This window comes from Grampus griseus (genome assembly GCF_964374135.1).
Source record: "Grampus griseus genome assembly, chromosome: 2".
NCBI classification, from domain to species: Eukaryota; Metazoa; Chordata; class Mammalia; order Artiodactyla; family Delphinidae; genus Grampus; species Grampus griseus.
Window position 1 is genome coordinate 4357822 of NC_139018.1, and position 70979 is coordinate 4428800.

The window sequence follows — 70979 nt, forward strand, 5'->3', positions numbered from 1 at the left end:
GGGTCTGTTTGACACCTGAGTGGACATGGGGTATGTGTGACACCTGAGTGGAGGACAGGGTCTCGGTGACACCTGAGAGGAAGTGGGGTTCTGTGTGACACCGGAGTGGAGGAGTGGGTTCTGTGTGACACCTGAGTGGAGGAGGGGTTCTCGGTGACACCTGAGAGGAGGAGGGGGTCTGTGTGACAACTGAGTGGAGGAAGCGTTCTGGGTGACACCTTAGTGGAGGAGGGGGTCTGTGTGACACCTGTGTGGAGGAGGGGTTCTGGGTGAAACCTGAGTGTAGGAGGGTGTCTGCATGACACCTGAGGTGAGGAGGGGGAATGTGTGACACCTGAGTGGAGGAAGGGGTCTGCATGACACCTGAGATGAACTGGGGGTCTCGTGACACCTGAGTGGAAGAGGGGCTCTGTGTGACACGTGAGTGGAGGAGGGGCTCTGTGTGACACATGAGTGCAGGACGGGTTTTGTGTGACACATGAGTACAGAAGTGGGTCAGTGTGACACATGACTGCATGAGGAGGTCTGTGTGACACATGAGTGCAGGAGGGCGTCTGTGTGACACTGAATGGAAGAGGGGCTCTGTGTGACACGTGAGTGGAGGAGGGGGTCTGTGTCACACATGGGCGCATGAGATGTTCTGTGTGACACATGAGTGCATGAGGTGTTCTCTTTGACACATGAGTGCAGGAGGGGGTCTATTTGACACTGAGTGGAGGAGGGGCTCTGTGTGACACGTTAGTGGAGGAGGGGGTCTGTGTGACACCTGAGTGGAGGAGGGTGTTCGGTGTGACACCTGAGTGGAAGAGGGGTTCTGTGTGACACATGAGTGAGGAGTGGTCTGTGTGACACCTGAGTGGAGGAGCGTGTCTGCGTGACACATGAGTGTAGGCGGGGTTCTGTATGACACCTGAGTGTAGGAGGGGGTCTGTGTGACACCTGAGTGTAGGAGGGGGTCTGTGTGACACCTGAGAGGAGGAGGGGGTCTGTGTGATACATGTGTGGAAGAGGGGGGTCTGTGTGACACCTGAGTGGAGGAGAAGGTCTGTGAGACACATGAGTGCAGGACGTGGTCTGTGTGACACATGAGTGCACAAGGGGTTCTGTGTGACACATGAGTGCCAGAGGGGGTCTGTGTGACAATGAGTGTAGGATGGGGTCTCTGTGACACCTTAGGGGAGGAGGGGGTTCTGTGTGACACCTCAGTTGTGGAGGCGGTCTGTGTGAAACATGAGTGCAGGAGGGGGTCTGTGTGACACTGAGTGGAGGACGGGGTCTGTATGACACCTGAGTCGATGAGGGGGTGTGTGTGACACTTTAGAGGGGGAGGGTGTCTGTGTGACACCTGAGAGGAGAAGGGGGTCTGCGTGACACCTGAGAGGAAGTGGGGGTCTGTGTGACACATGAGTGGAGGAGGGGGTCTGTATGACACCCCACTGGAGGAGGGGGTTCTTAGTGACACCTGAGTGGAGGAGGGCGTCTCTGTGACACCTGAGATGAAGTGGGGGTCTGTGTGACACATGTGTGGAGGAGGGGGTCTGCATGACACCTGAGTGGAGGAGGGGGTCTGTGTGACAGCTGAGAGGACATGGGGGTCTGTGTGACACATGTGTGGAGGAGGGGGTCTGCGTGACACCTGAGTGGAGGAGGGGGTCTGTGTGACAGCTGAGAGGACGTGGGGGTCTGTGTGACACCTGAGTGGACGTGGGGGGTCTGTGTGACACCTGAGTGGAGGAGGGGGTCTGTGTGACACCTAATTGGAGGAGGGTGTCTGCATGACAACTGAGTGTAGGAGGGGGTCTGCATGACACATGAGTATAAAATGGGGTCTGCGTGACACCTGAGTGGAGGAGGGGTTCTTTGTGATACCTACATGGAGGAGGGGGTTCTGTGTGACACCTGAGTGAAGGACAGGGTCTGCATGACACCTGAGTTGAGGAGGGGGAATGTGAAACCTGAGGGGAGAAGGGTGTTCTGTGTGACAAATGAGTGGAGGAGTGGGTCTGTGTGACACCTGATAAAAGGAGGGGGTCTACGTGACACATGAGAGGAGGAGGGGTTCTGCATGACAGCTGAGTGGAGGAGGGGTGTGTGACACTTGAGTGGAGGATGGGGTCTTTGCAACACATGAGTGGAGGAGGTGGTCTGTGTGACACATCAGGGGAGGACGGCGCCTGTTGGACACCTGAGTGGCGGAGGTGGTCTGTGTCACACCTGAGAAGAAGTTGGGGTCTGTGCGACACATGAATGGAGGAGTGGGTCTGTGTGACACCTGAGTGGAAGAGGGGGTCTGTGTGACACACGAGTGTAGGTGGTGGTGTGTGTGGCATATGAGTGGAGGACGGCGTCTGTTGGACACCTGAGTGGAGGATGGGGTCTGTGTCACACCTGAGAGGAAGTTAGGGTCTGCATGACACCTGAGAGTAGTAGGGGGTCTGTGTGACACCTGAGTGGAAGACGGGGTCTGCGTGACACCTGAGAGGAGGAGGGGGTTCTGTGTTACACATGAGTGGAGGAGGGGGTCTGTGTGACACCTGAGTGGATGAGGGGGTCTGTGTGACACCTGAGTGGAGTACAGGGTCTGCATGACACCTGAGAGGAGGATGGAGTCTGCGTGTTACATGAGTGGAGGAGGGGGTCTGTGTGACACCTGAGAGGAGGAGGGGGTCTGTGTGACACCTGAGAGGAAGTGGGGGTCAGTGTGACACCTGAGTGAAGGAGGGGGTCTGTGTGACTCATGAGTGCACAAGGGGATCTGTGTCACTGAGTGGAGGAGGGTGTCTGTGTGACACCTGAATGGAGGAGGGTGTCTGTGTGACATATCAGTGGAGGAGAGGGTCTGCGTGACACCTGATTGGAGGATGGGGTCTACGTGACACGTGAGTGGAGGAGGGGGTCTGTGTGACACGTGAGTGGAGGAGGGGGTCTGTGTTACACATAAGTGTAGGAGGGAATCTGTGTAACACCTGAGGGAAGGAGGGGGTCTGTGTGACACATGAGTGCAGGAGGGTGTCTCTGTGACAACTGAGTGAAGGAGTGGGTCTTTGTGACATCTGAGTGCAGGAGCAGATGTGTGTGAGAAATGAGTGCAGGAGGGTATCTGTGTGACTCCTGAGTGCAGGAGGGTATATGTGTGACAAATGAGTGCAGGAGGGTGTGTGTGTGACACATGAGAGCAGGAGCGGGTCTGTGTGAGACCTGAGTAAAGGAGGGAATCTGTGTGACAAATGAGTGCAGGAAGGTGTCTGTGTGATACATGAGTGCAGGAGGGGGTCTATGTGACACCTGAGTGGAGAAGGGTGTCTGTGTGACATCTCAGTGGAGGAGTGGGTCTCGTGACACCTGATTGGAGGATGGGGTCTGCGTGACACCTGAGTGGAGGAGAGGGTCTGTGTGACACCTGAGGGAAGGAGGGCGTCTGTGTAACACCTGAGGGAAGGAGGGGTCTGTTTGACACCTGAATGCAGCAGGGTGTCTGTGTGACACCTGAGTGCAGAAGGTGGTCTGTGTACACATGAGTGAAGGCGGTCTGTGTACACGTGAGTGAAGGAGCGGTTCTGTGTGACACCTGAGTTAAGGAAGGGTTCTGTTTGACACATGAGTGGAGGAGGTGATCTGTGTGACACCTGAGTGCAGGAGGGGGTCTGTGTGACACCTGACAGGAGGAGGGGGTTCTGTGACACATGTGTGGAGTAGGGGGACTGTGTGACACATGAGGTTAGGAAGCGGTCTGTGTGACACCAGAGAGTAGGAGTGGGTCTGTGTGACACCTGAGTGGAGGAAGGGGTCTGTGTGACTCATGAGTGGAGGAGAGGGTCTGTGTGACACATGAGTGAATGAGGGGTTCTGTGTGACACCTGAGTGGAGGACGGGGTCTGTTTGACACCTGAGTGCAGAAGGGAGTCTGTGTGACACCTGAGTGCAGGAGTGGGTCTGTGTCACACCTGAGTGGAGGAGGGGTTCTGTGTGACACATGAGTGGAGGACGGCGTCTGTTTGACCCCTGAGTGGAGGAGGGGTGTCTGTGTGACACATGAGTATAGGAAGGGGTCTGTGTCACACATGAGTGGAGAAGGGGTTCTGTGTGACACCTGAGTAGAGGAGGGGGTCTGTGTGACACCTGAGTGGACGAGGGGCTCTGAGGGACACATGAGTGAAGGAGAGGGTCTGTGTGACATGTGAGTGGAGAAAGGGGTCTGTGTGACACCTGAGGGAAGGAGGGGTCTGTGTGACACATGAGTGCAGGACGGGGTCTGTCTAACACCATAGTGGAGGAGGGGGTCTATGTGACACGTTAGTGGAGGAGGGCGTTCTGTGTGACACGTGAGTGGAGAAGGGGGTCTATGTGACACTTGAGTTCACAAGGGGGTCTGTGTGACACATGAGTGGAGCAGGGCGTCTGTGTGACACCTGAGTAGAGTGGGGGGTCTCTCTGACACCTGAGTGGAGGAGGGGGTCTTTGTGACACATGAGTGGAGTAGGAGGTTGTCTGTGTGACACCTGAGTTCAGGAATAGGTCTGTGTGACACATGGGTACAGGAGGGGGTCTGTGTGACACCTCAGTGGAAGAGGTGGTCTGTGTGACACCTGAGTGCAGGAGGGGTCTGTGTAACACCTGAGTGGAGGAGTGGGTCTGTGTGACACCAGAGTGTAGGAGGGCCTCTGTGTGACAACTGAGTGGAGGAGGGCATATGTGTGACACGAGTGGAGGAGGTGATCTGTGTGACACCTGAGTGAAGGAGGGGGTCAGTGTGACACCTGAGTGCAGGAGTGGGTTTGTGTGACACCTGAGTGAAGTAGGGGGTCTGTGTGACACCTGAGGGGAGGTGGTGGTCTATGTGACACATGAGTGGAGGAGGGGGTCTCTGTGACACGAGTGTAGAAAGGGGTCTGTGTCACACCTGCCTGGAGGACGGGGTCTGTTTGAAACCTGAGTGGAGGTGGGGGTCTGTGTTACACCTGAGTGGAGGAGGGGTGTCTCTGTTACACCTGAGATGAGAAGGGGTCTGTGTTACACCTGACTGGAGGACGGGGTCTGTGTGACACATGAGTGGAGGTGGGGATCTCTGTGACATCTGAGTGGAGGAGTGTGTCTGTGTAACACCTGAGTGAAGGAGGGGGTCTGTGTGACACCTGAGTGAAGGAGGGGGTCAGTGTGACACCTGAATGGAGGAGTGGGTTTGTGTGACACCTGAGTGAAGGAGGGGGTCTTTGTGACACCTGAGTACAGGTGGGTTTGTGTGACACCTGAGTGGAGGGGGTCTGTGTGACACCTGAGTCGAGGTGGTGGTGTGTGTGACACTTGAGTGGAGGAGGGGGTTGTGTGACTCATGAGTGGGGACAGGCATAACTGTTGCATGAACCCAGCAGTGCTTTTCAGCCTCCAACTGCCATGAAGTGCAGCCCCACCCTGCGAGATGATGGACGTTCTCAGGTCAAAGCGGAAACCTCATACCTACAGACTCCCAGGCAGCATGCACACGCCACACCAATTCTCATTCAGATTCAGAGTCTAACAGGCAATTTAAGGATCGTCAACGTTACAGAAGTTCCTCCTCCAAGGGGAGAACTCCAAATAACCAGACCTACAACATGGGGTGACTGACACCCAAGGTCCCCTAAAACCGAGTCCACTCCAGGACCTGCAGAGGACCTTGAAGACATCCACCATCACTCCCCACAAGCCGGTGCCCCTCCCCCAGCACATCCACAGGGTCCTGGTGGACACTAGAGGGTCCCAGTTTCTGACTCTCCAAGACCTGGAAAATGCCCAGATGGATATCTGACAACCACCACCTGGCCAAGCAAAGACATTCAAGTCCATAGACCAAACCATCCTTGACCACCACGATGTGAGAGAACAGAAGTGCATTGTAACAGACCAAACTACAAGGACACAGCTCAGAATTTTACAATGAAATAAATTTCGCTTTACAAGAAATTCACTGCCTTGTCCACCACTGTCTGGTTTTACCCTAACCCTAACCCTCCATCACAAACTTGGCTGCCCCTCCCTGACCCCCGGTGACCCCCCATCCTCCAATGTGGTCTAACTCTGCCTTGAAACCACTCCAAGACTGAGAAGTCCACATCTTCCCCACCACCCACCTCCTTTCTCTTACGTAATCAATTCATTCGTTCATTCATTCATTCTTTCATTCATTTCAACTTTGGTGGAAAGAGCACAAAATTTAGTCCTTAACCCTCCCTCCAAGTCCTGACATGTGACACTCAGGGACCCAGTCTGAGCATCAGTTTACCATCTAAAAAGTGGAAATATGTGACCAACATCGAAGGATCTGGGCAGGACTGGGTGATCCCCAACAAAGGGGACAGCAAGGAGGCTGAGTCAGAGAACAGGGTGCGCAGTGCAAGGAGCCCAGGCTGCCAGAGGGGCTGGACTTGTGCCAGGGGCCTGGGAGCAAGAACCCTGCAGGCAGGCTGGGAGGGCCTGGGCTCCCGGTACCAGCTCTGAGATGCCGGCCACCAGCAGGGAAGAAAGTGGACACAGGTAGGCTCTCCTTGCAGAACTCACTCAGCAGGACCTGGGCTGAACGTCCCCACCGCCATGCAGTCAGACCCGCCCTTCTCTGCACCACGTCCCCAAGCCGCCCTGGCCCAGGCTCTGTGCCATCCGCCGGCTCTCGTGCGTCTCCCCGAGGTGTGCACTCCCACGGGCCACGTCCATTTACTTGCTGCCTGGCACAGGGCCTGGCACACAGTAGACCTTCACCGAATGTGCAAACGAATGAATGAAAGCCTACCATGTACAAGGCCCTGGGGGCCAGAGTGAGCCCCGAAGCGAGGATGATGGAGGTGAGGCAGAGGATGGATGGGTGATGGCCAGGTCCACAGTGACAGAGGTGAGATGCTGTGCTCAGGATGACAGAGGCCAGGTGGAGGTGATGGGAGCCCGAGATGGCCAGCCCACAGGGAAGGATGGGCCAGGCCCCGGGACCCGGTAGCTGCAGGGTATAGTGAAGTGGTGATGATGGGTGAGGATGATGGAGCCCACAGTGACAGACATGCGTGAGATGGACCCCAAAGACTAGAGGCGGGTGGAGGAGGAACCCAGGACCCCACGAACTGGGTGTGGAAATCTCTGAGGCTCAAGACCTGGGCGCCCTGCTCCACACGCCCGCCCGCTCGCATTAACAGAACACCATGGTGTGCAAAGCTCAGAGAGCAACCACCAAGCTGACGGCCTTGCCAGTGAGGATGCCCTAGACTGGGGGGCAGCAAACATTTTTGCTTGCAGACCCCATGAAGGAATTTTGCAAAGCCATCCCGCCTTCCCCCAGCCCCTTTGTAAACTGGCACCACAGCTTTCATGCCAAGCTTACAGAGTGGCAATGACATAACCTCCTGGGTGCCGCATACTAGATGTGTAACATGTAGATATACATCTGTCAAAAGCACAGAGCTCATTGGACTCCTCCACTCTCAACCTCGCTGGCAAACCGATCGGACAGAACAGATTTTCACCAGCGAGTCTGTCACTTTTAGCATTTTTCACTCCAGGCCAACGCGTTCTATGCTTCGCGACGACAAACGTTGCCCCTCTGGGTTCTGAGTCTCAGGTGGACGCGTCCCCTGGGTGAGAAGCGGGTGGGGCACCGTGGGGCAGGCGGGAACTGACCTGGATGGTGCAGCATCTGGGCTGAGTGCCACGGGGGCGCAGGCATACTCCGAGGCTCTGTGGAGGGCACCGTGCAGCCGCCGAGGTCTGGGTCCAGAGGTCCCGGCCAGCGCCCGTGGGTGGCAGCCGCTCCCAGGCGGCGGCCAGGGAGGCTGGGCAGGCTGCGGAGACCGGCACAAGACCCAGCACACCTTGCTCAAGCCATCCTTGTCCCTCCATCCGGGAAGTGGCTGAACGTGTCCTGCGAGCTGCCGGGGAAGCTGGGGTCTGGGACCTGGCGTGGGGGAGCTGAGCAGAACCCCAGGTGGGTGGGGAGGAGGTGGGGGGCTGCGGCAGGGAAGGCTCCACTCCGGGACACTGGGCAGAGCTGGTGAGTGGGTGTGTCAGCAACTCACCGGCGCAAGGTCCCCCCCCACCTGTGGGCGCATCGCCAAGGAGAGGCAATGTGGGGGGGGGTCACAGAAGGGTAAGGGGTGAGGGCCAAGGCTGCCACTTTTCTACTTGCTGTGGCTGCAGTGGACACACAGACGGGCTGGTGGAAAGCTACGGGGGGCACGTGGCAGGGGTGGCTGCGGGGAGTGGGTCTAGAGGAGAGTGGACGTGGAATCCAGTCAGGGCGTCTGGCATTAGGGAGAGACCCACTGTCTCTCATCTCCAGTCACTCTCCACCCTGTGTCTCTTTTTCATACACATGCACGCGTGCGCGCGCACACACTCGCACATGCACACACACACCCAGGCGCACACACCCGTGCACACCCAGGCACACACAGGCAGGCTCAGGCTCACATCTGTCCCCACCCCGGGCCAGGACCCCCCTGCATCCTGAGCACCGTCCCCCAGGGCTGGGACAGCACTTGAGCCTAACCTGGGGCAGCCACGCGACACCAACCGGGCACCTATCTGGCGCTGGGGGCAGTGCAGGAGCTGCGGTGAAGGGGTGCAGACTAATCCCTGGATCAGGGGTCCCAGGTTGCAGAAACCTCCAGAAGCAGCACCCGTGCAAGGTGGCAGGAGCCCAGGCTGCATGGGAGGTTTGATAAGACCCTTTGCAGTCACAGTCAATTCTAAAGAGGCAGGTTCCAGCCTGGGTAATTAATCCCAGACGGCCAAGCAGGGGTGCCCCGGGCGCTTTCTTCCTAGCACAGTGGCCTCTGATTGCTGTGCACGGAGGCCCCGGCCAGGACCTCGCAGAAAAGGCCGCTCCTGGCCCCATCGCCCCTACGGACATGTGAGTATGCCGTCTCTGAGCCCGAGGTCTCCACCGTGACATGGGGGGGCCCGAGGAGCACCCAGCCCCTGACAGGCACACATCCATCCACTCCTTCCACCATCAGCCACCACCAAGCAAACAGATAAAGTGCTTTGTGAAGTGCAGGTATATAGGTAACATTCCACAACGCCCTGCCAGCCCCTCCGGACCCTCACCCAGCCCCCCCGAGGGCAACTCAGAGTCCAGGGGAGCTCTGGCCTCGGAGGCTCCTCAGCCGCAGAAGACAGCTCCGGGACTGTGGGCTGTCTGGGAAGCACACAGCTATCAAATTCGCCTAAAAAACGTCTCCCTGGAGTAGGGGCTCCCCCTCGTTGCTGTCGCATTTGGCTGAAATTTGGCCCGACTCTAGACCACGTGGCTGTTGTGTTACCCCTTACTGCCTGCCATCTGTCCTCCCAACCCACCTCCACCCACCCCCTGGGCGGGCCCAGCCTCTGCAGAGAGCTTTGGCCGTGGCTGGGACTGGCTTCCCCAGAGACCCGACGTGACGGCTGAGTGCAGGAGTAGGGGCAGAGCGCAAACTGTCTCCTGAGATGTACAGGGAGGGCCCCATGGGAGAATACCCCTGCACGTGAAGGGAGCTGGAGAGAAAGCTTTCCACGGGCCGCCTGCCCCTGCCTCGCTCCGGCTCCCAGCTCCAAAACGATGGCCACCAGTGTGGATAAGAGGGGAAGATTACAATCTGCTGGGAGAAAACTGCAGCCCAAGGCATCTTCGTTCCCTGCTTCCTCTAGGAGCTGAGCTGGGAGTGTCTGTGAAATCGGAGGCATGGCCCGACCCCTCCTGGGAAGGAAGAAGGCCATGATTTTCCTCTCCCTCAGTACTCGTCTGCCTCTTTGCCACGAAGCCGTTTCACCCAGTGGCCACTTCTCACAAAGCGGGAGTGGGAAATCCCACCAGAGAATGTCCCTCCAAAAAGTGGGAGGAGGACAGAGTGAGTGATGGGGAAACTAAAGCTCCGAGGGAGAGTCAGAGACCAACAGTGGCCGGGCCTGGCTCCCTAGACTCCCGGACGGGGGTCCTCCTGTGCCATCCCCCCCACCCCCCAACCCCGAGCATCCTCACTCCCTCTGGCCTGGTCTTCCAGGATGGCGCTGGGGCTGGGCTCTTGGAGAACGGGTACACAGTCACTCCGGCGCCAAGCCTTCCTACTTCTCTCGATGGGTGTCTGTGGGCAATCCACTCAGCCTTCTGGGCTCTTCCTGAATCTCAGTACAATCAGAGGCTGCCTGGGGTAGGGAACGTTGACCTCCAGAGAGGTCTGGTCTTAATGGACATCGAGTAACCCATCTTTCTCTCAGCCTCAGTGTTCTCATCTGTAAAGTGGGCGCGGACTGGGAGACCACGATGGCCGGCCATCCAGCCCTGCGCCAAGGGCGGCCCTCTACACTGAGACCACAGCAGCAGTAGCACCTGGAATCTGGTCTTTCGCACTTGGAGGGCAGGGGCTGAGTCAAATTCATCTCTTCCTCCAGAGGCGCCGCACAATACCTAGCACACTCCAGAAAATCTTAAGAGTTCGGCAACCTTCCTGCGAGGGGCTGTGTCATAATCTCTGACCTACGTTAAGTCAGGAGGTCCGGAAGTTTCATCTGTCCTTATTTCCACTACTGTGGTTCTGCTTTGAGCCTCGCCCCCTGAAGCTGATGATGTCATGGCGTGGTTTCACATTTTCTTCACAAACATGACAAGCCCGCTGGCTCACCCATTTTTCATTTGGCTTCAGAATTTGTTGTGGAAACTTCTAGGAAATCAGCAACGGGTGATTCTAATAATTGCTTGTTCTTGGAAATCTCCTAAAATAACTTGGCCAAATGAGAGTGGGGGGGGGAGGGGGGAGGGGGGCAGGGCAGTCCTCTAAGAGGACGTTTCTCCTCCATTCCATCCCAGGTCTCGAGTTCCAGTTACTCATAAAAGAAGTTTTTGTGTGCATAGTTTCAAATTCGAATGAATTTCCAGGAAATATCACCAAAATGATGTTGGCATCGTTAGGATGTGTTTTTCAAGAACGCTTGCTAGCTGCTCCCTTTTCCTGCAGACTCCAACTGCAGAAAATAAGTCCGTTTCTGGGATATATTATTGTAGCTATGTCTGAATGGCATAAATGATGATATCAGATTCTCAGAACCTCCCAGTCTAAAGATTTCAAAGTCAGCACATCCAGACTCACACTCAGCATTCTCTCCTCCCAATGTTGACACTTTCATCACTTCAACTGTGTCAACCCACGACGTTCTTACGGTTTCTAACAAGGCGATGTTTTCAGCCTTATTTCATTCGTTGCCATCTCGCTCCAGTGTAGTGGACAGTCTGGTGTCAACCCAATGTCTGAAGGGCCACAGTGACCTTCAAGGTGCTCGGGGCAGGGTCCCAGCCCAGAATGCAGCTGCATCTGGGAAGCTACCATCGTGTCCCTGTGTACTGGGGGGCCTCCTTTGCTGTCCATGCCATCTGCACCACCCATCGCGATGGCCTGGCCCCGTCTCAGTCCCAACCTCAGCAAACTTCCGTTGCTGGAAAGAGGCAACGAGATCTGACCAGCCCCGAGGTCGTGGCTTCGTGCCGGGCTGGCGAGTGGGTGTTTAGCGCCTTCCCCTGGGAGAGGAGCTAAGCCGCAGAAATGAGCTTGGGTTACATTCCAGGGTCCAGCCAACTTGGCAGCCCCGTGGGTCAAGTCTGGTGTGCAGCCAGCCATGAGTCCGGCACAACTAAAAGGCATAAAACGGCATTTTGCTGCCGAGATACACACTCACGGGCAGGCTCCGTCAGCAGGGCCCCGCCCGCAATCCATGACTTCTGCTGCCAGGCTCTTCCTAACACGCTTCCTCCGGCCAGCAGCCCCTGCTCCACGTCTCTCCTTATGCATCTGGAACCCAGCTCCCTGCGGGCTCCAGTACCTCCAGTGTCGCTCGTGAAGAGAGCTGCAGGCCATGCGTGGAGAGCAGAGTCTCCTCTGCCACCTCCCGTCAAGTCAAACCTTGGCCACACCCCGTCGTGTGCCCAGGCAAGCCCATGGCCTTGAGGCTTTCTCAGCAGTTCTGCACGTCTGAGCTTCGTCAGAGGCTGCAGCTAGGGTCTCAGTTCTGAAATATCAAGGGGGCCCTCCTTTGGGAGGCTCAAGGTTCACTGGAGGCCGAGCTGGAGTCTCAGTTCTCAAACATCAATGGGGCCCCTCATCATGGGCATCTGAGCTTCATCAGAGGCTGGAGCTGGGCTCTCCGCTCCAGAACATCACAGCGGCCCTCCCTCCGGCTGCCCGAGGTTCACTGGAGGCTGGAGCTGGGCTCTCCGCTCCAGAACATCAAGGGGACTTTCGTGTGGACGCACAAGCTTCACCAGAGGCTGGGGGCCCACCGCACGCAGGACTCTCTCTCCTGGACTCTCGGCTGCCCCCTGGCTGGCCGCGGTCTCATCCAGGCGAGCACAGCTGGAGGCTGTCTTCTTCTCACCTCGGCGCTGCCTGGACCCTCACTCAGCACCATCCGTGTCTCCGTCTTCCTCAGGGACTGGGCTCAGGTCTCCTCGGCTGAGATGTGCCCACGATCCCCCGAGGCGAGGAGCCACGCTCGGCCCCGCGCAGTCATGGCTGGACTTGCCTGTCGTTCCCTTGAGGCACCTCCCTGTGGGGAGGGGAGGGGAGGAGGGAGGAAGAGGGGAGGGAGAAGGAGGAAGGTGGAAAGAGAAAGAGGAGGAGGTGGCCGTAGTGGTGGTGGTTGTCACGGCTTTGGCGTTGACAATGGCATTGACGGTGGCAGTGGCAGCGGTCAGCCTCTCTCTCCCACTGGTTGCGTGTCCAGCTCATCTGCTCCGGCAAAGCCAGGTGCACTGACCCCAGGACTCCTCGTGGACTCGAGTCCGAAGCTCCCTTGCCCTTGCTCCCCTCTGTCCCCCTTCGGCCCCAGCCACACACGGCTGGCCGACGGCCTGAGCTTCCTTGAGCTGGGCGGCGCCCCGCCAGCGGGGCAGGGGCTGCATCTGGGCACTACCTGTGCGGTGCCTCAGGGCCTGCTCGGTAGCCAACGCGTGGAATGAGTGTTGGCCCCGGGTCGCAGCCAGGCTGGAGCGGAACAGCTCGGCCGTCCGCTCCCCTTTAGTTTAAGCAGGACGACTGCTCTACCTGGGAATATGTGAGGAGCGGGGCGGGGGCGGGAAGAGTCGCGGCTCTGGGGGCGGCCCCTCTGGGGCTCCAGGGACCAGCGCAGACTTCCTCCACCTCCTGTCTCTATTCCTTTCTGGAAAGAAGCCTGGCTTCCTAAAACCATTAGAAGAAGGGGGACCTGCCCGGGTTAGTTCATCCAAACGTGCAAGCACCTCAGGATCCCCCCAGGCCAGCTCTGCTTCTGGGCATCCCATCACCCTTGAGTATCCAGTGGGCGGGGGACAGGTGGCTTCCTGGGACCGGAGCTGGCTCCCCTGCCCCTCCCATCAGACGGGCCCGAGCCGGAGAGCATCCCGACGTTCACCCCTCCTCAGATTAGTAGCACATCCATCAGTTTTTGTTAAGGCAAGAAACACATTTATTGAGACACGACAGGGTGTGCCAAGCCCTCGGGAGGGCACTTTGCGACCGCGTCACATGCCCCTCACAACAGCCCTGTGAGGTAGGCGTCCGATCCCATTTCACAGATGCAGGCAGCGAGGCTCGGCGCTCCCCCAAGTCTCAGGGTTCAGGAGGGGTGGGGAGGGGTCCAGCCCGCGTGTCTGACACTCAGATCAGTGAAGTCCATCAGTCAGAGGGCGGGGAGGCGGGGTGGACGCGCCCCTCCATGCAGGGGAGTGGCCCGGGTCCAGAGTCTTTGGGTCCGGCCTGTCCCACGGGAACGCGTGCAGGTATCCCCGTGGCTGTGGAGGCTGAGAGAGACACAGGTGCTGATGAAGGCCACCCGCTCCTGGGCTCACTGGCGGACACGAGTTCTCATGCACACAGGCACGTTGGAGGCAAGGAGCAGAGAGAGGGTTAGGAGACGGGTCGCTCGGGGGCCTGGACCACACGGGGACAGGGCCCTGGCCCCCAGCAGCCATGGGGGCGAGGTGAGCACCCAGCCACTAGCCCCTGCCCTCTACCTGCTGCCCCTCAACTCTGGCACCCCACACCTGGTCTCCTCCTCCCGGAGAGAGTTCCAGAAGCACCACACCCCCCTGCACCAGGAACCTCTGATGGTCCTCCACTCACTAACCCAAATCTAGAACGCTCGGCCTTGCTAAAACCCACCCCAGCTCTCCTGTCCAACCCATCGCCAATTAAGCTTGGGCGTTTTCTAAACTATCAGCTTCCTCCTCTTTCTAAAACTTCTCCCTGATCCTGCCCACTTGGACCTCAATCCCGTCCCCTCTGAAGCCGCTACATCTCTGTACTGAAAAGCAAACCCTTCCTTCCCTCGCTGCCCTCCAAAGCTGGCCGGGTGCTCCCCTGACGCCCTCCACCCCACCCTGCAGCCCCCCTTTGGCAGTTCCAGAAAGCCCAGGGCTTCCGCGACCAGGGCCCACAGGCTGCAGGGTGCTGTGGCCAGCCCCAGCTGGGAGGCCGGGTGACGAAGCATTTATTTTCACATGAACAATCTCATTGAATCCGACAGTAACCACGCCAGGTAGGTGTGCCTATTTCCGGATTACAGGTGAGCAAACTCATCCAGGCCACACACACGTAAAGGTGCTTGGGTGGCTTCGAGGCCCAGGCCTTGATCTCAGAGCCAGTATATATGGAGTGCAGCAAGGCACTGAGCCAGCAACCCCAGAGCGGACACCGTCATCATGTACCCATTCTACAGGGGTGAAAACCAAGGCTCGGGATGGTCCAAGTAACCCTCCCAAGGCCACTAAGCTGGCAAATGGTGATGCCAGTACCAGAACTCAAATGGGTAAGCGTCCCGCCCCTCAGCTTGAGGGGGTGGAGAGGAGGGCGAGAGGAGGAGAAAGGAATCAAGGTCTGGGGTCCGATCCCCCCCTCATTCGCTGGCCGACCAGGGCTGCATCCCAGACTGGGCCTGTGCCTTACAGGTTAATGCTGATTGTCACCAATGGTGAGGACAGACAAAGACTTTTCAGGTAAAAGACCTCCCCTCCCCAAGGCGAGGGCTCCCGAGGCCCAGAGAGGGCATGGGCGGGCCCAGGACACTTCCCACTTGGGAATTGCCAAGTGCCACGTCATCAACATCACTTGGACCACCCACTGTGCAGCACAGGGAACTATAGTCAATATCCTGTGACACACCATAATGGAAAAGAAGATGAAAAAGAATATATATATGTATAAGCGAGTCACTTTGCTGTACAGAAGAAATTAACACAATATTGTAAATCGACTATACTTAATAAAAAAAAAATCACTTGGACCACTACACATAGGAGTACATTTTAGCCCAAATAAAGTTTTATTCTAGACATAAATATTTCCAACAATGTTCAGAAGACAGCTATTTCCGTCAGGAGGGTCTGTCCGGCGGCCACCCCCTGGGGTGAGCCCCCAGCGCAGACAAAGTCCCTCAGGCTTTGCCCTGAAGAGTCTTTGCCGAGAAAACACACCTTTTTCTCTTACAGAAACGCATGCAGATTCAACGCGTACATCAGCCAACGGTCAATTCAGCTTTGCACATCCACTAAAACCCTGCCTTACCGGTCAGCGAGCGCCTGTTAGGCACCTACGAGTGTAGACAGCAGGGCTGTTAGGTGGGGTCAGAGAAGCATAGGTCTCAGAGTCAGGGAGGGGGTCCAAGAGCTGCTTAGGCACGACCTCACTGAGCTTCGACGTTCTATCTGCCCTCCAGAGGCAGGGACCCAGGCCTGCCCCCCTCAAGAGGACGAGGCCCTGAAAACACCAGGCACCTGAGAAAGTCCCTCCCCCTGGGTCACACAGGACCAAGGTCCATCAGGGAGCAGACACCTACACACAGACCCACAGTCTACCGAGAGGAGGACCCTACCAACCTGTCCCTACAGTGGGGCCCGCCCCTCGGGAGCTTCGGACAAGTGCTCAAGGACATGGGGTGGCCGTGGTGCAGACACAGCCCACCGAGGCTGTGAAAGGCAGGGGCCAAACCAGGAGGGTGGTGAGGCTTCCACAGAGGGAGGGGCCGGGAGGGAGGGACTCAACAAGGTCCCCAGCTCAAGCCTACCTGGGATGGAATCTGGGATGTTCTAGCTGAACACTGATGTCCCACACGCGTGAGACGAGGGCCAGGAAAGGAATTCCGTGGTCACGTGGAGACCCCCGATCCAAAATGACCCCTGCAGGGGTGCCTCCTGGGGCTTCCTCCAGAGCAGGGCAGAGCTCTGGAGAGCGTGACCTCCACGGGAGCACTGCCAGGCACGTGATGGGGACAGAGACACACTGGGGCACATTTGGGCCGACAGAGGCTGGCCACGGTAACCGGGAGGGCTCGTCTGGCCAAGTGGAAAGAGCGCCCCACGGCTTTTCATGGAAGACTGTTCAGTCCTGGCTCTGACGCTCTGCGGTCCCCGATTCTCAACTTGCTCATCTGTAAAATGGGCCCACACGCCAGTCAAGCAGGGAGCTCGTGGGCGTGGAACAGCCCCAGGTTTGGTTCCAGGCCCATGGAGGGGGCTGAAGACTCATTTCTTTACCTTACAGTCAGGGAAAGAAGGAAGGGGGTGGAGGAAATTAGGAGCACGGGCCTCTCCCTTAAAAGGCAGAAGAAGGTGTTTTAGTCCCTGAAGGTGTTACCCAGGAACCTGCTCGGGCTCTCTCGAAACTGTCCCCCCGCCTTCCTCCCTGAGAAACACCCCGGGGCACCCACAGAGGTCTGCAGAAGCCCCTCCACGGACCAGGCAGCGACAGGTAGGGCAAACCCAGAGCAGTCACCCTGCACGCGACAAGCAGCAGCTCAGGATGCGGGGGGAGAGGAAGGCAGGCTCCGAGGGAGGGAAAGAGCCATCACTCGTGAACCAAACCAATATTTACCCTGGGCCCACATCACTACACGCTTGCAAACTGCTGGGCCTCTGCCTTACACATCCCACTGACTGCTGGAAATCCAATCTTAGCATAAGATCAAGGCTGACTTTTTATTCACTTGGAACTAGGAAAGGCTTCCCTGTTCCCTTCCAGACGGCCCCCAACACGCGACCATTCTCAGTGACAGCCAGCATTTCATTAGCAGCCCTGGGCCCTCACAACAACCCTGTGAGGTAATAAGCTTTCTGGTGACCCACGGTTTAAGAGAAAAGGAGACCGAGGGTCAGAGAGGAAGGAGGAGTGACTTGCCCAACACCACACAGTTAGTTAAGCGCCCCCCGGATTCTCATTTCTAACACAAAACACTGACTCGTTAATCGGACAGTGAAAGTTCCATCAAGTGACACCAGAGGCAAGAGTCCTGGTTTTCGAACAACACACATCATACAAAAGTCCGTGAGATACAACAACTGTTAACAGGTTAATTAGGAACAAAATACAATCTCTTAGTAAAGGTTATAAACAACCGTCGCTTGCATTGGGTTACAATTTTGTTATTTGACCATCTACCTATCCATCCTTTCAACGGAAATGGAAGGTGACCCCTACCACTGGCCTGGTACTGTGTTAGGCACCCAGGCTGCTGACATGTGAGCCCAAATGTTGTGAATGGGGTGAGGGGACATTAGTGGGGAGGGGTATAGTGTCTTTGACAGCTGGTGCCTAATATTTCGGGGGGAGGACACTGCTGGGAGGGGTCTCTTGTGGAGGATAAGTGCCGCCCACAGGCCAGACACAGCGGTAGGCAAGACACAGATGGGGCCTTCCAACCGATTCCGATTCCGGAGACAGGTGTGAACGCGTACCCCAGGGGGTCCAGGGCATTGCCCAAAGGAGTCGTCAGTACCCAGCATGAAGGTTCCTGCCCAAATTACAACCATCTAACCTTCGAACGCCATACAAATTTAGCATTCGTTCCCACAATACCGACTGCATGTTTGACAAAAAGATTTCCCACTAACCTGCCCAAATCAGGCTGCCCTTCCTGGCCTGTCAACCCACCCCCAACCCACCCCTGGGGGCACGCGCACACTCTTTCAGAATCGCAGTTCAAGATCCTAGTTACATCAAGCCTCACAACAGCCCTGCGAGGTGGGTGTGCCATGGTCTCCCCAGGAGACAGACTCAAGCTGTCGCCATCCGTTTAAACCGCACGTTTGTCCAGCTCCAGGGTCCTGGCTTTGTCCACCACCCCCACTGTCCAAGGCGATAAGCAAATACAGAATTCTCAGTAGAGCCCCTAGATCTACGCCTTGTCCCAAGCAGTAGCAGTGAGCTAAGTTGGAGTTGGCGGGGGGGAGCGGTGGTGGATGCCGCCTGGCCCGGGACCTGCGTGGATGCTGGGGGCTGCATCCAGGGTTCGCCAAGCGCTGTGTGCCTCGGATGCCCTCTTGTGCCAGAAGATTGTTCTGTGCAGACCCCGCGTGGGGCAGGACCCTTGCCATCCAAGCAAGCAATCACCTTCCCCAATTTTCTCTAAATAGAGCCCAGAATTAGCAAATCCCAAAGGGACGGGATGACTCCAAGTTCCCCTTTGTGCAAGATCGGGGTGTTCTAATGACTTGGAAGCCTGCTCACGGGCAGAATCAGCCTTTCGTTTCAGAACCCCCAGCTCTCATTCTGGCCTCTTGAGGCTACGGGCTGTGATTTCTGAGCGCCAAGAAACACAGTTTGCTGATTTCTAATCAACTTAGTTTGGGGAGGAACAAAGTTGAGGAGGGCTACCAAACCGTCAACAGAACTCGGGTCTAGGGGTGGGAGCTAAATCAAGGGTCCCGCCGTGTTACTGACACACAAACATGGCCCCTGGCAGACATGCTCATCTTTTCCTTGGAAAGGGGATGGTTGGAATGTGTCCTGTGAGCCAGCTCTAGTATAGCACCGGCGGATCTCTTCAAATGTTTGTGGACTGAGTGAACGAATGAAGGGATGAAAGAATGAAGGGATGAGTTACAACCACTGCCATCTGGTGGGAGGAAGCTGAAAGGCTGAGGGCAAAGCTCATGACAGGGACCATGCACCAGGCAGGGTGGCCTGGGGGGGAGGGGGGCCGCTCTCGGACCCCGGCCCTGGTTCCCTCACGGTGTGTGATGCACGGGAAAGCGCCACGGGGAAGGAAGCCGTGTGGGTGACGGTGGCGGATGACATCCAGCTGGGACGTGCTCAGAGCAGTGACCCCGGAGGGAGAAGCCACAAATAAGGGCGTTCACTTCATAACCACAGCCCATGGCACTACACAGCCTGCCCAAGAGGAAAAGGTTTGCTTTCAGGAAAGGGAAAGGCCGAAGCGCCAGGTCAGGAGACGTAGGCCAAATGCACGGATGGATGGATGGATCGAAATCATGTTGGGAATCATCATGGCCTCCCGAGCTTCGATGCTGGGGCAAACGTGTGGGTGAGAAATTCCAGTACAGGCAGACAGCACTCGGTGCTATAGTAGAGGGTCAGTGGGAGGATGCGGCCCCTGGCTGAGAGCAGAGCGTGTTCTGGGACGCAGGTGCAAGCCCTCCTGGGGTCACGTGCCCTCCCCGAATGGCCACGGTGACCTCTGAGCCCCGGCTAGCCTTGGGGTGGGCCGTGAGGGGAAGCCCGAGAACAACATGGGGTCCATTCTGCTCCTTGGCTCACGGAATTGAACTGTCCCATTTCTGAAGGAGGATTCACTATCAGACCTGATCCGACACATCCCCTTAATCAATTAAACCCCAAAGACCAACACGCAGGCCTAGGGGACATGTGCTCACAGGACCCCGGGAACGTAAACGGCAGCTGATCGCCTCAGCTGACTGCGCTGAGAGGTGGCAAATGGAGGTGCAGGGGCCTGTCCTCCTCGAGGTGAAATGGGGGAGGGGGCGGATGGGAAATCCACCACTGAACTCTACAAGATGGTAGCACAGCTCTCTGGACCCTGGAGGGTCAAAGAGATATTCCTGCCCCACAAGAGTTATAGAGGGTAAGGTTAGAGTTTATAAACCACTAATGCACAAGCCCACCAGGGGGATGTGGCCTTAGATACTGCTGGGCTGACAGAGGGAATACGCCCATTTCCCAGGAAGAAGCAAAATCCTAAAGTCAAATGGAGGGTCATCTAGGCCAACCCCACTCCCACTAATTGAATCTCCTTAAAGCCACCCTCATCGACTATCTGCCCCTTGAACGCCTCCAGTGAGGAAGGGCTCACTACGTCCTGAGGACACTCGTTCCATCCTTGACAGTCTCATCACAAAGCCATGACCCGGTGGACTTGGACAAACAGTTCACAGAAGATAAAATGCAATTTTTTAACAAACACATGTGAAAATGTTCAACCGTCATTAGTAATCAAAGCAATGAAAGTTAAAATGACAGAAAAACACTTTTTAACAGAGATAAACTAGCAATATCATGACAAAATTCTAATACATCGCTGGTCATTATAAAATGCTGTAAGCCTTCTGCTATTAGTCAATATTCATACAAAAATTCCTGGCCTTTCATTCAAGAAACTCAACCCTAAGAAGTTCACTTGTTCATTCACCAATCCTTTTATTCACCCATCCTTCCCTCCTCTCCTCTAACAGCCAACCAACCACTCACTCACTCACATCTTCATCCATCCTTCCATCCTCTCATCTAACATTTAGCGTCTACAACATTTCAGGCATTAGAGATACAAAGATCAATTCAACAAGCTTCTTGCCCTTAAGGGGCTCACAGCCTAGCAGGAGAAACTGACATACCATGAAACTGACATACCATGATCATTTCTAGGTGTGGGAAAATAATTGGTAAGAATGAAAAAAAAAAAAGTGGGTGTGCTAAGCCATTAGCTGTGGCATAATTTGTAACATTAAAAAAAAAGATGAATTATGCATAGCAATAGTAACAATAGCAGGTTGATGTGGGGAATGATTGACATAGCCTCTCAATGAGACACAAGGCAGCCAGTGACGTGATGAAGTCTATGGAAGAAAGAAAAATGTTGACGATGGAATATTAAGTGGAAAAGGCAAACTGTAAAAAAAAAAGAAGTGTATGTGGTGAAGAATGGCAATTAGGTTTAAAAAATGAACGCTCATTTAAAAAAGTAGATGTCCATTAAAAAAAAGTGTGCTCATAAACAGGAATTGGAAGGGAAGAAATAAAGATGGGTGACATGTCGAATGATGGGTGATCTCCTGCTCTAGGTCATGTGCTATCCACACCGTTTACATTAGGATCACAGGGGAGCCCTTGGCCCATCTGCCCCAGAGGCCCAGCCTCCGTCCTCCACCCTCTGGAAGGCCAGCCCCGAGGCCAAGCTTCCTGAGGAGGGAGTTGGGAGTTGTACAGAAATCCAAGGAGACTTGTAGCTCCTGGTGTCACCAGGGGAAGGATTTGTGCAAGGGGTGCATGCAAAGGTCAAAGTCAACAGACAAAATTTGTCTTTTTTTCAAAGAATGAGAAGAAGAAACACACACTTGAGATAAGCCCTGATCAGAGAGGAGTGCTGAGATCCCATCTTGGACCTCATGGATCAAGCGTGGACAGAACCAGATGGGGGCCCATGTGGAAACTCCACCCCCGGCTTCTGCGGCCCTCAAGCCCTGTCCTGAAACTCGGCATCTCAGAACTGGAGACCCTTAGAATGCTGGATCCCAAGCTCTTAAGAGCTCTGACCCGATGACCCTCAGGCCCTCAACATTCCTAAACAGACAGAACTCACCCAATCCCAACCCACCCTCCCCACTGGGGCATTCTCCCACCAGCCCATTTCCATCCAGGTGACCCCCTCGACAGCCCCTCGGACCTGGGGAGAGGCTCCCCGAGAGGTTTGCTCTCCTGTCCCTCCCTAGTTCCTCTGTGCACATGGCCGTGGCCCCCAACTTCTCCCCAATACTTTCTAAGTCTTCTCGACCCTCAGCTGACTTTTAAAACCACACAAGGGTTCTCCAAAAAGACCCTCCCAGGCTCTTCCTGCCCCAAGCCCCTGCCACCCCCACTCTGGTCCCCACGATGACACCTGGGCTGTTCGGGGGGCTCTCTGGAGACCCCCTCTGAACAGGTGTCTTCAGGGTTAATAAGCGTGCAGAGCCCTGAAGCCCCAGCGCCACCTCAGGCCCACGAGGCCCTGCTCACGTGGCCCAGACACGTGGCACCTCCCCCCCACCAGGCAAAACGCTAGCCCCAGCCGCACCCAACCCCCCTGCGCTCCGCGCTCTCCCAGCCACGATCCTGGGTCCAGCCAAGCTGGCTCCTCCTGTTCAGGGCGCTTGTTAGGAATCCAGTTTTTTTTTTTTTAATGTCCCAGATCGGAATCGAGAAGTCCAGAGGGCCTCTGGTGCTCAGTTTTAGAGACAAACACAGGCACACAACACACACACAAGTGCACAAATCCTGTCCGGTACAGAGAAAGGAGACTGCACAGAGCCAGGGCGTCCCTGGGGTCGGAAGCGCCAGTACAAACAGCCCCCAACCCCGGCGGGGGGGCGGGGGGCGGGGGAAGGCAGGTCAGGAGGGGAGAGGACAAGTTCAACAACACACAGTGCAAACGCGCTTTCCGCCGAAATACAGAGAGTACATCGGAAAACAGTCGAGAAGACAGCAAGGCCTTGAAACCGGCTCTGGGGATGCCAGGGCGAGGGGGCCGGGATCCTGGGACCACTTCTGCAAACCCCGGGCTGAGAGGCACCTGCCCCGGGACCCCCTGACTCGAGAAGGGAAGGCAGCCCACCCCGTAGAAGACCGGGCTGGTGGGCTCCCGGGCACATTTCGGAAAGTTGCGGGAACACGATTTCTGGTGATCTGGCCCCTACTGGCCCCCTTCCCAAGCCACCTGCACAGGCCCTGGATGTGAGTGGCGCCCCTCCCAGGACAGCGCAGCGGGCGGGGCCCACACAGCCCCCAGGGTCTCCCGCTCCCTGACCCTCTGCTGCCCCCTGGCGGGAAAAGCCTCCCTCGCAGGTGACCCACGTCCAGTTCCCACAACCTTCGGCAGGGCCCGGGGCCTGAGCCCTTCCGACGGGACACTGCCAACACGCAGGACAGCATCTGCCCCACGATCCGTCCAAGCGGGGAGCTGATGCCATTCCGAGTTTACAGATGGGGAAACTGAGAATGAGAGCAATGAAGTGAAATGGCCCCCACAGCCAGGGTGTGACAGTGGCGCTCCAAGGCAAGGGTCCTCCTGAGCCAGCTCCTCCCGCCAAGAAAGTGCAGGTGACAAGCACATAACATGCCAAGAGCCACGCCTCCCTGGTACCCACTCCCTTCGGCTGGCGGGAACCCAGGGACCCCAAACTGGAAGAGTCCTCCCTTCCTCTCTGCCTACTATTTCTTCCTTCCTTTTTCCTCCTTTCCCTCCTTCCCTCCTTCCTTCCTTCCCTCCTTCCCTCCTTCCTTCCTTCCTCCCTCACTTCCTTCCAGTCATTCATGCATTTCTTCCAGTCGCTCATTCGTTCATTCATTTAGATTTGACGCCTTTATTTACCGACTTCAACAGCACGACTTTCGATTAATCACAGCCCCTCGTCCATGAAGCTCTCCCTTCTCCTATTTATTCGTTTATACATCATTTTGATTCCTTATTCCTCTCTTTTGTATTTCTCCCTTTCTCTCACTCTTCCTTCTGTTCCTTCATTCTTACAAACTCAGGTGCACAGAAGGATGAATCGGGCTCCCGCGAGCGACATCCTCCTGTCCCTGGTCCAGGCAGCACCACCTCTCATTCATTCATTCATTCATTTATGCACTCATGCATTTGCCCTTCCTTTCTTTCTTATTTTGGGTATTCTTTTACTTACCAGTCTCCTGGGAAATAATTGTATTAGTCAAAACTGCATGTGCAAAATAACCATCGTTGGCCCGTGCGTTGATTTGCCTTTGCAAAATAACCGTCGTTGGCCCGTGCGTTGATTTGCCTTTGCAAAATAACCATCGTTGGCCCGTGTGTTGATTTGCCTTTGCAAGATCACCATCGTCGGCCCACGTGTTGATTTGCCTTTGCTATCTTTCTTCCTCGCCCTTAGTCACGTTTTACACTTTGCTATTTATTCTTTTATTTATGGACCTCAATTGCATATATTTTATTACATAAAGATGATAAAAGGCTGGAAGATGCAGCCTTGTCTTTGGGTCGGGTATTTCCTCTATTTTTCATTTATTCTTGGAAAGGTGTGATGTATTTATCTATTTAAGGAGTACGTATGTAAACTAATTATAATCCCTGCTCAGACAACCTCTCTTTTAACTAACCATTTATCACCTTGGTTGTAGGTTTATCATCCTTCCTTTCTCCTTTTTTCACTTCTCTTTTTTTTCATCTCTCCATCTTCCCTTGCCCTAAAAAAGGGGATTGGATGAGCTCATCCATCATTGGGATTGATGACGACCTCATCCCTAATCCTAACACATCCTCCTCTCAGACACACCCACGTCTTCGTTAGCTTTTTATTAGTCCCTCCCCCACCCCGCCTTTCTCTTTCACTTAGTTTCACTTTGCCTTCCCTCACCTCTTTCTTTGACTCCCTGATGTGTTCTGTTATTTTTTTTTTCTTGCATCTTTTCACTCTTAGGAACCTCAGGTGTCCGGAGTGAGATGAGTGACAATCCCATGGGCGACGCGCTCCTGGCCGTTCCAGGCGTTTCCATTTCTAATTCAGTTGTTCATGGGTCCATTCATTCTTCCTGTCACTCTTTTATTTCAATATTTATTCTTTTATTTATGGACCTCAGGTGCACAGAATTGGATTAACCATCATCTGTGGTTCCCGGAGCCTTCTCAGCACCGGTCCATGTGGGGCTCGCTTTTGTTTGTTAATTCCTCATACTGGTGATTTGGTTGAGGATTTATTTAACTATCTCAAGAGCCCAGTTTTGAATCAGTCATAATTCCTGGCTCGCGGTGCCGTCTCGTTTTTTTGTTCTAACATGGCCCTCTCTCTCGTAGAATTATGTACGTATTGATTTATTCCTTCAATATGTTTTTATTGCTAATATCCATCCTGTCATAATTGTCTACGCCCCTCCTTCACCGCTCTCTTTTTTGCATTCTTTTATTCCCGTGAGCCTCGGGTGCAGACGTGAATTAATCAAAATCATTCTTCTCATTCATTTGTTCACACAGCCATCCCTCTACTTATTCTTTCTTTATGATGAACCTCAGCTCTTACTAATTATTGTATTTAATGACTAATATTTGTTTATTATATGTAAGTACTCATCCAGGAAGTGCCTCTTCTTCCACAGGTCTATTTTCTTTTCTTTTCTTTCATCTTTCTTTCTCCCAGTCCCTCCTATAACTTTTCAGACTTTTTCTCACATTCTCATGGAATGTGTGAATTTATTCCTTCAGGCATTTATTTATGTGATTGTTTTTATTATTTATCAACTTCGGGGCCGGAGATCTGAATTAATGTGGATGGTCTGTGCTAAGCCAGTCCCTTCTCACAGACTTCACTGTATGACTCACTAATTTATTACCTTCTTTACTCCTTTTTTAAATTGTTTTATTTTTTTCCTCCAAGCTCAGTTGTTTTTTTCTACCAGTCTCTCAGCCTTTTTTTTTTTTACCGCCTTTCCTTCTCTTGGAGATCGGGCACCAGGGACTGGATGAATCCTAACACCCTGCAGGACCGGCCTCCTTGGTCACTGCAAATCTCTTTTCTCATTCACTCTTGCATTCATGCATTCATGCATCCATTCGGGTTTTCTTCCTTTTTGGTGAGTGTTTTTACACTTCTCGCTGGCAGGGGCACCTAATTGGGTACATGATCATCTACAAGCAGTGGGCCTTCCCCTCCCTGGCCTCACTGAGGTCCTCCCTTATGCATTTCAGCTTTGAACTGCCTCCTGGGTGGGTAGGTGGCGGCCCATCTCAGAAGCCCAGATGTGAATTCATCACTGTGCTTGGTTCAGGCCCCCCTCTCATTCTTACTCCTAGAGCTGCTCTCTCCTATATATGTATTTATCTATCTGTCTGTTAATATATTACCTTTCTCCTTTTTTCCTTTTTCGTTTCTAATTTAATCTCTGATTTATCATTTCTCTCCCACTTTCACTGTTTCTCTCTTTCACTCTCTCACTCTTTCTTTCTTGCATTCTTTCATTCTTCAGCGCTCTGGTGCCATGAACTGATGAATCCTAACGTTACCTGCAAACGGCATCCCGGGGCCCTGCCTCTCCGCGTGTCATTCATTCATTCCTTCCTTCCTTCATTCATACCATTCTTCCTTCCTGCTGTGTTTTTCTTCTTATTAGGTATATACTCCTCTACTAATGGAGTGCCCAGATTTTGACCCATTGTGATCTACAGTCTGGGCTGGTCCTTTATTATCACTCCCAGCCTAACCCTCTTCCAAGAATATACCCATTTACCACCTCTTAACTCTTTCTTTCTCTCTTTTGTTGCAGCTTTCCAAATCTCCTCCTTTCTCATCTGTCTTCTTTCATCCTCCTGGATCTTTGGTGCCCAGACGGTGGGGGGGATTAATTACAACCTTCCAACAGGCCCCTGAGGAGTGCCTGTGGCCATGGCCCCTCCCCACCTCACTCTATCATGCCTTTGTTTCTCTAGATACTCATTCACTTCTTTATGGTGATACTTATTATGTTTTGATAGTACTGTGGCTTTTAGAATTGGACCGGCCATAACCCTTGATTCATGACAGTCTATTACTCGACTCCTAGCACTGCCTTCTTTTATATGTTTATTTATTCACCCACTAATGTATTCCTGGACTGAACACTTGTTACTTTTTCTTCCGTATTTCTCGATTTTTATTTAGATGTTTTATTTTGTTCTCTCTCTTTTTTCGTCCTTTCATGGAACAGACCTCAGGTCCCAGGACTGGATGACTCAAAGCCCCTCCTGCCACGCTCCCATCTGGGTCCATGTATGTCCACTACTTATTCATCCCATCCTTTCCTTTCTCCTTTTTTTTCTTTTTTTTTTTTTTTTTGGCTTTCTTTCATTTCAGTGTTTATTTATTTATGTGTGCCCAGAGTTAGAAAAATTTGGTTAAAGTTAACTCTCATCTCTGGTCCCCCGGGTCCTTTTTCGGTTTTAACTATCTTTTGAACTCTTCCTCTGTTGTTTCTCTTTTTTTTCTATGGCTGGAGCACGTATCTGGACTAATCCTAATGCTTGGCTTCTAATAACCTGACATAGTCCTCCTTATATATTTTCTCACCCCCTAATTTTAAAAGTCATCTTCCTGCTTAGCTATTATTTTGCGTCTTTCCGTTTTTCTTCTTCCTTTCAATCATTTGTGCCCTTTCTCTTGCATCTTTTCACTTTGATGGGCCGCATAATCTCACCCTCACCACTGGTTTATGCATCTCGACTTCTTATTCATCCTTTCATCTAGGCTTTATTCTTTTATGGACAGACTTTAGGCGCTATATACTTGAATTGCACGTGTTCCCTTAGTCCACGATGACCTGACATCGGTTCCTGCGTGGCCCTATTTATATATTGATTCAATGCTTTATTGACTTATCTATCGAGCTCCTGTGCATCAAATTGGATCTCCTTCAGGGTACGCCTCTTTACCTATTTATTAGTTTCTTCACTCTTTCATGCCTTCATTCATTTATTCATCCATTCACTCATTTGGACCAGGTAACAGAGCCCAGCAAAATGACCTCCCAACCAGAACAATAGAACATTCACAGTATATTTGACCTTCCAGCTTCTTCCCACCAAGTGAACCACCAAGGTGAGCACAGCCCACAGTCCTTGACACGTATGCATGGCGGATGCAGGCACAGGCAGAGTACATGTTAGTGCAGCCAGAACACCCGCCGCCCCCCCGGGGGTCACATCCTACACAGATGAGGGTCAGAGTCCCCAGGCCCCCTTGGTGGGGCAGGTGCTTCCCCGTGGACCCCTGTGAATGGCCATCCCCATGAGAAACCTGTTTCAAGACCCAAGAGTGCACAGAGACACACACGGTATACATGATCTCCCCGGTGGGAAACGACGGACATAGAGTTCATCTGAAAACAGACGGCTTTGTCTGTAGCCATATAAAAATATTTTGGCCTTTCAAGGCAAATACAAAAGGAACTACCCATTACCATTGCTGAGTGTCTCAGTCCCAAACAATAAAGAACTTGAAGAGGTTTAGCCGGAAACTTTGAAGACAGAAAATCTGTCCATTCCGTTTTCCAGACATTTCAAGGGGGGGAAGGTAAGTGAAGGTCATTGCAGCTCGAAGCCTGTTTGAGAGGCTGGTCTCTTGGCCCGCGTTTTCTCCTTGGCCCTTTGAAGGGGCCCCCAGCTAGGCCACTTCCATCCTAGTCTGCCCTGCGGCATAAGAGCCAAAGGGAGACTCAGCAATGAAAGGGCCATTCATTTAGAGGAGTGAAAGAGGAAACATTCTTTGGGGGTCCGGCACTTGAAGCCGCCTATAGAATTCTTTTGCCACAGAGACGACACGAGGAGGCTGGGGGGGTCCTGCCTCCGAACACAAGCCCCCCAGGTCCACGCTCAACTGGGCTCACCGGGCACCCCTCTCCCCGTGAGCGGACCACGGACCAGCGCTCACCAGCCCCTCCCACGAGGCTGCTCTGGGTGGCAGCCGGCCCCCACTGGTGACCAACCACAGAGGTGCTCCCCACGGCCCAGCAACTTACGATTTTGGAGCTGGAGGGTACTGGGGTGGCGTGTCCACGGTCCTGTCCCACGGAGGATTCAAGACGGCTTCAGCTGGAATGAGAAAGCACTGGGTCACTGAAATAGAATCTCACCCAACGGAAGCAGGGACGCCCCAGCTTCTAGCGAGCGTGGAATTGGTGAAGCCAAGCATTTTGCTTTTCACTGTACTGGCTCACTCTCTCACCCGCCAAGCTCCCCACCACAGCTTCCGGGGGTATTTGAAGCCGATGGGGCAGGTGTGGCGGTGTGGACACGGCTCTCAACCCAAGAGCCCTTGGGTTGGTTGGTGCCACCCATGATGCTAAGTGCCCTTTTATGGAACCCAAAGGCTCAGGGCCATTTCATGAGTGAGAGCTGAGCTGGACACACCCAAAGACTGGGTAGAAGGCTTCCCGGCAGGACATTCCACCATGAGGGAAGGGCACCCCGGGGCACAGCCAGGCCAGCGTTAGCATGTGCTCAGGCATGATGGGACTGCGGTCAGCTGGGCGCCTGGCCCTGGATGAGACAAGGGAAGTGGCTGAGGACCACACCAGGGTTGTGGAGTCTTGAATGGGCAGTGTGTCCTAAAACCATGGGATGGAAGATGAAGGATGATGCTGCCTGGACAGACACCTTCACTTTAACAATTACATACAAATTTTCATCAGCACCATATAAAAGCCTGACCGGTTACACCAAGTCTTTGACTTCAAGTATTTGCCTTAAAGTTTTTTTAAAAAGCGTTAAATAATGATAGACACATGTCATTATATACCTGTCAAAACCCACAGACTGTAGGACACAAAGAGTGACCCCGAATGATATAAACTATGAACTTCAGTGAATAACTATGTTATCCAGGTCGGCTCCTCAGTGATACCAAATGTGCCACATTAATGCCAGATGTTAACATCAGGGGATGGGGGGCGGGGTATGGGACTTCTCTGTACTTGCCACTCACTTTTTCTGTAAATCTAAAACTGCTCAGAAGAAAAATAAAAAGAGGCTGTTCATTTTTTAAAAATATTTTGAGGGACTTGATTTTGAACATTCATTTAGTAGGCTCTAGTGAAGGTGGGCAGGTGTGGCTGACAGATGGTCTGTGATGGCTGAGGTTTGAACAGCACTGTAAGGGGAGGGGCTAGAATGATAACAAAAGCTAGAGAAAAAGGTGAATGAAAAAGGAGCGCCCCATGGTCCTCCAAGGAACCCCGAGGAAGGAACAGACCCTCTCCAACCCCCCTGCCCTGACTTAAGCCACTTGGGTGCCCGCCCCGGCTGCCATTGCCCCCCTATTCCCAGTGGTTCACTCACTGGGGTGCCCAAGACCTGGCTGGGCACAGAGGGCTCACCTCTTGCTTCCAATCCCTGTAAGAATTCCTTCCCTGGCCCTGAGCTTCCCAAACACCGTTCTCCCCTAATTGGTTGCTTTTATAACCAAGAAACAGAAAGTCTTTTTAAAAAATCAGTGTTAAGCAAGCAGTCATCAGCCCATGGGTGACCGAGGGTAGACTGGTTTTCTAAGGGCTTTCTGGGTGCCCGTGTTGCGCTGGACACCCCCGGGAGAGTTTCCAGCCCTCCCCAGGAGACTGTGAGCGCCTGGGGGGGCCAACGCAGCACGACCACAGCCACTGCCTCTTCCCGTGGGACAAAGAAACACAGGAAAGGGCTTTGGTGAGTCGTTCCAGTTTGGTTCTCTTTGGTGTCTTTTAATAGGACCCGGGAAATCAAAAGCAGCTCAGAGCATCTGGGTTTTTTCCTGCTTCTGCCCAGAGGCCCCAGGAACCCTCAGAGTTCCCGATTGTCCGTAATTAACTTTCGTGCAGACCCCAGGCTGCTCCTTGAAGACGCAGCCCCGGCAAAGTCGTGCCTTGGTTTCCGAGCTGCGTGTCCCAGCCCCGGGTCTGCCGTGATGCATAAGCACCGCGGTGCCAGGCTGCAATCGTAACAGATGGAGACACTGCAGAGATGAGTCAGTGTCTGGAACCAAAGGAGAACACAAGGCCTCCTTAGAGGGTCCAGAGGAACAATTGTCGCAAGCGACGGATCGAAGACCTCATAAACGCGTGTGCTGCGTCCGTAATCTACGCAGGAAGTGCTGCTGCTTACACGGAAAACGCCCTCTGCAGCTTGAGAGGATTAGACGATTCAAGCTCTGCCTCTCAAAATTCTTAAAGTTCCTCTTTTCTGGGGGCAAATGGGGCCTCATTGATCTGGCACGTCTTTGGTACAAATCATTTGTGGATGTTGAGAGCAGAGAAAGGTGGAAAAGGATGATTTTTAATAAAACGGTGATTCTCAGAAATAGAGCCTGTAGTTTATACAAACAGCCGTGAGCCTCGCCTCGGATCTCACGCTGCCTACCTGTTGAGTAACGAGCACCCTCTTACAACTTTCCCCAACAAATGCAAGCTCTTGGCGGAGTTAATTTCCTGTACCTTTGTGAAGGCCAGGGCCCTAGACATTATGGGCTCATTTACGAAAATGGGAGAGGTAATTGGGACAGCTTTTGAAATCATGTCCTCCTCGCTCTTGCTGGCCCCCATCAGCCCTCTAATTTCAGTTGGCCGGGCTATGGAGGATGTTTACATATGCCTCTTCCTGGAATTTCACTCTTTGCTTCAGGAGTGGCAATTAGAGAGAATTAAGTCCTATCTGGCGTATGTTTACCGTTAATGGATAGAGTGGCAGAGGAAGCCTTGGGAAAGGCAGTCTGCCATTCTAATTGAAGCGGGCAATTTTTCCATCCCTCATTTCAGCTTGCAGGTATTGTAGCAACCAAGGTCACAAAACAAAGGCTGCGGCCCACCGTGGTAGTCACCGGGCGCAGGCCTGACCGAGGGTTTTGTGAGCGCTTTATGACCACACTCTGAAGCACAAAGAGACAGCGAGAGATGTTTGCAAAACTGAGTCTGCGATGGGCAGCCGGACGACTGATGGCTTTTCCAGAACTTGCCTCCCTGACGGCTTTTTCAGGAAGTTCTCAGCTGAGCAAAGCCGGAGCACCAAAAGGCCCAGGGCGAGCCACAGGGGATGGTGCGGCCAGGCCCGCCCTCCTGGGACTGCAGCCACGGGGCCAGGCTCATTACACGGCCCCGAAAGGTGTTCCAGGCCTGGCCGGCAGCCCACCTGTGTGGAAGAATGTTCCATAAATGCAATCCCTGCACCGCAGCACGCAGGCAGCCCCCTGGAGCCGCTTTGGAGTGTGAGTCCTATTAGATCTGTGTTCACAAAAGGCTGACCATGGAGACAGGCTGAGGACTGCTCCCCCACTGCCTGGCCATGGGCGGTGGGCTTCACATCCACAGCCTGCCACCCCGGCCCTCTCGGGTCTCTGGTTTCCTTGTCTCTAAAGTAGAGGGGGGTTGTGGGACTTCCTGGGCCTTCCAGTGGTTAAGACTCCGCCTTCCACTGCAGGGGGCCAGGGTTCAATCCCTGGTTGGGGAACTACAATCCCACATGACGCTCAGCGCGGCCAAAAAAAATAAAAAATTAAAAAGTAATAATAATAAAGTAGGGCTTCCCTGGTGGCGCGGTGGTTGAGAGTCCGCCTGCCGATGCGGGGGACGCGGGTTCGTGCCCCGGTCCAGGAGGATCCCACATGCCGCGGAGTGGCTGGGCCCGTGAGCCATGGCCGCTGAGCCTGCGTGTCCGGAGCCTGTGCTCCGCAACGGGAGAGGCCACAGCAGTGAGAGGCCCGCGTACCGCAAAAAAAATAATAAAGTAGAGGGGGGTTGGAAGGCAAAGGAGCAGAGATCTCCAGCCTCTGATCCTAAAGACCTAGGAAACAAACCACCCACAGACGACCACGGAGCAACTGGAAGGAATCAGAGCTCCAAAGACCCTCAGGTGACCTCGAGCCTGCACCGTCCCATTTCACAGATGGGAAAACAGGCCCAGAGGGCTGGAGACAGGGGCCAAGGTCACACCCACAGTGTGAGCTGAACATAGGCTGGAACCAGGTCCCAGAGGGCCAATTCAGGGCCGCTGCCTGACTCTCAGGTGCCCGAAGCACCCGATTTGAACTCTCTCCTCCGACTGACAAGGCCTGAGTAGCAGGGATGTGCCCTGCTCTCAGCCGGGAGGCCAGTGGGGGCCCAATCTGGACACCTGGGGCTCTCCCTCCCCTCTTCTGGGGAAAGGGCCCTTGCCTTTCTAGCGCTGACACCCCATGCTTCTCCTGCCTCATAGAATACAGAGAACTGGTAGGCTACTGCCTCATTTTACAGATGGGGAAACTGAGGCCCAGCAGCCAGCAGTAACAAAGATACTGGCCAAGACTGAGACCCGGGACTCCTTCCCCTCGTGGCAGGGACTTTGCCCCTGGTTCCTCCAGAGGGGCCTGAGCCCTCGGGGCAGTTTGGGGCAGTGGTGGTGCAAACTGTTTTCCCTCCAGCTCAGAGGATCCCCTTGCTGAGGGCTGCCCCCAACCCCACAGGCCCTGCTGACTCCCCCTCCCTTACCCCTTCTAACTGCAAACACCAGCCCCGTGATCTCCGAGCCCCCAAACCCCCAATTTCTCAACCCGGTAGGAATGCCTCTATCCCCACCCACAGGACAGCACTGAAAAAGGGCTGGGAAGGCAGAAGGACCGGCACAGCCGTGGTCCCGGATGGCCAGCACAGACGTGCAGTCAGTCTCTGGCCCCCTGACGGGCCTCCTGCCCCAACTTTCCACCCCTGAGTTCCGTCTCCTTGGCTGTCTCTTGGGCATCAGGTCTGGTTTGATCAGCTTCTTGTTTACAGGCACAGCTACCCCGATGCCTCCTCCTGAGAAACTCACAAAAAGAAAGCCCTAGAACGGGGGAGCACGGGCATGTCCAGGGTCCCGCCGACGGGGTTGCTGGTTAGACGTGCATCGTGTCACCTCTCGCCTGCGCGCCTCGGAGCTCCCGACACACACACAAGGGCACACACACAAGGGCGAGGGGCCCTCAGCAGCGCCCCAGCTCCCCCCACCAAGAGGGAACACACACACACTCTGTTTCAGGGGAAGGTAATTGAGGTTTCCTTCTTTTCATGGGAAGAAAAGGTACCTTCTATTGAGAGAATGTATTCACAGAACCTGGGAAAACTCATCTGCACTCAGCCTCCCAATTACCCCCAGGTGGCTGTTCTCCATGGGGGGCTCCCCACATTCCTTTCTGCTGGGCCTTTGTTTCCATCTGCACCGCCCTGGGAGCTCCCAGGCTAAGTCTCCTCCTTAAGCCCCTGCCAAAGACCCCTATTCACTCCGCAAAGAGACGCCAGGCAAAAGGTGGTGGGCAGCCTTCCTCCCCCGCTACCCTGGCCCCCCGACTCCCAGGAAGGAGGACTTAAGAACTCTCCATCTGGATTTTTTTCTGAAGCCCAAAGAAATTGGAGAGCAATTAAGAGAGTCATGACTACACCCTCCACCACCCTCCTCCCCCATAATTAATTCCTCTCTCACACACCCTTCCCCCAAGTCAGGGCCAGCCCCGGCCTCGGCTACCCGGCACCTGCTCCGCTCTGGACAGCCAAAGCCCTCACAATGAAGACTGGGATACGGGACCAAGTGTCTAAAATCTGGAAAGCACTAGGAATTCCAGGCCGTGCGGGAACCCCAAAGACGGGCCTCTCGGGCCCTTCTCTGTGCTCACCTGGGCACAGGATCCAAATGAACTAGGGGCCTCTCCCGCTGGCGTTGCAGGGTGTGGGGATGCCCGGTAGGCGATACCGTCGGAGGCCGGCCTCCTCCCAGTGGATTCCCGAGGGCACCCTGGTCCCCTCCTCTCCTGGCTCCAAAACACTGACTCACTCCATACCCAGGAGGGGGGGCTACCTCTGCAACACCCCCTCCTGCAGACCCCTCCCCCCAAAAGGGCCTGGCTTCTTGAAGACACACTCAGGCAGCTGGGACTTGGGGCTGCCCATTGGAACCGGGCACCAGAGTAAAAAGCCTCCCCTCCTTCCCTACCCAGACTGGCCTCTCCCTTTCAAAATGGGGACCCCACGCTTGAGATGGCCTCATTTGGAAAGATACAACTCTTTTCCAGAATTTTCCATCTGCTCAAACCAGGGATGGGAGATCAGGCTGGACTCAACCCCCTTAGCTCCTTGAGGACAGGGGACAGGGCTCAAAGACGCAGAAGGGAAAGGGAACCAGTTCTTGGGACTCATTTGCAGCTTGTTAAATGTCAGTCTTCTGAAAAGAAAGTGCTCCCAGTGCCCCAAAGCCTTCCTGGTTCAGCTGACAATGCCGGATTCGACATTGTCCACTGCCCTTTAACCCTTTGGGGCCTTAATTTGTCTCCCTCCACACCCCCTTCTGTGTAAAGCCACCTTCCTCTTTTCAAGGAAAAATTCATTAGCAAGCTCATTAAAGACGGGTGATTTTTTTTTTTCCTTTCTGGAAGTCAGATTGCTCATAAAAAAAACCACATTTAAGTTCCTTCATGTAAATGAATGAATAAGAAACACATGCATCCTGTTGCCCTTAAGTCTTGCCAGTTTTTGACATTATTTGGAGAAATGTACTTGGAAATACATTTGGGGTTTGAATCACAAGTCAGGAGGCTCTAGGTCAGGGGCCCTGCAGGTGGGAAATCTGAGGGTGAGAGAGGGGGCATTTCTTTCTTTCCGGGAGCGCAGAGGCCGGGCTACGCTCTCGGCCCCCTTCCTCATCCACCTGGGGGGAAGCAGGTGGGACCCGAGGGCCAGCTTTCGGGCAAGACCACCCATCTCTTCCCTGATACCTGTGCCCACGTGGAAGCATTCAGCTAGAGGTGGCCCCGGGGACCAGCTCAGCACAAAGACAAGTGGCCAGAGAACCCCTCGTGCCAAGAGGACAGGGTCCTCTGCCTGTCTGGCCAGCGAGGGCATCATTCCACCCCTTACTGCTCGGGGACGGGCCAATGCATCACAACAGAATTTTCCTGAAAATGATCATTTCTTTCAACACTTGATAACGGCCTTGCTGCAATTCTTGGGCTGATCGGCTGCGAAGCTGATAGATGATGTTATGTTTCAACTTCTTTAATGGAGAACTTGACCTATTTTTCTCTGTTTTCTGCGTAATAACACACAAAACCCAGAATATGTGTATACCTGAGACTGAGCATTCACAAGTGTCTCTAAAGTACAACACACCCCAAACGCAGGCCACCCCAAATGCTGAGGATGAGGGGCGGGGGGCTGGCAAAGTCTGGGGCCGGCTGGGGGCCTGCCTCCACCTTGACTCTGCCCCTCGGCCCAGCCCACCTTGAGGGGGTCCCGAGACATCCCCGAGGGAGTCCAGGAGCCGTGGGCATTTAGCTCCATCCAGTGAGCTACACGGATCTTCCTGGTAAGCTCTGGATATGCCACCCCAGAGCCCACATCCTGCCCTTTGAAAAGCTCCCCTCCCGGGCCTCTCTTCCACGTCACTGTGTTTGCAGATGGCAAAGGCCAGCTGCGGAGTAAATGTCACGGGGCAGAGTCTGCCCAGTGCCCCTTCCCTGGAGTTAGACCTGGGCACACCCTCTCCACCTCTCTGCAGCCTGATGGGCTCTCCGGGGAGTGAAAACAAGCAGACAAAGGCATCGCCCCCGGGTCTGGATACCTCTACCCCCCTTTACCTGCACTGCCAGGTGTTATTAAAAAATACCATCCCTACCCCATTTCCAATTCAGGGGAGAAGGGCAGGGCTACATAAGAGCTGTCTCCAAAATCTGGTTGATGAAAGAGTCTTATGGAAGCTTTGCTGGAAACCGGAGACCCTCAGGGAGTGCAGGGGGTCCAGCCGCTCTGCCCACTGGGCAGCAGGTCACACACAGGCGGGCGCACCCCGAGGCAGGGACCCCGGCTCTGACGTAAGCCCCATCCATCACCTTCCCTGTCACAGAGACAGACGCCGTGTATGAGCATCAAGGTGGTTTTGGGGGGCTGTTGGCATCGGGACCAGGACAGTGCTGGGCCCACTGGAGCCTCCATGAGCATCTGGGGAGTTGAGTCAACTTCGCCCCCGTCATCCAGGCCTTTCCCATCTCCCCCCTGCACCACCCCGGCCGTCTAAGCGCCCCAGTAGCTACCCCGAATGTCTCAGTTGTGGGGCACAGAGGCAGCCACAGTCCACTGGGGCTGCTGGCTCTGAAAACACCCCCAGGCCCCTCCATGAGCCCTGCCATGGGCTCAGTCGCCCAGACCATAGAAAGCAAGACGCCCTCTGCAGAGCCCCCTCTCTCCCTGTCCGCCTTGCTTAGCTGCCACACAAGCCATGGCACCGCATGGGACCTCCTGGGGCACCCGGCTAGACCCTCCAGTCCTAAGGCAAAGCTGGTCCTGGGCACCTGGGCCTCCCGGGGCTCCATGAACGCATCTTGAATAAGTGAACCCCAGATAAACAAATGAGGAGTCCCTGAGTGAGTCGTGGGGCTGTAATCCCCTGCTTTCTTCTGCTCTACCATTACTGATTTTATTTAAACAAACAAAACGTTCCCATCTCATTGCAATTTCAGGGGTGAGGAGAAGAGGCCAAGAGAAGAACTCACTCAAAAAAACCACTATTTGATTAAAAGACATTATCAAGGCCTCATGTGTGAGAAACCAGCTTTCTCACAGCGACTGACGTTCCCGTGGCTTGTGGGGAGAAATGTTTCTCCAGCTCCACAGCAAACAAGCATTCCTGTTTCCACATTTCCAAAGCAGCCCACTGGCCGGCATTAGGAGGGCAAATGCACCACTATTCATTTCATTAACATGCTCAGTAAAGCTTTGTGAGGACCTACTATGTGCCCGGCCCGAGCTGGTTCTCAGGGGCCCAGACCTGAGGGGGACGCTCCCCACCTACCATGCTGGCCCACAAGGGCCTCAGCTCTAGGCAGCTTCCAGAACCCCAGCCCCATGTCTGGTGTAGAAGAGGACTTGCCCTTGGAAGTGACCCCTCCCAGGTTAAATGTGTACATCCTTGAACTGAGAGACGTGAGCTGAACCTAATGAAATCGTCGTGTCCCAGAACAGCAAGAAACTCACCCCAAACCAGGAGGGCATCGCGGGGCGCCAGGTGGGCGTGAGATGCCAGGTGACCGTCCTGAAGGAGCGCTGGTCCAGGGCAACTCTCCTGCCTCTTCCATCCAGTTCTTCAGCCGACTGTCGCCGCCAGGGTGTCGAGGACGGGCTGACCTTGGGGAGGGGCAGAAAGTTAGAACGCCGGCAAGGCGAGACCCCAGAAAAACCACACACGCCCCTAGAAAACACACGGAGCCCAGTCTCACCTGTAGCCTGGTTTTCGGTGGAGGGAGGTGGCTCGTAGGGATGGCAATGACAGGAGAAGGTGCAAGAAGAGAAGCGCAAGAACAGAAGCGACAGGCCAGGTGGCAGCCCCCAGACCGGCCACAAGGCCGGGGGCAAGGCAGAGCCTGGGACTCGTGGGTACAGGACGGCCGTACAGGCAGGCCCGGTAGGACATGAATGACAAGCAGTCTGGGGGGATTGGGGTGGGGGGAAGGGAGCAGGACAGAGGTCTGGCCGCAGCCCACAGGCACTCAGAGCCTGGGAGGCCAGGCCCATGGGAGGAGGCCTCTGAGGATGGTAGGGGAGGGGTGCCACGAGCACTGGAGACCAACGGGAAACTTGGGCAACCCTGAGGGGGAGGGCCTCCTTGCCCTGGGGGAGAGGCAGGCGAAAGGCAAGCAGGTGGGAGGTGGGCGGGGCAGCAGGCAGGGCCAGGTAACCACAGGTGTGGGCTCAGCGAGGAAAACCAACCTGTTAGGCAGAGGGCTGGATGGGTGAGACCCAGAGGGTCCCAAGCCCAGTGACTGGGGCACAGAGAAGGGGAAATGGGTCAGGTGGGGCAAGCGGATCCCCAGGTGGGCAGTCAACCTAGCAAGGGGCGGGGGGAGCCAGGGGAGGAGCCGCCAAGGAGAGCAGAGCAGGTGGGCAGCTAGGCAGAGGCAGAGCCTGCAGTGCTCCCTGGAGGGTCCCGGCCAGGGGCCCTTGACGTTGGACACGCCCCAGCCCACAAGTGGGGGGCAAAGGAGCTGGACTTAGCCCCAGGGGGAGGAAGGCATCATGGAGGGAGGGGTCCAGCTCACGGACCCCAACTCAAGAGGGAGACCTGTGTGGCCAGAGCCCAAGGGGACATACACCACAGCTGCCCGTACGCCGCCACCTCAGTCCTGAACTTCAGGTACAGGGGTCCAGCTCAGCCACGAGCACTCAGCTAGGGGATGGGGTGGGAGGCCGAGAGGGCCGGAGGGGCTGGCTGGGACCTGCGGCGAGCCCTAGAGAAGGGCAGGTTCCAGGCCCGCCCCCGCCCCCCAGCCGGCCAAACCAGGCCCGCCCCTCACACCCCACCCCACCTGCCTTGCCTGCAGAGCCCCGTGCCCGGGAGCCACGAGGCCACCCTGGGCAGAAGCAACCCCCTGGCCCGCCACCCCCCGGGGACGCAGAGGCCATCAAGGGATGCGCTAGGGTGGCAGGTGCCCAGCCCGGGGCCGGACCGTGGGCTTGCTCAGTAAGGATCAACTGTTGGATGACGGGATGGACGCATGAGTGAACGAAGGGGTGAGACTGGTGAGGCCCCCTCTCAAATGGGGCTGGGGGTGGGGCAATGCCCACTCCTCTCAGTAAAAGGACATCCACCCTCCACCCTTTTGACCTAAAGCTTCTTGCATCCTCAGCAACTCCCGCCTAGCAGCTCACGTATGGCAGTCAAGTTCCTTCATTGACTCACCTGTCCAAACATACATCCCACATACTCTTACTGAACCCCACTTTGTGCCAGGCTGGTGCTGGGACACCCAAAGGAGGAGTGGCTGGCCTAGGACACCCCCCAGAGGACCAGATGAGGAAATGGTGATGAAGTAGAGAAGAAAAGGTAGATGGAGAATAGAAAGGGGCAATAAAAGCAGAAAAAACAGAAAATCAGAAGAATTGGGGTCGAGGGGATCTCCTGAGCCTCTGGAATTGACTTAATGGTGGAGGCTGAGACCAGCGGGCCCTGGGAGTCACGGGGCAGGACCTCTGGGCTGGAAGCGTGGGGCACAGGGGTCCCGTGTGCATAGGCAGCTGGGAGCAGCATCCGTCCAGGCACAGAAGGGGGACCACGGAGACAAGGATGCAGGTTAAAACAGGCATACACTCGAGAGCACAGACCCCTCTGCTGGTGGCCCCAGAGGTTGAATTCAACTGCCTTCCACCCCCTCCCCAGGTTCTCAAGTGCTGGAATATTAATGACTTGGGGACATGTATTTTAATTAGTATGTATGTGAGGGTGAAAAGGGTCCTATGGGTTATTTGTTTTTTCCTATTTAAAATAAATCCTCTTTTAGAAACACCAGGAACTGCTCTATTATTTTACTCTCCAAAAAGTGCACGGAGGAGTGTAGGTGGGATCCCCATTCTCAGAGGTGCTCGCCCTCATCCAGTCCCCAAGTCCAGGCAACATCCGGGTCACCGCCACCAAAAGGAGTGGAGTTGCCCCAACCGGCCACCTGGGCCTCCTTCAACATTTTCATTTAGGGGGCTGGACGACGGTTGGTTTTGTTAACTTGGAAAGAGCATCAAATTCTGGTCCATGAATGCCAGGGAACCTTTAGCCAACAAGTAAGTTAAGGAAGTTTTCAACTAAAAGTGTTCTTGCACCCAACACCTCACTTTCCCCTTAGTTGTTTTTTTTTCCCCCCATTTGGCTGAAGGTCTGGGTAGAGCCTGAGGTTTAATTGGAGTGATCTCATCTCGACTGATCTGTCTTGGGGTGAGAAACATCCAAAACTCAGGATTCCTAAGGGCAAGTTTCCAACTCAGGCACACTTGCTCTAAAAACATTACTGGGAGACTTCCCTGGTGGTCCAGTGGTTAAGATTCCGCACTTCCAATGCAGGGGGCGCGGGTTGGATCCCCGGTTGGGGAGCTAGGATGTCACATGCCGCAGGGTGCAGCCAAAAAAAAAGGTAATAACAATTAAAAATAAAGACATTCATGGGCTCCTGGGAGTCCAAGAATCAGGACAGAAAGGGAGAATTTGGGTGGGGGTGGGTGGCACGCAGGACATATGGGAGGGGCACATTTAGGGGGTAAAAGGAGTGACTACAGGTTCTGGATCTGAGTGGTCCTGACAGATCGCTGGTCCTTCATCCTATGTGGGGGCCAAATGTGAGCCCCAACCATGCCCTTCCCTTGGTGGGGGGACTGGGGTACCAATACCCATCCATTTCCTGACCTGGAAGGAGCGTCCCACGGGCACTGACCCTGCGATAATTCTACAGGGCCTACGCCTACGCCTTGGCTTTTCTAGCATTTGAGGACGTTAAAGGCTCGACACCAGTGAGTCCTAAAACACGTCTGGTGTGAGGCAGAGTTGGAAACGTGCACCCCCATCTCTCTGCTTTTGGAAAAACGGATCCCAGAGGCCTGAAACGCCCTGGCCCATTGCTGGTCTGCATGTAGGGTCGAACAAAGGAACTTTCCGCAAAGCAGCCCTATCTGCGGCCCAAAGCTGCCTGCAACTTTCCACCCCGCTCGATGGATCGCGAGCTGGGACAGAGGCAGAGACTTCAATGGGAAGCAAAACGAATCCTGGGCTCCAGCACCGAAATTAGAAGCGTGGCTTCAGACCCACGAAGCCCGTGCCCTGCGGCCGCGGCCCTGAGGCACTTATTATGATAATCAGTGTGTTTTTCCTTCCCAGACAAAGAAGCCTCCTTATGAGGCGAATACTGGGATCCAGCAGCTACCTCATTAACGTCTGCAGCCTCTTCCTTGACAAGGCCCAAGATTAGCCCTGTGTTCATTAACGGAAAAGGGCGGAAAGTGGAATAAAACTGAAAAACACAGCTGGGGGGAGGGGAAGGGCTCTTTCTGTCGGCCATTCATTCATTGAAAGACTCCGTGTAGCTCCGGGATTTAATCACCAGCCGAGGGGGCGTTTAACCAGGATGGAAGAGGTAAAGAGGTTAAACCTGATAGAAGGAGTTAAAAACCCAAAATGGGGCAATTTGATTTGAAAGCTTCCTGGGATTTGTCACTGGGATAATGAATTTTAAACCTTTTTCCTGTTTACTTTCTTTTTGCCTAACCCAAGAAGAAACTCCTTCCTCTGGATGTGGTTTTTTTGTTTGTTTGTTTTGGTGGGGTTTCATATTTTCTAAGTCTCCCTTTCCTACCTTTTTGTCTTTGGTACCCTTTTCTAGTCTTTGCTTCTTTCTCTCCCACTGCCCCCTCCCCCCACTTCTTTCTTCTCTCTTTGGTCCTCCCTGTGGGAACTTAACCTACAAGAAAATCTGATGATGACCCCAATTGTATTTTCTCATGAACGCTTTATTGAATTTATTTCAAGTCCCTCAAAGAGTGGGACTTAAAATCTTACCTGCAAGACTGCCCACCTGACCTGCCAGGTAAAGACACCCTATACTGCAACTGAGAAAAAGGTGGCTTGGGAAAACTGACCTACCCCAAGGCCTCAGCTCTAGGTGGTTTAGACACCAACCCAGGGTGAGATGCTAAGAGGCAGGTTCCAGAAGGTGAGAGGTCTGGATACCCCAGTTCTTAGCAGAAACTAAGGAGGAGGAAAGCCAGGAGCAGGTGACTCTGTGAGGTCTACAGGGGCGTGTCTGTCCATAGAGGTGACTGGAGCTAGAAAATGTGAAACACCGGGTACGTGTCTGTGTGGCATGTGCCCATGAGCGTGTCCAGGGTTAACCTCCAGAAAAGTCATTACCTTAGTGACAGCCGATCAGCGGAGTAGAAGAGGTCAGGAAGCAGTGGGTTGGAGAGGAAACTGGAGGTGAGGAAGGAAGACAGCAAGTGTAGACAGGCCTTTCGAGAAGCTTGGCTGCGAAAGGAAAGAGAGAGTGGCTAGAAAGCAGGGCAGGAGGGGCCCGGAGGCTCAGAGCTGCCGACCGAGCAAAGTTAGGAATTCGGAGGGAATCGCTGCTGGCCGGAAGGCCAGGTCTGAGACAGGAGAGGCCAGGGCAGGGGACGCCTCTCCCTTGACCGTGTCAGATGCCTCAGACGCCCCAATCTGAAGGCCGCTTGACGGCCTCTTCCCCTAGGAGGCTCAGGCCAGCCCCGGGTCTGGACAGGGAGTTGTGAGGTTCAAATGAATTGATGGTTGCAAAAAGGTCTTTGCCAACTGCAAAGGGAGACATAAATGCTCCCTGTAATTACTCACTAGGCGCAATTTTACAGCCCACTCAAATCTCACCGGGGCCTGGGTTTTCACTGACCATAAATTATGCGTCCTTTGCATTAAGGATGTAAAACCCAGTGGTGAAAGCTCCTGCCAGCCTCTGGAAGACAAAAGGTCCCTCCTAATAGCCTGGATTAACTCACAGCAGATCTCCGCCCACTTCATTTGTCACCTTCCAAGTCATCCTTCCACCTTCATTTGCCACATAATCCAATCAGCCCCTTTCAGAAGCCCGGGAGCTATTGTCTACACCAAGCCGGGTTTCTCTAAAGCAGCCCAAGTTGTTTTTGTCTCGTCCGGACAAAACTGGTTGGCTTAAAAGGGGACGAGAGAAAGTGCCGGTCGAACGAGGACCCCAATTAGCTTCCAAGAGGCCGTTTTCATCATCTTTGTATCACATACCAGGCCTGGCGTGCGGGGCATATTGTAGGCGGTCCAGAAAATGTTTGTTGAATTAATTCTGTTTTTATTTCTTCTGGAATTTATTTATTGAGCGCAAGCACAGCACCTAGTGGGTGCTAGCTGTTATTAACTGAGAGGAGACAGGGCTGGGCATGCGATAATCAGGGACAGCTTCCTGGTGTTACGTATCTCGCAATTTACAAAGCACTTTCATAGTGGTTACATCATTTGGCCTTCAAAAGCGCCCTGTGGGGTAGATAAACGGGGGTGTTTTTTTGTGTTGCTTTTTTTTTTTTTTTCCCCTAATCCCCATTTAGGCCATGAAAAGAACTGAGACTTGGAGAAGTTAAGCAACGTATTTAAGGTCACACCATTATTGAGAGGTGAGGCCAGCACATGGTACCAGCGTTGAGGCCACCCAAGACCCCCAAGACCACCCTGGGCAGCTGGGATTTCAAACAGGCTGCCCCATTGTCAAACATTTGATTGGAAATCAAAGGGCTCTTAGTAGAACTGGGGCAGGGGGTAAGGGGCGGCCACAAATGGCACCCAGGGTCCAACTCTGACCCCTTCTCTTGCCAGCAGCGACGCTCCTCCAGCCTCAGCGACCTCACTGTAAATGTGACTCAGTCCCGTCCCCTAGGGAGGGGCTCTGTTCACATACGTCTTCTCGCTCTCCAGCTTTTAGAATTACTCAAGTCGATGCCAAATTCATCCTCACCTGTAAACGAGGCGGCCTCATTCACGTGGACATCGGACATAGAAATAACAGAGGCACAGAACATCGAAAGTGCTCTGGAAATGACCACGTGCGCCATGCATGTCCTTACTCAAGTCAGCCCAGCCCCCATCTGGGTGCAGCCCCTACCTGGTGCAGGGAGAGCCCCGTGGACTAGGGCTGTCCGGAGCGCTGCGGGAGAATAAATAAGAGGTGTAAGACAGGTGAGAGGGGTAGGGACGGACTGGCCAACCAAACTGTTTCAACAAACATCTGTTGACCGCCTCCTCTATGCCTGGCCCTACCCAAGGCTGCTTGGATTCATTCAATACTCACAACACCCTGGGAGGTTGCTCTTCTCAACCCCGTTCCCCAGAAAGGACAGGGTGATCTCAGAGGTGGTGGGGATGCCCTTGGCAGTTCAGTAGCACGGCGTTGGGACACATGCTCATTCCAGAAGCCCACCCTGGGCCTTGGAATCGCCAGTGAGATGCTGGTCAAGCCCTTGGCCCAGGTCCCCCTCCTGAGAAGTTCCCACAGGGACTCTTCCATTCAGAACATCACGGGGGTAACAACGGGGTGGACTGAGAAAGACTGACACCTCCCTGGGGTTGGAAACCCTCCAGGTCGCTGACATGTTAACACAAGCAGAGACACACAGAAAAGCAGTCATAGCATCAAGGCAGAAGCATAGCAAAGGTCCGGCGTTAATGACCAATGCCCCCTCACTAGGGCATTGGTTTAAGCCGTTAGCCAAGAGGGACAGCTGGTCAGTTCTGGTCCTCTTCATCCTTCGTCGTCCTGGTCCCGGGGGTCACTGCCAGTGGCTGCTTTGTATGCTGGTGGCATCCAGGAATCCGTGCTCCTAGCATCCTCTGCAATAGATCAAAGGTTAGAGGACCCACTTACAAGCCCAAGTCTCAGTATTAATTAAACTTTAAATGAATTAATTACAACTAAAACTAATTCGTTAACATTTTAAATTGCCTTTTAACTGCTAATGGGTCTGGGGGTGGTGCAAGGAGGGTGGCAGGGGTGAGGGATTCTGCCCACCATGTTGTGTGTAAATTGCCACAAGGAGGGGTTGAAGTACCATGAGGTGGAGGTGAGCAGCAAGCACCTTGGCATCAGCTTGGCATCCAGAGGTGGTCCTTGAAGACAGGGAGGCAAGCGGATGATGTCATCCTTGAACAGAGACCCTATGGCAGGGAGGGGGTGGGATTAGAAACCATCTTGATGACCTCTAATGGCCAGCACAGGAACAGCAGAGGGAGGGAGGGGGCAGTCAGAGGGAGAGGCAGGGGGGAGTGAGAAAGAGGAGGAAGGAGGGGGGGAAGAGGGAGAGGTGGAAGGGGTGAAGAGGGAGGAAGGAATGGGAGAGAGGGAGAGGACGGGAAAGGAGGGAGGACGAAAATGGGAGGGGAGGTGGGGGAAGAGGAGAAAAGGGAGGGGGAGGAGGAAGAGAAGAGCAAAGGGGAGGAGGGAGAGAAATGGGAGGGGGTAAGGAAAATTTGATTGACAGGGCACAAGTGTTCGCTGTGTGCGCATGCGCGACCTGAAGCCCGGTTTAGCGGGCCGAGAACCATTTTCAGACACAGACCGCTAGGGGGCGCGCGGCCAGCACCCACAGCCCAAGAGCACAGACACCTGCGGCGTGCGCGCGGGAGACAACTTCTGCGCCGCCACCCGCGCCTGGCCCGCAGCTGCCAGGGGCATATATGGCATAAGATGGGGGGTCCAACAGGTCTCAGGCTAGGAAGGGGGGACAGGGGCCACCCCAGCTCATCGCGCACGGCCGCTGTGTCCCCTAAACGCCACGCCTGCCATCACCAGCCAGAATCCACCTGTGGACGTCAGGCAGCACGCCCCCATACACGTCCTGGGGTCCCTCTGCGCCCCCCAACTGTCATCTTGCACCAGAGAGATACGAGGATTTCAAGGAGACAGTCGCCATAAGGGTCTTTTCAGAACAAGATTCCACTTTTAATAGGTAAAAACACAGAAATCTTGGCTCCAACCTCCAGAAAATGCAATTAAACATAAATTAATTAAAATTATAAAGCCCCAGTTCTCAATACACTATTTTCACTCACTTATGGTCTCTGGACGCATGCTACAAAATATGGTACCACTAGAAAATAATATAAAGGCGACCAAAACCGCCTAAAATTATCCAGACCACCATCGAGCCCCCCACCCCAAATCTCACCTCCCTTCCACGTCACAGTAAGAATTTCAAGACCCCCGCACGATGGCGCCTGATGAACCATCTTAGAGCCTCTACATCCTACTCAAATGAGCCACACATCTTCCCAAGACCCTCAAAACCAAAACCGACCGAAAACAAACTAATCTGCGTCCACGCTCTTCCACGACACCCTAGGTCATGCAACCAGTGCCGATCCCGGCATCTCTGCCCAGCGCGAAACCTGCAACTGCTCCCCAGTGAACCCGGGGGTCTTGAAACATTTCCCCCTTAGGTAAATGAATTCAGAATTCTCCAGTAAATCCCGTGCCCGACCCCCTCCAGCAGGAGAACAAAGGCCACCTCCCCTCCCCACCCCGCCCCCCAAAATTCCGCAGTGCCACCAGCGCCCTCTGGCGGCCAGCAAGAAAACCTTCCAGAAACCTGCCACGTAGCAACTCTCTCACGCTCCCCTCCCCAAGCCCGCCGGCCCACAGTGGGGAGGGGGCGACGTGGGGGGGGGGGAGCTTGACAGGGACAAAGGAAATGGCAAAAGGCGACTTTATCAAAAGTCAAAAGCCCACAACATCTCAGAGTCTTCCAGCGACCACCACGCAACACTGAAAAGACCCCCGACACCCAATTCTCAGCTCCCAGTGCCCAGACCCCCCAACACGCCCCCTTTTCTGTATTTCTCTCTTCCCTCTTAATTAGCCTCTCCCAGACCCAAGGACACAGCCTTATTTCCACCCCAGCCCACCCCCTGCTTCTATTCTGCCTTCGCCCCCTATTACTTGACCCTCCCCCCAGCCGCCCTTCTCTACCAAACTCATCCTAGGGGGGTTTCTGGTAGGTTTGCACTTGAGCGCCACATCTCCACTATTTAAATAAACAGATGATACCAGGTAGCAATTTTACTGTCTAAATTTTGACTGGAGTAGGCTTTGCACTAACCTGTGCACTTGGATTCAGAATCCCTAGCGGGTAAGTACCTCTACTCCTCACGCCTACGGCCACCAAGAACCGGGCCAAAAACTAGCGGGAAAATATTGCCCAGGAGACTCTTGTTTTCGGGTGCTCTCCCCCCTAAATCTACGGCATGCAGAATACATTCGCCGCCATATCTCCCACCACTCGTGATTCTAAAGGTGGCTTCAAACACAGAAAATCTGGGTTTTGGACCCCAGGGACTGAGGCACACTGGCCTCTGACAGGGCTTTGATTAGATTCCTCCCACGCGTCCTCATTGAAGCTCCTACCACCCGGCCTTCCCTCAAGGGCTGCACTGGAAAGTGGCCCTGTGATTTTCCCCCCCAGGAAAATGTGCCTCGAGATTTTCCTTCCTGACAGAATTTCATTGCCGATGCTCGGGGACAAGGCGAAGTGGCCGCCTTCAGGAGAAGGTCCCGGCATCTCTCTTGCGGCATGTCCAGGAGGACGGAGCCCAGCCCAGAAGGGGGTGTCGTCTTCCTTTTGCACATCCTTTCGGGCAAAGGATGGCCAACCACTCACCAAGTAGGGAGGTTCTCGCGCGGGCGCCCCGGCTCTCCCGAGGAGCTGCGGCCAAGGCCAGCGGGCCAGGGCGCGCTCCATCCCAGCTCTCCGCCGTCTGCGCTAGGGGCTGGCTGGGTGGGGTTTATATCGAGGCGCAGAAGGGGTGGTCTCTGACGTCAGCGCATTCTGCTGCAATGCGCTCATTTCTCCAAAAGCGATTGGCCGGAAAAATGAGCCCCCCAGATTCTATGACAAATTGCTCTAGCCGCACCCAGATTGCAGCAAAGAAGGGAGGAAAAAATTCTGCCGCAGTGCCCCTCGCCGCCATGACCAACACCCTGAGCTCGCTGGTGCTTTTTCCTACATGAGCCCCGCGCGCCAGGCGGGCAGATTTCTGTGCACAATTTGCTGGGAGAACTGGACAAGGGGTGGTTATCCTCAGGCGGGCCGAGGGTAAAGCTGGGGCACCGCAGGCAGCAGATCACACACCTGGCTATTCCGGAACCTCCATCAGAGGATGCGGCTTAGGAGAAGAAAACGATGCTGTCTGCTTCTTGTCCTGGGAAATAAAATGCCCCGGGCAAGATGAGCGGTACCCAAATGTAAGTCAGCGTCTGTCACCCCCCTCTTAGCCCACTCGTCCATTTTCGACTGGGAGACTCGGTATCGCATCTCCGAGTCAGAAAAACTGGCTTTTGAGTCCCCAGCTCTGCCGCTTACAACCTGCGTGCCCTGAACCCTGCAATGCCCCCTCCTCTGCCAGGGGGTCCGTTTCCTCCACGTTAACAAGGGGGTACCCCCTAACCAGGGTTGTAATAATCTAGACACGAGCCGTGTTCCTATAGGGAAAGTACTTTTGGAGGACGACTGTGTCCCACAAGGAGATGCACAGGGTACCCCCCAAATGTGAGATGACGTCCGCACACATACACTTTGAAAAGCCCCCCACACACACCGCCCCCGGGGGAAACAGGCAGCGACACATGTTGCGGCAGAACATAGCTGCACGGCCTCGTGCTCCGGGACCTGGCACATGAGATTTAATCCTTAACAGGTGGCGCCTTCGGCAGCTCTGCCGGGCACTGAGTGGCAAAGCGGGCAGAACCGTCAATCAAATGTCCTCTCGCAAAGGTCAAAATGCTGTTGAAAGGGACTAAGGATCTATCTTAGGGCGACAGGTGGGTGGCAGCCGGGAGGGCAAGGATGAAGCGCCTGGTGACAGAAGAGGGGTGAGGATGAGTGATGTGTCCCAAAGGGGAAAGGCGAAGGGGCCCCGCGGGGGTATCAAGTTAGAACAGCTCCCCCGCACTTCTGAGGGGCTTCAAAGCAGCGGCTTCAGAGCGACCCCCCCCCCCCCATGCCCGGCGATCCTGTAGGTAACTATAGCCCAGTCGGGAGATTCCAGGGCTGAAAAGAAGGGACAGGTCTATTTGTAAGCCCACGGCTAGCGACAGGGAGGTGAAAATGGGCCACCAGGTTGCACGAGACACCGAGCCTGGGTGGGAGGGCTCATTTATAGATGCGCAGGCGGGCTATTGGGGAGATGAAGATAAAGTGGCCTTTGGAGGCCATGGCGGGGAGCTACCTTAAAGTGTCAGATAACGTAAAGGGGGGAGAGAACCCCATTTACAGCCTGCGGAGCACGCACGGCGCCCCAGAGACGAGAGCCGCAGCAGCGGGACTCGCGAAACAGAAAGGCCCGCACGAACCGCGGACGTCAAGAAAGCTTCAAAAAATCATGGCTCCGAGCATCCTAGTCAACAGGAGAGCGTTTATTAGCCACGGTATTAATAGCTAGGAAACAGCCGGAGCCAGCGGGGACCAATCAGCGGCCAGGAGCCCCTGTCGTCAAGCCGGCGCGGCCAATCAGACACCCGCAGGCCCGGTTGCTAGCCTCTCGGGGGCAGAGGCGAGGGGTGCGCATTGTCATGGGGGCGCCAGCTCACCCTCCGCGCGTGGGAGGCCTGCGTGAGAGCCGAGGCGGCCACCGGAGAGGCTCGGTAGTCACGCACTTGGGGTCCCCGGAGGCTGTCCTAGCGACAGGGCCTCCTGGCGTCATCTCTGCCGCCCCAAAAGGACATGAGTGATGCTCTGGGAGGAGCCCCCGGCTGTTTGGGGTGCCTCTGAGAGGCCCTGGAAGGAGAAACTCCAGATGGCCAATGTGCATCTCTGCCCTCAAGGCCTGGCCCCCGGGAGGAGAGGTGGGCCTCCCAGCGCAAAGGCCGCCTCTCTGCTTTTTTTTTTCCGGACTCCCTGACTCGTCAGGCTGCTGCTCAGAATTTACCAGTAAATCCCACTCCTCTTTTTCAAGGTCTCACTGACAGGCCAAGGTAAAAGACCCTGGAAATTCTATATTTCTGACAAAAGCACCGCGGGTTTTATTCCCAGCTCTCCTCCCTCCTAACTGGGAGGCTGCTGTCCAGGCCCTTCACTACGGGCCCCTATTTCCTCATCTGGAAAAAGGAAAGAGTTGGACAAGATGGTCCCCAAGGAGCCCTCCAGTCCTGCTTTGCTTGAGTTGAATGTATACATCAGGCGAGTCAAATGTCTTCCAGAACATTCTGCATGACAGTAATTAGTATCAGGTGTATCCTGCCGTCCATGTGGTTACTTCATCATGCTGCTTTTCTTTCCATTGTATTTTATTTTAAACAGAACTCCATGGCAACATGTTTATCCTTCTGGCTTCCTAAAAGAAAGAAAGAAAGAAAAAGATAGGGGGGGAGAAAAGGCAAAGAGAGAAAGACAGACTGCTGTAAACTAATCTCTACTGAGCATGGTTCAACCACACACAAAATCCATATGTTGAAATGTTTTCGTTGGCTTTTCTGGAGCTCAGAACCTAACTTTTTAAATATTTGTTGGTCCAAAGCAAAAAAAGAAATAACTTGAAAGAGCTAAATCTATGGTAATATTTGGACCCGAACTGTTTCTCCATCTGAACAACGTCGTGCACGCTTTACTTGCTCGAAAAGGACATTTGAGGGGCTCAGATTCATATCTATAGGGCAAAACAGACAAGGAAATCCAGGTTTGAGAAACGGCTCACTTTCTTTCTGTACATGCTGAAACCCAACCCTCCTGAAGAACCCTGGAGGAGAGCCAGTGTCCCAGGCGCAGGGCTTAGCCTGCTGCCTCTTTTTTTTTTTTTTTTTTCCACGTAGACCTAATTCAAAGCATACATTTTTCTTCTTTTTTTTAATTCATACTTGGGAACCCTCAAAAGCCGTGTGAGCAGTCTCCTATCCACATGTACATACTTGTGGGCAAGTATACAAACGTCCTGGGCTTCAGCTAGGAAATGAAGCAAGCTCCTCCTACAGCCATCTTCCAGGCGTGGGTAAATGTGTCTCTTCTCAAAAACAATACTCAGGCTCTTACTGAACAGCGACCCCTGAGTGCCTGCCCCTCTAAGCCTTCCCAGGCTTCCAGGTAAAATGCTCGTGTAGCCCAGAGGTCTCTCCTCCAGGCCCTCTTCCACACATCCCGAGGGTGGCTACAGTGATGGCTAATGCTGCTGCCTTTCTGATCCCTAGTTCCAGTACCAGCCTCTGTCAATTCAAACCACCCAAGATCACACGTCCCTGAACCACCCCCAGCACCCTTAGACCTCATCCCAAGTCAGAGAAGCAGAAGGGCACACAGAGGGTCTTCCTATGAAGCTGCTTTGGAGTGAGGGAGCCTGGAGTTGTCGGGCACCACCTCTGTGCCTTCTATAGGGCATCAAGCCCCCAAGGATTTGGGGGAAATGATCAAATACAGTCCTGTCTTCTGGGATCCTGGAATTGACAATACCTCTTCGAGAATGCACGCTAATCTGCGGCCCCCATGCTAGCCAATTTTCAGGAACTTGATTTTGCCTTCAAAACCAAGTCTAAACTTTCGAGTTTGGCATTTAACGACTTGTAGGAGGGGCTCCCTTTTTTCTTTCTGGTCACTTATCCAAACACAGTTCCTACCCACATTTCCTGCCAGTTGGATGCTTGGTGGTCCCTGCCGTGCGTCGTGATCCCGGGGTTGGTAAGTGGGAGCACCACGGCCGCCTGGGCACTTGTGGATTTTCTACCCAGGAAAACTAAGTTCCGGGTTCAGCCCCAACCTTTGCATAGAAGAGTTTGCCAAACTGTAGATACTAAAAGACAAATAAAATTCAGCGCCTTTCATAAAAGGCCACGGATAAAGCTGACTTCCCGGTAGACTGCTGGCCTTCCAGGCAGAGCATTATGTGTTGGACTCTGGGGTGTGTGGTATGTGGGAGAGAGGGTGGGCATTGCTCTTTAGGGATCTTTCTCATGACTAGAGCCAATGAAAAAGAGCTGAAAGGTAACACCCCCAATTACCCCCAAATACCACCCACCCCAAACCCTTAGTTGTTCTGGGTGAATAAATTCTGAATGATTTGTGGATTTCTCTCCTGACACGTATTGCTTTTATTATGTGTATTTTTTCTTATGCAACAACCCAAGAAGACTGACCATTTCAGCCTCTTTCTGATGGACTGCGAATAGGAAGTATTTTTCTAATAAGTAAATAAAAATCAAGAGACTCGGGACCCCCCCTCCTGAGTAGTTGGAGGATTGGAGCATGGGGTGGGCGTGGGGGTGTCCAGGGGCAGCCCTACAGCCACACCCGACTTCTGGAAGGGCTCCCTTGAACCTGCCGCAGAGGTGAAGAAATTCCAAGCTGTTAGCAGCAAAAGAAAATGAACTTCAATGGTTGCCTTCATGCAGGAGGGGCCCCAGGAAACCCACTTACTGGAGGAACGAGGCGGGCCGAGAGCAGGGTCTTGGCGAAGCAGCCCACCACCCAGAGGTGGATTTTAGGAGTCACACCCTGACCCCAGGAGAAGGTGGCCACCTTGCCCCACCCCGCCCACATACAGCCCCCGTGGCTTTGGGCGTGGGCCAGCCCGGATTCAAGCAAGGGGTTTTCCTGGCCCAACTCCATGGAAATATTTCCTTTGGTGGAGCAAAGAACTGCTTCATTCAACTGCCTGAGGCTAGGGAGGGGGCTGGCTTCACTGTGTTGACAGAACTGCAGAGGCCTGGGGAGGGCCCCCCCCCAGGAGAAACTGTATTCCAGGTAGAACAGGACTGGAAAGTTGGCTTTTTTTTTTTTTAACTAAAAGATTGCTAACAGTTGAAAAACTACCACCCCACCCAAGAGGCTCCAAGAGAAGACATCTGCGCTGGATTTCAGCAAAGACGGTCGCAGAGACCTTCTCCTGAATGGCCAGGGCAAGGGGACCATTTGCAGGCTCGCTTGCGGTTTAAACACTCAAGGTCTGGATCCTTCCAAAGCCCACGGTTGGCTTCCCTGGGCCAAGCCTGGTGGTACCTGAGTCTCGGCGCTCACCCAGAAGCCACTAGCCCACTGGTGGAATCAAGGGTGCCTGGGGGACTCTGCAGTTGGAGCCCGTGCGCCCTCAGAGGTTGACTTCCAGGGCGCACACCGTCCTCCTTGGCTGACCCTAGGTTTGCCGACGTCCATGTCACAGTCGGTGCGCAAGAGAGGTCACCCAGAAACAGAGGAACCCCCCCGCCCCTGCACCAAAAAGCCAGAAGGAGCCACACTCACGAGACTCCTGCCTGAGAGCACAGCTCAGAAGCTCATCTGCCAGTGAGAGGCTTGGGAGGAACGTGGGGCAGGAGCGGGGAGGGACAGGCGAGGTTCTTCACCGTGAAAGGGGGTGATAATATCCTGCAACCTGGGGCTCTCCTAGGGTTGAAAGGAGACAAGAAACAAACCAAGGGCAGAGCATGGCATGCAGGTAGGGGCCACTTTATGCAGTGCCACCCGAAGTGAGGGGCTAAGACCCCATAATCACGATGCCGATTGGTAGCGTTGTTTCCCAGCTCTTGGGTAGACCAGCAGTCTCGCCGGTGGGTGAGGGTTTGGGGCCCTGAGCTCAGACCTCAGGTGCAAGTCCACTTGCTACCCACGTGCCTTGAGTTAGTTGTTTACCCTCCCTGAACCTCAGTGCACAATCTGTAGAATGAGGGTAAATGCCTCCTTCGGGAGGGGAGATTAAGTGGGCAGAAAACAATGTGTGCTGTAGTCACCATGTGTCCCCAGTCTGTTTGACACCAGGGCTGGGGATGGGGAGAGACCTTCTTGTTTTCTATGCTGCTCTCTATGAAGCATACATTTATTTTGTAATTTACAAAGTTAAATCCAACATACGTGCTAGAAGTGAGCCAAGGTCTGTGCCACGTGTTGCCCTGACACGGACATGGAGATGCCCTTCCTATGTGGGTGGGACACCGCTGAATGCTGTTGTCTCCATGAGTCCTGAGAGCTGGGCTGCTGTAAGCTGAAGTTTGGGGGATGGGCTCTGCACAATCAGCTGGGGAGTAAAGAGAAACATGCCTCCCCACTCTCAGCCTCTTTGCTGAGCCCCGTGGGTTCTCTGTGGACCAGGCTGGCCACCCTAGTGCAGCCACCTGGACCAGTACCCTCCATCCCCACCACCACCAAGAGCCAGCTCCCTTCCTCAGCAGGACCCCCGTCCCAAAGACCGGGATGTGAGATGCAACCTGCAAGCTCAGTAGGGAAATAGATCTTCCAGATAAAAATATTCCCAGAACACTTGGCCTGCCTCCCCCCACTTCCCTGCTGTTCTCCTGTCCGTGGTAGGACACAAGCCCTCTGCGGCCAGCACCAAACGTTTTGCGAGGAGGCAGCAAGGAGAGGTGGATGAAAACACAGACTCTGACATCAGACAGGCTCGTTCAAATTCTGATACCACCAACTTACTAGCAGCTTGACTTTGAGTGAGTCTCTTATGCCTCTGTGTGTCTCGGGTTTTGCATCTATAAAATGGGGATAATAACCGTACCTGCCCCCCGAGAGTTCTTGAGAAGTCGAAATGAGGCCATACATGTGAAGCCCTCAGAACCGTGCCCAAGTACCCAGTAGAGGCTCAGTAAACCAAGCAAGGTGGCATCCTCCCCCTGCCCACGCAGACAGCCCTGCTGCCCACAGAGAGAGTTGATTTAACAAGGCCACCTTTTCCGCAGGGACACAGGGCATGAAACCTTTGCCACAGTCTCCTGGTTCAGGGGGAGCAGCCCTGGGCCTGGCAGACGAGAGCTGTGAGTCTCTCCATCCTGGGACTCCCGGAATAGGGACAGTGGCAAAGATTCCGAGGGTGGCCAGGTGCCCTGCATGCCAGCCCCTGCTGCGTGCCCTTCCTAGAGCCAGAATGCAGGCGCATCTTGCAGCCTCAGCCCCTGAAAAGCTCCCCCCACCACTCCTTGAAGGGCAACTTCACCACCAGGGTTGCTGGGGGTGACTGCGGGTCACCGAGGGTCATCTCTGAACACCGCAGGTCACCGCGGGTCTCCGCACTTCGCCCCCATCTACCCACTTGCTTGGGCTTACGCTCTGCAAACGCTTCGCCCTCCGAGACACGGGCTCAAATGTTCAACATACCCTTTAGGTGTTTGCGGAAAGGATGAGCTTAAAGGCGCCTGCCTTTAGGTAAACAGAGCTGCCCTTGCACATTTGATGATAAAGAAAAGCAAACAACGGCCACCTTTCAAAGCCTGCTCCAACCTAAAGACAGCGTTGCCTTTGTGAACTGGTGGGGGTGGAGGGCTTCAGGAAGACTCTGGGAGGCCCAGGCCCTTTGAGGAGGGTCCTGCCCACTCACCCCACTGAGCTCCGGTTTCCACTGCAAAAATACGGAAATCAGGACTCACACCACGGGTCTGCCCTGAACACAGATTGAGACAGACTGACAGACTATTAAAAACGAGAAGCCTCCTGCTTTATTCGGAGGGACCCTGAGGGTCAACGTCCAGGGCTGGGGTGGTGGCGTCTCTCTCTGAACCAGTCACCGGGTAGGGGCACACGCGCAGGGGAGCCAGGCCGGGCACACTCAGAACTGGCTGCCCCCCAAATACACCCCCAAATACACTGCGTCTTTAGCCTGAGCTTTGTCAACTTTGAAAGATGAATTCCAGATAACTTTGTTAATGCGTTCATTCATTCAGTTCAAGAAACACCTACTGGGTGCCTAGGACCAGCACTGTTTCAAGGGCCGGGGATAAAACAGCAAGTGATGGGCAAGCTCCCTGCCTCTGGGAGTTCCGGGAGCTGGGCTGCACCCCTACTGTGTGCCGGGCTCAGCTCTGGCTGTCCCTGCTCCCATCTCAGGTGGACAGTGTGCTCAGTCCAGGCCCTGAGAGCAAGTGAGTGAGCCCCACCCTCCCTAGAAGGAAGAGCCAACGAGTGGCAGACTGTCATTTACCTAAAAGAGACAGAGCCACTGGGGCTGGGCTGCCCCTGGAAAGCTGGGACCTCTCTCCCAGCTCCGAGTATCAGGAATCCTGGGCCCATGTCCTTTCCCGACAGTCTGGCCTTATGTACATTTCCCAGAAATTCTCACTGTTTACTCTGAGGGGCCTCCCCACACAGCAGAAGTCGTTCAAATGCTGCTTTCGGCCGTAAGTCACTTTCTGGCTGGCTCGGGGCACAGACATCTCAGAACGTTGAACGTATGGCCACGTGGCCACCCCAGAGATCCAAGCAAAACTGTCTGGCTGCCCGGCCTGAACTGTCCCTGAAAGGTTTCAGTGTATACCCCCGCCCCCTGCTTTGGGGGTTCGCACGGGGCCCTCACACACTCCCTGAACAGCCAGTGCAGACCCAGGCCCGGATTTAGGCTGATTTCCACAGACCAAATCAAGGCCCTCATTTGGAGAAGCCTGAGTGCATCTCGACTTGGGGCAGAGGGCGGGGAGCAGGGAGCGGCTGCGGGCGTGTGCAAGCTGCCTTCTCCCGCCAGGCTGGAGAGGAAGCTGGGATGAGGTGGGGGCCCGAAGGTGGAGAGAGGAAGATGGGGAGGGTGGGCAGGGGGTCCAGGTGACTGGGTGCTCACCGGCAAGCCCCCTCAAAGTCCCCTCCCTGGGCGAGGTTTCCGCAGGGGAAGAGCATTTCCACTTGGAACCAGAAGGCGCCACCCTGCCCCAGCCCAGGACCTTGTCTAAAGGATGTGCTGACCAATCCCACCCAGGAGCGACCACGGCAGAAGAAATGTGGACCAACGAGGGGGCCAGGAGGAAGGCTCTAAGTCCTAAGAGAAGCCCCTCTGTTCCCAGCATCCTAATCACTGCAGTCTCATATTAAAACATCCTAGCTGAGTTCCCGTAGTCCAGCTCACCGGAGAGAGCAGAGGCTCAAAACAAACATCCCCAATGAATGAGGCAGAAGATGGAACAGGTGCCTGGGAGCCTGGCGGAGATGCTGCCGCCATGTGCGTTGCACGTCCCACCCGGTGAGCAATGTGGGATGGGAGAAAGAGGGGTCCCAGGTCTGGGGTCGTATACCCCATCAGAGGCTGTCCCGGCACGGGGGAAGGGAGACCCCAACCCTCAGCTGGGGGGACCTTGGAGATCAGAGGCAGCCGCTGTTCACTCTGGGCCTCCCCAGGGTCCTTGCACGTTCTGTGAATTAAGAGGAGGATTGGGGGTCCAGGAGGGCAGCCCAAAAGGCGGGGCCTGTTGTGCCCCTCCCGCTCAAAAATGCTTTGGAGCAGAAGACAGGAAGCAACTCACACTGCAGCCTTTCGGAGGCGCTTCCAGGGTGGCCCCAGGCGCGAGGCAGGTCTCGGATGGGGGTTGGGAAGTTGGTACCATTTCCCATATGTTAAAGGCAGCGCCGTGCCTACATTTCAAACCCAACGGAAGAAAGGCAGAGGGAGGCAGAAGGAAGATGTGAGGGACTTTAACATCGGCTCCGGGGCTCAGGGTGGCCTCACCCCGAAGGGTGGGGCGGGGCTCTCTGAACCGTGGACGTGGGCTCAGGCCAACAGGCAGCCGCCCGGGTGTCCATTCGTGTTGAGCAGAGCACAGACGCGGAGCTGCGTTCCCCTAGGTCAGGATTCAGACTTGAGCCCATGTTCCTCCTAAATAAAGTGAAAAAGCCCGTATCGTCCTTCCACTCCGTGCCAAGATTCACTTGCTCCCGGCAAAACCGTGTGCTGAGGCCACATGCAGCTTTTTGACCCTCTAACACCCCTCACCCCAGACCTGCAGCCAGGAGTGATGGCCTGTGGGATTCTGGGTCCCGGGCCAGCATCATCCCGCAGAGGGGCTACAAAGCGAAAAGGGAAACGCTTGATTTGGACCACGTCAAGATGTCTCTGCAGGACTTTGTTTGAGATCTACATTCTTTTACTAAACTGTTAGAAGATTCACCATAAAATTCCGCCCACCCCCTACACACGAACACACGCAGGTTCCCTCATCAGCTCGATACCGCGTCTGCCATCTAAACAGGCACGACTTCTCTGAAAAGCCTTCTGGCAGAAGAGACCAAACATTTAAATGCACAGGATTCTGAGCCCAGCCATTTCCTCTAGAAACGATTCCCACCGAAAGGATTGCGCAAGGCGGAGATGCAGAGCGACGGGGGTATCCGGCCTGGGGCTGTCAGTCGGCAAAGCAAAAACTGTGCTCGGTGGGTTCTCAAGGCTTTTAGTACCTATTTAATAGCTTGTTTAACCTTCACCCATGTACTTGATCAAGCCTGTTTGTGGGTAAGGAAACCGAGGCACTGAGAGACGGCTAGTGACGAGCCGAACTGGGATTCGGGCCACAAGGTGCTCCTCCCTGTTGCGCTGTAGTCACATTTTCTCCACAACCCCCCACCCCTTGCCCACCGGGAGGGCATTGAACGCAGGTCTTGACAGGGAACCCCCAGGGGCTCAGGACTTTGCAGGCTGGGAGTTATCCCTCTCTCCTCCAGCCGTGATAAGGGCCACGGGCACCCCCATATTTGGCCAGGGGAGGTGGCATCGCTGCGCCTGGAGGGCACTCTGGTGTACGACGGAACTCCACGCAGAAATCAGTATGAGTTGACCCTCCGCAGAGGAACTGGGTCTTTGGGCCTCTCAGTTTCCCTAACTTGGGAGAAAGGCCTGTAGCGGCTCCCACCCCGACTCTTCAGCAAATACCACAAGGGGCAAGACATGGCCCCAGGGGTCACTGACCGAGCTGCCGTGAACTGCGCCGCAGGGAGTGCGGTGAAGGAGGGCCCCAGCTCCACAATCCTGGGGCTCCCGATGCTGCCGTCCGAGTGAGCCGTGGTATTGTACACAGAGGCCCCCTGGCAAGGGCAGCCGGTGCCCACACACCAAGGGCCCCGGAGGCCACAGCGTGCTGGGGAAGCTGGCTGAGCTGAAGCGCGGCAGCACAGGGGGAACTAGCAAGGCGCACGCACCAGGATCCTGGCCTCTTACAGGACCTTAAGTGGCTCAAAATCACTGCCTTGGAGGCTACCGCATTCAAACTACCGTATTTTCAAGACCATCAAGCAGCCCAGGCACACACCGGTGCTTCCCAAAGCCCCCTTTGCGTTAGCACAATGGGCAAATGTTGCTAGCAAGTGTCCAAGGGGCTTCGGAGGTCTGGGGTGAACCCTACAGGTGCCAGGCCTCCTCTGAGACTCCCCGACCCCAAAACCCTTTCCTCAGTCCTTGGGGCTGGGCAGGAGGTGGGGGATGGGCAGCCTCACTCCTCCCCCACGGAGGACACAGTCTTTTGCAAACTAGCCTGACCGGGCTGGGGGCCTGAAACCTCCCACGCTGGAGAGTTCTTCCCCTTCCTAAAGGAACAGAGCAACCCCAGCTGGGAGCAGCCCCAGGGTCAAAGACCCCCTCCCCTGGGGGAATTCGTTTTCAATCACTTCCTGGGCTAAAAGCAGCACTCCCCTCACTCCCGGCTCAGGGAGGGAACCCACAGATCCCGCAGGCTGTGCAGTTTTCATGCTACAGCCTGGGGAGGGACTGGCACCCCATCCGACACCGCTGTAGAAGGGCTCTTTCTGGGTCCCCAGGGAACCAGTTCAGGCCTCTCCTCACAATTTATCGGGATCTAAGGGATCGTGCTATGGTGCTGTGTTCTTGTATTCACCTCCAAATCCTGCCCACTCTTCACTTTTATAAAAGCCTGGGCTGAGGTTCACCCAAGTTCCCCAGCTATGATTTGGCAGGGCTAAGACGAGGACCAGTCTGCAGATAGCCAGGGTTTTCTCACTGCTGCAGGAGAGTCTTCTGGAAAAGCAGGACTCAGCACTCCGCTCGGTGTTGGGGAACAAGAACTGATCCTCCTCAGAGTAACGGGGCTTGAGTCCCTGCACCTTCGGCGCTAGGAAGCGGCCTAGGTTCGCCCCCGGGGATGGAGCTGGCCCAGACGTGCGTGTGAAGGCAGTGATAGTGAGTCGGGCTGCAGCGCGGGACACTGCTCAGACTTACGCCTGCAGGAGTATGATACCCAGCTTGGCATCATAGCCCAGTGCTGACGGGGGCCCCCAGGACTCGATCACCTCTGCTCAAACCGCCTAGAGGGCTGAAGTCTGCCTGGGAGCAGGAGACAAGGCTGCACCTCCGTCTGACTCCACCATCCCCCCCCACCACAGGCGCGTATTCCCCGGGAACCAAGAGCCTTGGGGCGGGGTGGAGGGTCGACTAAGAGTCAAGTATCAATTCGTCTGGAAAAGCAGAGTTTCAGATGGGGGAGGTGCAGGACCAGGGCCTGGAGCAATTTGGCCGCAGCCTTACCCGCGAAGACTTGAGCCTGCGCACAAAGTTGCCCGAAGACCGTGGATACCCCGCGGCACCGAGAACGGCGGAGACCCATGACGTCACCCACCGTGGCGAATTGTGGTAAATCCCAGGGAGCTATGCTGCAGAGAAATGCATCTGGGCGAAGAGGAGCCAGGAAGCCAGGGGGTCAGGGCAGACCAGTGTGCCGGTTACAGCGCTGCGGGATTACGGTGCGGACCGCTGGCAACTGGCGGACTTCAGCCCGGCAAGTGCCGCCTCCGCTCAGACCCACGAACCCTTAGCAATCCCCAGTTTGAGTCTGGGGCTTGAATATTGCCCTGGTCCCCAAGCCGCCCAGCAGCCTACCCTCGGCACAGCAGAGCTGTCCTCTCTTTTCTCGAAGAGTGGAGGTTTGCCGGAGTCAAACCTCCTCCAAAACTCGAGAGCTTAGATCCCGGGCCTGAAGGAGGAAGATGCCGCCGAGCTCATTCTTGGAGCAAACCGGGCCGTCCCCCTGCCCCCCACCTCGTAGCTCAGCCTCCGCGGGGGAGAGCCATTTGCAAAACAGCAGGCCAGGTCGGGGGCCACCCCGCCTCTGGAGCTTGGGAGGTGAGTTAGTCTTTTCTCTCTAGCCCATCTTTCTCTTCTTAAAGGAGAAAGGTGTCCCTGGGTGGGCTGCAAGGAACAGCATCTAAGGCTGAAATTTAAGGAGCTCATCTCAGCGGGAGATGAGCTGCCTGAACAGCCCAGGCAAGGCCATTCTGGTGACACTGTTTTCCCCAGACGTGGAGAGAACCACGTTGTGGTTCTTGAGGGCGTTGGTCCTGGCGCGCTCACACAGTTCATAGCATTTTCAGGAACCACACTACAACACTTAGTTCATTTGTTTACCACAACTGTGCGAGGAAGTGGGTTGTCTGTCCTCCAGCTTTGGAGAATCCCAAACTGGCTTCTCTCACTCACTGGGCGGGGGGGCCAGAACCATACCAACCGTCAGGGGAAAGATTTAGGGTTACACACGGGCTGTCAGAAGGAGAACTGGATCTTTGGAGCCCCCTAAATAGTTTCCCGAAGTAGGAGGAAGGGGCAGTTTTGACTGCAGAATTTCAGCAAATCCCCAAGAGGGTACACAGATTTGCCCGAGAACCACTGGGGTAGGCGTGATTACATGCAGGTACGTGGAAATGAGAAGCTGCGGGTCTGAGCATCGCGGAGATCCAAGAAGTCGCAACAGGATAGATGGTGGTGAATCACAGAGAAGCAAAGAAGCCTGGAACCTGGGGGGTCAGGGCAGATCCCATGTGGCACTTACAAAGCTGCAGGATGACAGGTGGGCCACAGGTAACTGGTGGACTGAGGCAACTGACAGGCCACCAGGAATTGGTGGGCCTTGGGCAGCTGGCGGTCCGCGAGCATCTGGTGAACCGTGGGCGTCCAGCAGACCACGGGCCTCTGGCGGACCGCTGCGGACCACGGGCAACTGGCGAACCGCGGACAACCGGCAGGCTGCAGGGAATTGACAGTCCGCGGGCGTTTGGTGGGCCACGGGCAACTGGCAGGTCTCGGGCATCTGGCGGGCGGCAGGCAACTTGGCGAACCGCGGGCATCTGGCCGGCCTCAGGCAACTGGCAGACCGCAGGCAACAGGCGAACCAGGGGCAACTGGCGGGCCACAGGGAATTGACCGTCTGTGGTCATTTGGTGGGCCATGGGGAATTGGCAGACCGTGGGCCTCTGGTGGACCATGAGCAACTGGCAAACCATGGGCACCTGGCAGGTCTCGGGCATCTGGTGGGCGGCGGGCAACTTGGCGAACCGCGGGCATCTGGCTGGCCTCAGGCAACTGGCGGGTCTCAGGCATCTGGCCAGCCTCGGGCAACTGGCGGACCGCAGGCAACAGGCGAACCAGGGGCAACTGGCGGGTCCCAGGGAATTGACCGTCTGTGGTCATTTGGTGGGCCATGGGGAATTGGCAGACCATGGGGAATTGGCAGACCATGGGCAACTGGCAGGTCTCGGGCAACTGGCGAACCGCGGGCAACTGGTGGACCGCGGGCAACTGGCGGACCGCGGGCAACTGGTGGACCGCGGGCAGCTGGTGGACCGCGGGCAACTGGCAGGCCTCAGGGGAACTGGCAAGCCACGGGCATCTGACGGGCCTCAGGCATCTGGCAATCCTTGGGGCGTTGGCGGACCTTGGGGAATTGGTGGGCCACGGGCCACTGATGGACTGCAGGCAACTGGTGGGCCATGGGTGACTGGCAGACCCTGGTTCGACAGCAGGCTGTGCTCTTTTTGCCCAAAGGGGTAGCTAATGATTTTAGAGTGACGCTGCAGGTACCAAACCTCCCCAGAGACCCCAGACTCAATTCCTTAGACCCCAGGACTCAAAGAGAAGAAGGATGCAGCCAGTCTCCCAGGCAGACCCACCTCAGGCTAAGTGAGCCATTTGCAAAACAGTAAGGGGCGTGGGAGCTATTTTGGAATTCTGTGGGCTTTTGAGTTTCCTCTTAAAGAAACAGAGCATCCCCAACAGGCTTTAAGGAACTGCCCTAGGGATGAAATTTACCAAGTTGTCCCAGAGAGCCTTGCAGTCACCACTATCTGACCCCTTTTCCCCAGGCGGGAGGTGCAGAGTGTACCCAGATCCTTTGGTCCCCCAGACCTGGGGAGTAGTCACAGGCCACTTCAAGCCTCGGAGATCTGAGCAAATGCTACAAAACCTGGCAAATCGTGATGAAGCATGGGCACAAACCATGGTCTGGCAGGGGCGGTGCAGCGCGGCCAGAGGACCGTGGTGAACCTCGGCATCTGTGCAGGATGACGGTGCTGCATGCCGCCTGACCACGGGCCACTGGTGAACCACAGCCCAAAGGAAGTTGCCTCTCACAGTCTGGCACATTTTGCAATCCATATTTAGGGTCTGCGGCACAAAAATCCTCTTCACTTCCTAGCCACTGGCAGCCCAATCCTGTACGTGGGCTCAGTGCTCTCGGAGATCTTCGGGGAACCCAGCAGGTGCCACACCATATCGGGAATCCCAAAGCTCAGTTCTCTAGGCCCCGGGGCTGGCAAGAGGAAAGTGGCGCTCTCTTTGACCAAGGGGTGGGTCCATTCTCATTCTTTGGGGGGCTTTGTGCATCCCCGTGCTCAGGCCTCCGGTAGACAGAGCCATTACGAAGCAGCAGGAGGGCACGACAGAAAGAGGGAATATGGTAATTCTTTGGGCCATTTGGTCTTTCCCTACCCCATGGGTCTTCTCTTAAAGGGGCAGAGGATCTCCAGGCAGGCTTAGGGGGGCAGTTAAAGTTTGAACTTTACCGAGTTCAGCCTTGGCGCGGTGGAGGGCAGTGGGGTGTGGAGTATATGCACGTACTCATTCTACTATCTCCCTGATGGGGACACACAGTTCAAAGACTTTTGGAGAGACATTAAGTCATTCTGAAACTGAGCAGCACCCCGTGGGGCCCTCCCGGGTACCTAAGCCTTTCTATGTCCCCTGTTTCTTGTTTGTAGGAAAAGGCTATAGTCTCCTAGACTTTCCCTGAGTTTCAAAGTACAGATTCAAGTATTTCCTAATTAGGGAAGTAAGGGAATGCAGGAACAAAGGGAGAGCAGTCGAGAAACAAGTGTAACAATAAAACAGAGTTCTAGTTCCTCCCCGAGGGATATATATATACATAACAATCTTTGAGTTGTTCTGCAGGAACTAAGGCCTCCACCCAGGTGGAGGATGGTAACTATTTGCTGAGACCCCAGACTGGTCAGAACCAGAAGGCTGATAAAGATTCCTGGAACACCACATTACCTCACCACCAGCCAATCAGAAGACGGTCATGCAACCTGCGGCTATCACCCCAAATTAAAAAAATAATAATAAAAACAAAGTTTTAAAAAAATACTCCCCTGAAAACCACTGAAGAGTTCGAGCCTTCTGATCGTGAGCTGCCTGTTCTCTGGCTTGGCCCTGCCGTAAACCTTTGTCTCTCCAAGTTCCAACATTTCAATTTGCTTGGCCTCGCTGTGCGTCGGGCACAAACCTTTGTCTCTCCAAGTTCCAACATTTCAATTTGCTTGGCCTCGCTGTGCGTCGGGCACAAACCTTTGTCTCTCCAAGTTCCAACATTTCAATTTGCTTGGCCTCGCTGTGCGTCGGGCACAAACCTTTGTCTCTCCAAGTTCCAACATTTCAATTTGCTTGGCCTCGCTGTGCGTCGGGCACAAACCTTTGTCTCTCCAAGTTCCAACATTTCAATTTGCTTGGCCTCGCTGTGCGTCGGGCACAAACCTTTGTCTCTCCAAGTTCCAACATTTCAATTTGCTTGGCCTCGCTGTGCGTCGGGCACAAACCTTTGTCTCTCCAAGTTCCAACATTTCAATTTGCTTGGCCTCGCTGTGCGTCGGGCACAAACCTTTGTCTCTCCAAGTTCCAACATTTCAATTTGCTTGGCCTCGCTGTGCGTCGGGCACAAACCTTTGTCTCTCCAAGTTCCAACATTTCAATTTGCTTGGCCTCGCTGTGCGTCGGGCACAAACCTTTGTCTCTCCAAGTTCCAACATTTCAATTTGCTTGGCCTCGCTGTGCGTCGGGCACAAACCTTTGTCTCTCCAAGTTCCAACATTTCAATTTGCTTGGCCTCGCTGTGCGTCGGGCACAAACCTTTGTCTCTCCAAGTTCCAACATTTCAATTTGCTTGGCCTCGCTGTGCGTCGGGCACAAACCTTTGTCTCTCCAAGTTCCAACATTTCAATTTGCTTGGCCTCGCTGTGCTCGGGCACAGACTCGCATTCATCAACAATTCTGGCTAAACCGTCCTTTCCTCGCATCTGGGGAGAGGCCAGTGTCGTTGTCCTCCCTACAGCCCACTCTCTGTATCAGATTTTGGGAGACCTAAAGGGATGTCCGGTTCCTGCACACTCTTACAACGTATACCGCACTGTTGGACCTTAGCGTTTATTTAACACAACAGACCTAGGAAATCGGTCTTCTAGTCTCCAGTTTTGTAGAATCCCAGGCTGGTCTGTCTCAGGCTTGGGGAGGGCTGGGCCATACAGACCCGGGGAAAAACTACCGGAGGTCACAGCCAGGCTCTCCATTGGGAATGGATTCAGGACAAAGGGCTGCCGCAATTTCTATGCCTTCCCCCCGACCCGCCACCCCTCCAGACTTCGTGTCCCACGGGAGTTTCTGCTGGGAGTTGACGATCACAGGGCCCTCAGTAGATCCTGAGCATGAGTGGGTACAAGAAGAGCCAGTGATGGGGAGCCAGGCGACCACGGCACCACGAAAGATGGCAGGGCAGCGTGGCCGGGGACCACGGCACAGAGGCCATAGCAAGCCTCTGCACCACTGCGGAGCGTCACCTCTCACAAGCTCCGCGACGACTGAAGTCGCAGATTAGACGCCTGGTGTCTTCAGTGCATCTTAGCCCCGGTGCCAGCGGGAAGCCCCACCACACCTTTGGGCATCAGGACCCCCTCTATTTGCTCCAGAGGGTAAGCATGTGGGCAAGAGGCACCTGAGTGGCCTGGGGCGGGCTTGGAGTGGCCCCTGCGGGTACCTAAAGCCCAATTCCCCAACCTTGGGGCTTCACTGGCCTCCAGTCTTTCCCCTGCCCCCTCTGCCCCACCTTCCCAATGCCCATCCTCTGGCATTTTCAAACTAGCATGACCTGGTTGGGGGCCAGAAAATGTGGATTTTGCTTGTTGGAAGCTCCAGGGGGAGTTCTTCCCCTTCTTAAAGGAACAGCCGGAGCAGCCCTAAAGACCACCCCCCCGGGGGTGTTTGCTCCCATTCTCTCCCCTTGCCCCAGGCTGGGGGAGGGGACCTGCAGGGCTCCAGGCTCAGAGCTGAGCAGGTTCCCGGCTGCCTCCTGGGACCAGGGGAGGGGCCTCACTCCATCCGAACCTGCTGCTCTGCTGGGACCCCAGGCGTCTGGTTGCTGCCTCCTCTTCAATTTACTGCCATCTCAGGAGTCTTAACTTGGCATTTATTTTATCGAATCCTCACGGCTGTCCCTGGGGGTGTGTTTTCTGTTCTTCTGCATTACAGATGCCTAAACCACAGAAGTGAAGGCACTTGACTTCTCGTACGGGCTGTGCTAACATGGTTGGATTCCGATCTTGTGACTGTCTCAAGGCCTGTGTGCTGCCTGGAAGGTGAAGTTGGCGTCACAGAACCCCCAGCACAGGACCCTGGAGCGAAGACTAGGGTGGGCAGCGTCCAGGAGCAATGCCGAGGCGGTGGGCTTTGGGACCCGAGCCCTGGTTGGAGAAGCAAGCCTGGATGGGAGTATGACAGGTCTGGAGAGGTTGAATATTCCAATAAGAATCGCACCCCTAAAGTTCTTTAGGACTGAAAACTCCACTCAAAGGCTTGAGTGAGCCAGTAGGACGCGAGGCCTCCCTGGAGAACCTGTAGGAGAATCTGTCATGTGGAAGATGCCAGTAGCCAGGATCTGATGAGTGACAAACTTAGGGTACCAAACAGCTCCCCACGGACAACTGAGGCAAAGGATCCTGGTGGCAGAAGGGCTGTTCTCTTGCCTGCACAGTCAGAACGCTCCAGAAAGCCGCTCTGAAGTTCCCTGGGGCCTCATCTCATTTCATTCTCCCCACAGCCCAATCAGGGAACTGTCATAATATTTTAACCTTTAAGACAATTACAGGAATAATTCTTGTTTCTTATTTATAAGAAAAGATAAGAACAAACAACACAAACAAAAAACAAAGCTGGCAGTGGTGTGTGACTCTGAAAAGCACGATTTCCCAGCCCCCTTCCTAAACGCCCACCCCAGCCAGCCAGAGCTGGGGGGACCCCGGTCCAGGTGTGTTTCTGGTATCCCAGGTGTGATGGGGCCGGGAGGGTGGAAGTGGATGGAAGAACGTCTTCTCCACAGAGTCCACGGCATCACTGGAGGGTCAGAGGACACACTGGGTTTTAGGGTGCCCCTCCCACTCTCAAAAAGGAGCCAAGGAAGATGTCAACAGATCAGGGGGTCCCCTCTGTGTCTTGTGAAGGCAGTTAACCCTCTCAGATCAGCTCTGCTGAGAAGGTAGATTTCAGAGAGTTTGGGGGGAAGGGTGAGCCCCGAAATGTTGGGGAGCGGAGGGACATCGCTGGCTTAGGGAGATGCGAGTTCGGAATCGCTTCCTCCCAGCAATCTTCTCCCTCTAGAAATGCAAACAGAGGCATGAATACTTGATGGGCCTTCCTGGGTCTGGAACTAAAAGGGATGGTCCCCTGGGGGCCCGCCCAGTTTCTGTCTCACAATGTCCAGGGAGCAGGCTTGCAGGTTCCCTTTTAACCAAGGAGGAACTGAGGGGCGGCTGAGTCGAGTGGAAACCACCCAGCTGAGCAAAGATACAGAGCCTGGAGGGGGTCCACTCTTCCCTTCCCGTCGGCCAGGTGTCTGCGGCTGGACTAGCCCTAGAAAAATAGGGACTCCATTTCTCCTTCCTCCCTGGGCTCACTTCTCACCTCTCCATCTCCCTCACGGTCTCCTCCGCCCCGACCCCAGACCTACCACCTCCCAGCTGTCTTCCCCACCCAGGGAGGGCAGGGCCCCAGAGAGCCCCAGACCCCCCTTGCTGTGCCCCACCCCCATCCCCAGGGCTCTGCTCTGGTGGGGAGAGTCGGGAGGAAGCCAGCGGGATGGCTGCCCCTCACCGTCCGCTCTGATTACAGACCCCGGGCGGGAAGCCATGTGCCCAGGAGCCCTCAAGAGACAGGGCACCAGCTCGGCCTCACAGCTTCCCGTGTGTCTTTGGGGGAAGGTTGGCAGCCACGGGCTGACTGCTCTAATTCCTCTGGCCAACCATGAGGGAGGACGCTTGTTGGACGTGGAGTGTGTGGCATTTCTATGGCGGCCCGAAGCTGGGACTTCTGGGGGTGGCTGGAGGGTGAGGATGGGGTGTACGGGCTGCACTGAATGCCAGGCTCCCCCTTTGGACAGCGAACCCCAGTGGCCCAGGGGACCTACCAACACCCCCGAAAGGCCCGGAGGGTCTTTAAGGTGTACAGGAGGGGGAAGGGAGGCTGGGCTTCTTGGGGTGTAAGTCGGTGCGGGGAGGTAAGTGGAGACTGGCGTGGGACCCACTCTCCAAGGGCCCCGGACCACAGGGCACCAGAACTCTCACACCAGGAACTTCTTCTGACCTTCTTCGGCCGCAGAGATCTAGACACATCTGCTGTCCAAATGGAACGCCAAGGTCAGGGTCTGCGTCCAGGGGTCAGGGTTGTCCTGGGCAGCAGGAAAGACGCTAGAACACAATCCCTGACCTACCTACAGCACCGGCCCAATATCCTCTGAAAATAAAAGATGAAGGTAGTAGAGGGAACACTCATTGAGGGCTTTCTAGGTGTCGGGTAGGAGGAGCCCTGGGGCAGCTGTCAGAAGGAAAAGCCCCCAGCAACAGGGTGCCAGTGGAGGGGGCACCCCAGGCACTGCTAAGTAAACACCTTCAGCCTGGAACCGGTGCAGGGGGACAGGGCTGGGTCTGGCAGGTGGGCACCACGTGGGGCTCACAGGGGTCGTGTCCTCTCCCCACCCCATTCATTTCTTGCCTGGGTCAGGGGCTTCCCCGGTCCTAGGCTAACACAGCCAGAAGGATGGGGGCCACGCCATGCTGACAGTGTCCCGTTCCCTGGACAGGATCATCTCCCACTTAGGCCTCTGTGTGTCGCAGGGTCCAGCGGGGAGGCCAGGAAGGAATCACTGGACTGGAGACATCCAAAGCATGGCCAGGAGTCAACTCATGTATCACGAGGCTTACTGCATCCAACTAGCTCACAGCACAGGTTAGTCGAAGGAGGGAAAGTAGAAAAGGGGGCAATGAATCACTGCACAGAGAAATCCGGGAAGGAGGCGTCTCAGCACGAGCAGCGGCATCTGGTCCAGCAAACGGTCTCCCAACAAGGATGAGTGGGAAGTCGCCTTCTGCTCCGACAGAGCCTCTGGAGCGGCCATCTGGAACAGCTCTCGGCCGCGTGGAACTATCAGTTACTCCTTCTGTTCCAGTGAAGTCTTTCCGCGGACGTTGCCAAATGAATTCCTTATCTAATGTAACGCTCTTATCACCCTAAGACACCCACAGTCCTAGACCGGACGTTTCAAAACAACTAACACGGAGTTCACGTTGGCCACGCTGACTCCATTTTCAATTCCGTCACGTAGCTGAAATCCTATGCGTTTCACACAAGATGAGTTGGAATCATAACACAAAGGAAATCACATCATAACAGGCTCACGGCAGCGGTGCAGTTTTAATTTACAGTTTACTAACATCATTTATCCTGTGCCCGTGAGAAACTTAGACGGTAGGGAAGTTTGTGAATAAAAAGTGAAAATAGCTGCAAAGCGGAATGTTCCAGGCATAACGGCCGATGGTAACAGATGCTTATTGGTCCACGCCTGGCAATAAAGGAAGCGAGTTCTGGGACCAGCAAATTCCTTTGGTTTTTCATATGTCAGAGGCTCTCGGGGACAACCTTAGAGAGCCAGCCACAGGGAAAGTTTCCCTTTCCCACTGAGATACCCTCTGCCAGTAGGATCCTCTGGGGGCAGATGTTCTATAAACATGTCAGAGCATTTTCAGGCAAAATTGAACCTAAAAGTGACCTGGATGGAAGATGTGTGGTGTTTCTGGGAACTTCTGTGTCACACATACACACACCAGCCTCATCCTGACCCTCGATCACTCACCCTGAGACCCCCCCACTGAGATATTGCCCCAGAAGCAGGGCCCATCCCCTGGTGAACCCACACTTAGCCAGCTATGTGCACCCTAGGCAAAGCAGGGCACAGAGTTCTGTCCAGAGTTCCCAGCCCTGCCATAGAATTATTGAAGGCAAACAAGGCTCTTCCAAGTCTAACTCTCCAGAAGGTTCCTTCCCACTCAAAGCCTGGAGACCACTTTATCTCCTTCCCAGTTAATCTCATCCAAGAGGACAAGATTTTGTAGCCAAATATTTTTATCCATATTGAGGTACATGTGACATACAAGAAACTGAATATATTTAAATTGTGCAAATTAAAGTTTTGACTTGTATACAACCATGAAGCTATCAGAAAAATCAAGGTCATGAACATACCCATCACTGCCCAAAGTTTGCGCATCCGCCTTGTACAGTAAACCCCCTAATACGAATGAGTTCTGTTCTGAGAGCGTGTTCGTAAGTCCAAGTTTTTCATAGGTCCAGCAAAGTTAGCCTAGGTACCCAACTAACACAATCAGCTGTATAGTACTGTATTGTAACAGGTTTAAAATACTTTTCACAGGAATAATACATTAAAAAATAAACAAACGCAAAGAATAAAGAAAATATTTTTAATCTTACAGTCCAGTACCTTGAAAAGTACAGTAGTACAGCACAACAGCTGGCGTACAGGGGCTGGCATCGAGTGAACAGGCAAGAAGAGTTACTGACTGGTGGAGGGAGAGGAGGTGGGAGATGGTAGAGCTGAAGGATCGTCAGCAATAGGAGAAGGAGGGCGAGCTGCGATTCCACTCACGCCTGACAGTGATGGCACAGGTTCTGGTTCCTTGCTGGATTCAATTCTATCTACCCTCTTGAAAAAATGATCCAGTGATGTCTGGGTAGTAGCATGTGCGCACCTTTGAAAGTTCGCAACTTGAACGTTCGTTCGTACCTTTGAAAGTTCGCAACTTGAAGGTTCGTATGCAGGGGACTTACTGTAATTCCTCCCTGCCACAAACCTCTTCCCCAGGCAAGCCCTGACCTGCTTTCTGTTCTGCAGGTTAGTTTGCATTTTATAGAGTTCTGTAAAGATGGAATCATAGTATGTGCTCTTTGGAGCCCGGCTTCTCTCATTCACCATAATTATTTTGAGATTCATCCATGCTGTTGTCTCTATGAATAGTTTATTCTTTTGTTTTTTTCTTGCTTAGTTGCATTCCATTGGAGGGATATAACACAATTGTTTTTCCCCACAATTTGTTCATCTATTTACCTGTTGATGGACATAGGAATTGTTTCCAGTTTGGGGCTATTACAAATAA

At 54.7% G+C, this 70979-nt stretch overlaps 1 long non-coding RNA gene across 4 annotated transcripts; it reads right to left on the reverse strand.

Annotated features, from left to right (window-relative positions):
- Nucleotides 1-13430: 13430 nt before the first annotated feature.
- On the reverse strand, nucleotides 13431-47519 carry LOC309819516. 4 transcript variants are annotated; one of them, XR_014296431.1, is made up of 7 exons: nucleotides 47427-47519; nucleotides 44850-44928; nucleotides 43880-44604; nucleotides 42139-42252; nucleotides 37452-37601; nucleotides 28479-28551; nucleotides 13431-13762 (listed from the first exon to the last, which is right to left on the reverse strand). It is a non-coding gene; the product is annotated as an uncharacterized lncRNA (long non-coding RNA). The 4 variants fall into 4 exon arrangements; XR_014296432.1 differs by having other exon boundaries at nucleotides 42139-42198; nucleotides 44823-44928; XR_014296433.1 differs by having other exon boundaries at nucleotides 44823-44928.
- Nucleotides 47520-70979: the final 23460 nt, after the last annotated feature.